The sequence below is a fragment of the Oryza brachyantha genome, chromosome 2 (genome assembly GCF_000231095.2).
Source record: "Oryza brachyantha chromosome 2, ObraRS2, whole genome shotgun sequence".
Classification (NCBI taxonomy): Eukaryota; Viridiplantae; Streptophyta; class Magnoliopsida; order Poales; family Poaceae; genus Oryza; species Oryza brachyantha.
Window position 1 is genome coordinate 8,441,657 of NC_023164.2, and position 71,906 is coordinate 8,513,562.

Sequence of the window (71,906 nt, forward strand, 5' to 3'; positions counted from 1 at the left end):
TAATTTAATAAAAAGCATTACAGTCGTTTTATTTAATGCACTATCACTAGTATTTTGGGACGAAGATAATATTTTTTTCTATTGGTGAAGCAAATAATGTTCTAACCTAGAAGTTAAAAAGTATGCTTTTGTATAAATTTTAACTAGTATGAAACTACATATTATGGTTTTCATATTCATTTAAATTAATTACAAGATTAAAAAACAAAGCAAACTAAAATTTGAACCACATTTGTACCAAACTTGCAGGTTTTTTGTATCTTGTAAGTTCAGTAAATGTTTAAGTTTAGGTGGCTAATAAACATGAAAAAAAAATCAGGTGACTGATACTTTAGGAGACCTAGAGGTTGTAGTTGTACACCACCCCTGAAAGGGTAGGTTCCATAAGGGAATGAGATATGATGTGTTTGATATAACAAATTACAATATATATAAACATTGCATTTTCCATCATCTCATGTAAGTTTTTCTATACTTATCAAAAGGAAAAACATGAAAACAGTATATGAAACTCTTGTTTTACGACAACTTGTCATTTCTTTGGGACAAATCGTGTCGAATAGAGGAACCACAGAATCCACATTGGAGAGATAATAACAAAATACGCCTGCAGTTTGGTAACGACAAAATTATAGGTACTTCAACAGGAGTAACACCAACAAGACAAAGGGAGTTGTAGAATAAACTCACCAAGCAGAATGTAATTAGCTCAGTTGCAAAACCTCTACTGTAACTATTGGATCTCATTGCATCCTGGAGAAAAATCTGGACCTACAAAATGTAATTCATGAATTAGTTACAGGTTCATATGTTGGAGTCACTGGCTACCAGATATCCACTTCTCATGTGCAGCCCTTCTGGGCCTATTAGGGATTTAGGGAATTACTCACGAGGTTACTTTAGCAAAAGTAATCGCAGTGCTGTAGCATGCAAGTGCAGTTCACATGTGCTTAATTTCCACTGCCAAGAGGTTATATCGCTTGTTTAAGCTAGAAATTATTTGTAGGGATCAAACTAAATTATCCCTATACATTAATAGGGATAAAAATGTATATCCTTCGATGAAACAAGAAATGAACAACGGCCCTTAATATATCTTCCACTTGCCCTTGTGGTGTGCCCACCTGCCATCACCCTTATTGGGTCAAGGATTATTGCTGTCTAGTTTGTAGCAAGAAATTCTAAGGTTGAATGATCCAACCTATTAAAAATTTAGGCTTTCTACGTTGGCAAAGTTTTCAAAGTTCACATTTGGCATACAATTTCTACACAATCTCACTGTCTCCAAAACACTACTTCAATTCCAGATTTGCACCATCATATATCTGGTAAATGCGAAAACAACGGAATATATTTCACAGAATTTAGCAAGATATCAATATCATGTATTCAATCAATAACTGCTTTTTTGTTCTAAAATATGATTTTGACACAATGTTGTATGTTGTATGTTGATACTAAAATCAAAAAATGTTCAGCCACATGAACTAGATAACTTATATTTAACAGCGGAGCATAAAGATTGTGAAAGATTATTTATTCCATGTTTGAGAAATCAAAATTAGAATAACTGCATCACTAACTATAGGCATTGGCAACTAATATAGTTAACACACTAAATGTGATGAACTAACAATGTCATTATTCAGTTGTATCAAAAGAAAGTTAGCTATCAAAAGGAAATGGCTGGTTCTTTCTGAAATTGTCTTTGCATTACCAAACTATCCTACTGTCAAAGGGAAAAAGAAAATCTTTTAATGAAATAACATAATTCAACTAACCAATTTTATTGATATCTGAGACATGCTACTACAATTTATTAAGTAAACATGACTGACAATTAAAAACAAGTCAACCAAACATATAAATATATCAATGGGAAAGGATTAAGAGATTATAATGGAAGATAATTACCTTATGATGGAATTTTTGCGCTGATATCATGGACATCTTGAAATGGTTATAAGGTAGAGAAATACATGACGGAGAGATGGATCCACCCAAGAAGAAGACATTAGGATTATCAGCATCACGAATATACTGGCTACATATTGCCTTGTAGAACCGTGATACCTGTAAGAAAATGAAACATATGTTAGGATCAATGACAAAGCCATTGTCCATCAAGAACATTATGTGCTGCCAGCCAACCAATGCTTCTACATCAGTAATACAAACAATTTTTATGACAGCATGAAAGCATCAATTAAGAAAATTTCAAGAACTTCAAGGAGTGCTTACTACAATATTTTCATAGATGCCGTTCAACCATTTCAATATGTTTTATATTATCACTTCAGTATATTTCTCATATTTAATGCAACTAGGTAAACATATGGTTGGACTGCATACTTACAAATATTAATAATGCATATTGCCTAAGAAATAAGAGGTGAACACATATATGGTTGCACCGAGATGGAAAGATAATCATGTTGGCACCTCATTGTAGGGTCTGTTCATTGCTTGTACAAAACTCCTGCAATGTTTATATGTATGAGAAATGCAGGACCTTGTGTATGACACCCCCATAAGTAAAGTACCATGAAGATTCCTGACATACTGCAGATAAAATCATCAACAATAAACACTTGGAAATCAGAAAGGGATAAAAATTCCAGCTGCACATCATTTACACAACACTACAACAGGTGATTAATGATGTGAAAATTAACTGTGGTACTGAATGATTGTAGCTTGATTTGCATACTGATTCTAAGTGCATCCTTCTTTATTTTAGTATTGCAGTATATCAAATTTTAACATAAATAAGTGAATGCAGTCATATCTTGAAATGTGAATGATCTGAGTTTCAGAAAAATGTGTTTAATTGAGCCATGAAGAACAATATTTCTGGTAGGTCTCATCGATACAAGACCATATAGCAAAAGAAATAAAAATACCATGCAATGTCATAGACTGTATTTAGACTGCAAGATGCAGAAATTATATAATGCACGAGTATATAGAAGAGTACATGAACATATTAACATACACGAACTGTCAGTGTACCTCAAGGACTAAGTCTTTTCCTGGCCATTTATAAGCACTGTCAGATAACCTACTCCTTTGATGAACTTTTGATGCCATCATCTGCATTCATTGCACCAGATGAATGAATTCATGAACTACCTCTGCTTAATTTATATAGAAGCATAAATATATGGTAAATTACCTTTGTCAGCACAAATGCCTGTTCAAGTTGCCGAATTTGGATCCATTGCTCTGCAATTATACCCTCCATCTGATACAAAAATTGTGAAACTAACGGTTGTTAAGCTTTTGTGAGATAAATATTAAAAACACAGCTAGTAACACAAATGAACAATGAGGTCAATTACTAGGATGATGGCTGTTTTATCAGAATGCCCAGCACTTGTTATGTGTAAGGTAGCTCTTTGAAAACTTAACTAGCTAACTAAACCAAGCCACATAGGTTTTGCTCTTTGTTGTTAGTAAAACTAAAAATCAGCATACTCTAACTACAGAAGATATTTATATTTTTTTACAAATATCTTTATTACACCATAACCTCTTCATACGCCACAAATGAACACTTTGGACTTTACATGAATAAGCATTACACAGGTTATGATCCTCTATTGAATGAGTCAACAAAATATTTTATACAATAGCATTCAAATCCTAGAGAGCATGATTCCGTCTATCTGATGGTGAAGCAGTATAACTAACTTAACAAATATCCTCCCTGGTCTGAAGGAACAATCAAAAGGTAGATTTTGCTCACTTAAAGATTCAACTGATCAGTCACGTTATACCTTTTTGACTTCCAAAGTCAGAGATTCAACCCTTTTCTCTGCACCATTTGCTAGGGACTCTATTGAGTCGGCGTTTTCATTCACCTTTCTGACCACTTTCTGGAGGAGTTGCACCTGCATAGGAACACTGTCAGGAGTCACATGATGAACTTTCCAGTCTTAGTAGAGATTTGTTTGCAAACCTACTAATTTGCGTTTTTGGAATTTAAAAAATTCTAAAATATATATTTGTAGATGTAAATCATGTTAAAGGGAACGTACCCTATGCACAGTGCACAATCCGTGCACACCAACTAAAAGATGTCATTGGAAATTCTAGAAAAAAATGTACATATACTTCTAAAAGATTACACCTATCTATATCTTCTTCAAATTCATTATACATAGGGATAACAAAAAAGACAAAATGCTGACATATTTATACTCCTAAAACTCTCATGTTTTTTATTACAGCTAAAATATAATGAATTTGATGATGAGACTTTATACATGGGTGTAATACTATTGGTAGTACATATCATGGTTGTTAAGGCGTCACCATGGCGTCGTTATAGAGGTAAGGCACTCGCAGGAGTCAGGGCATCTATCCTGCCTTATAGGATTGAGTATGGTGTCCGCCTTTTGCCCTAGGCATCGCTATGGCATCGATATTGCGTCCTGAGATGTTACAACGGCTGAAGGTGACGCCATAGGGAGGTGAGACCATGATTTTTGCCCGATCTGGCCAAAAGGGCGCAAAAAAATTGGGGCGATGGGCCCTTGAGCGTGAAATAGGACAACAGAAGCGCCAATTTGTGAAAAGGGGCCCTACATGCTACACCCCACCAGATTAGGGAGAAAGTAACAGAAGAGAGAATCGCTGGAGTCAGGCTGTAGGATCCATCCCTGGCGATGTCTCCATCCCTAGCAGCGATCCCATCTGCTGCCTGCGACGATCCTGTTATGCTCCTTCCTCTCTGCAACTGCGCCATCATCCTAGCCCTCCATGGACACAAAATTAGATGGGTACGCTATAATTTCTTCTCACCCCTTCAACCTCTGGTTCTGTTCTGCTCCTTCCTTCGCTCAACATTGATTTTGTTCTGCTCCTTCCTCTACTCTGCTCTGATCCTTTGCTCAACATTGATTTTGTTCTGCTCCTTCCTCTGCTCTGTTCTGTTTTGGTCTTTGTTTCCCCTCTTCTACATCCCATCTGCTATGCTCCTTCACTGTGGGTTCAAGAGTGGTCAAGAACCAACATTATCTGATCGTCCGGTTAATCGCGATTAATCGGGCTGATCGGTCCCCTGACCTCGATCAGGGCATTCTAAACGATCAGGCGGATCAGGTTTCTGATCGTCCAATTAATCGGCAATCGCCCCAATTGGCCGATCAGATGCTCCAAACGATCAGGCCGACCAGGATGTTTTGGGCCAGCCTGGACAATCTTTTGTCACTTAGAATTTTAGTTGGGCCGGCCCATTATTTGTAGGGTTTCTTTCCCTCAAAGGTAAGTACTATCTAACCCTCAAATAATAGCTCTATTGTTGCATATTATGCTGCACACTAAATAGTATATAGAATTATTATGTTCCGGTAAATATACCGCACTACTGTACCGATCAGCCTCGATTAATTGGGCTGATCGACGATTAATCGTCCTGATCGACCTGATCGGTGCGATGGCGATCACAGGTCCGATCGGCCGATCAGACAACATTGTCAAGAACAAGGCATATATATAGGTATTGTACTCTGTACTGTACTGTTGTTAAAATACATGTTTGATTTGCTATCATATTAGATTATTTTGGTTGCTACCTTATTAGTTTGGGACTGTCTAAGGCATCGTGTCACCTCGCCCTACGCCTTACCGCTATGGCAGTAAGGCAGTGTGGGGTCGCCTTACCACCTTAACAACCATGGTACATATACATTTTTTTCAGAATTTTCAGTGATATTTTTGAGTTGGGGCGCATAGGAAGTTTGTGTGCACAAGATATATTCCCCATGTTAAAATATGTTGACACCTAATTTATATGAAATGTGATATATGTTTGCAATACAACAAATACACAATTTTCCAGTCTTCTACAAGTTTTGCACATGATCGTAGTTTTGCTCAAATAGATTAGTGTAACATGGTCTGCCTTTACATATTTCTTCAGAAGTTTCTAAATACACAATTAAGATGCAAATGGGCGTGATACACCCCTAGGACGAGCTGCAATTTCCTTTTAATATTTTGCTAATACTAAGACATTATACTGAAAATTATATGTAGTTTAGTCACTTGATACCCAGGATGGCCACAAGACTATAGATTCAAATATTTATATTATATATGTAATATCACTCCAAAGATGATACAACAAAAAAACTAGTTATGGCATGGAATATCATGGATTACAATTATTAAATTCTTCAAAAAAGAAAACGAGAGGTACCTCGTCTTGCAAAGCTTTCACATTGCTTTCTGGGAATGATTTGCTTTGAGATTTCTGCATCCAGAGAGTGCAAATATTAGCATATGTGAAAAAAGCAATTATGCGTACATCAACAGTTGCACAAAATTTCTTGAAAGATGACAGTAGGTGAACTTTTCACCATAGAGAACATAAAGTCATCAGATTAAATTCTGAATAAGGTCAGTTGGATGGATTGTGCAATGGTGGTTAAGAAGGTCAAACATAGGGTACACAAAGTAAATGCATTAACACAATAAGCTGAATTTTCAAGTATCAATAGAGAAAGTAGATACTGTGATCTTTTATTTGTAAAAATATTTTGCAAAATAGTATACAGAAAACTCTTTACTATTGTGTGCTTATCTTATCTGCTCCCCAAGTCCCCACAATTGTAGCCCATAGATATTTGTTTCCACAAGAATAATATAACCAACTAATAAAAGAAGCCATACAATAAGTGATGCTATATGCTCCTTTTCAAAATATAAGGGCTATAGTTTTCTAAATTTTCATAAAAATGTAAGGTGTCCATGTGGATTAATTGATGTTTTACTTCCTTTGCCCTATTTATCACATATTTTTTGCCTTCATTTATAATTTAATACTCACATCAAGTATTTTCTCTCATATTTCCAGGTATGCAAGGAAGACATTATTATTTCCTCTTCACTTTTTAGTGGTTTCATACCCTTCTTAATGTTTGGTCCCATCCAAATTAAGTCTTATTTTGAAGAGGAGGTGCATAGTTAGCAATGATACATCCACAACATTATTCACTTTATAAGTCCTGTAATGTTTTTCAACAAAAATGAAGTCCATGTTTTTTAGAAAAAGAAATTACACACAGTTTAAGTGATGTTTATTCCATCTACAGCGAGATAGCTTACTTGCTACAGAGCAACTTAACACATAAGCATTCACTGATGTAACCACATACCTTGGTGCTCTCATATCTATTCATTAAAATCTCAATATCATGTTCCATATCTCCTATAAGATTGTTGTTCTTTTCCAAATTGCTAGCTTTACTCTTCAAAGTTTGTGTGTTTTCCTCCAACAAAGATTCTGGGGAAAAAATATAAATCTGGTAAAGATTGGAGGATAATATATTTAGCAAAATGAATGCCATTGTCTCAATCAGCAGTAAAGAATTCCAGATGCAATTAAATTTTATTATTGATGGTGTTAAAGAAGCTTGGCAAGTTATATTTTGCAAATGAAGGTAGAAAGGATCAAAAAGTGCATATGGAAAATCATTCTATGCATAGTGTTGATATGATATGTTACCAGATAAGCTATTCTCACATCTCTAGTTACCTTTGTTTTTAGCACTAGTTAACTATCGGTAGGACTAGAATCTTATCCGTATTTACAATTATATTATATTTACTATTTTGTTACTAATGGTTGTCAGGACACTTGCTATATAAGGTGGTCAGATATATCGTATAATAGAAGAAGACCCTTATAGGGAATCCCAGCGTCTGGCCTATTCTCTCCCCTAGCTAGCCAATAACAACTGGCTGTGACATCCATCCTCCCGGTACTAGTGTTTATCCCCTGACAATAGAAAACATCACAGACAGGTAACAGTCTACAGTTACGTTGAATTCAACTATGCCTAGAAAATCTTAACAAGTCTCATTGAGATTAACTGAATTCAAACACAGAATGAACTGCCAAAGAATAACTAGAAACTTGTCTCCCACTAGCAAAGACTAACCCAATGAATTTGGGAAGCAGTTTTGGAATCAGGACACTAATCCTGCAGGTACAAACAAACAAAACTGAAACGGGTAGAGCATAAATAACTCTACGAGTACACAAAATAACCAGAAACAGCAGTTCTTGTACCGATGTTAATGCACATACTGTACTGGTTTTCAAGCATCCATATCCCATACTGTATGCATCAACGATGAGCCGATGGGCACAAGACATTTTGAATCTGATCTAAGGCGAGAATACCAAACAGCCAAGTAAACAGCATTCGATCGAGGTGGAGAAGCGGCGAGATCAAAAGAAGATTGCCTCACCCAAATGCAGGACCCTGAGCCTGAGCTCTTCGACCTCCGACCGCAAGGCGTCGGCGGGGCGCGAGTCGGCGGCGGATGCGGCATGGGTGGCGGCGGTGAGGAGCGCGGCGACGGCGAGCAGCGCCACCACCGCGGCGGGAGCGGAGGGGGAGAGGCGGAGCCGGCGAGGGAGGGGGAGGGGGAGGGGGAGGAGGAAGAGGAGGGCCTCCGCGGCGGAGGCCATGGTATCTAGGGTTTTACGGCGGCGAGGAGGGCTGGGGGTTTGTGCTGCGGTGTCCAAATATGAGCGGGAGTCGAAAGGAAGGTAGCGAGACCGCCACAACGTTGACTCCACGAGAAGAGGCCCATGTCCAACAGTACACGGATACGGATTCAGTGACGTTGCACAGGATATTCTCGCTGATATTCTGTCATTGACATGTGAACCCTGTGTGGGTCAAGGCACGTGTAGGGCTTATATGTCAGGGACAAAATATCAAGGCACGTGTAGGGCTTATATGTCAGGGACAAAATGTTACGGGACAATGTCACTGTATTTGGATCATATCCAATGTTGACTCGTATAACCTCCGTGTGGACCATACATACATCCTCTATTATCGTTAGCCGTATCTGAAGCTTAAGTGGTAGGAATATTTTCCTTAGGCCCTGTTTAGTTCGCAAAAACTTTTGGGAGATGGGACCCATCGATATTTGACCGAATGTCGGAAGAAGTTTTCGGACACGAATGAAAAAACAAATTTCACAGTTCGGCTGGAAACCACGAGACGAATCTTTTGAGCCTAATTAAACCGTCATTAACACATATTGGTTACTGTATCACTTATGGCTAATCATGAACTAATTAGGCTCAAAAGATTCGTCTCAATATTTCTCCCATAACTATGCAATTAGTTTTTTGTTTCATCTATGTTTAATGCTCCATTTAAATGTCCAAAAATTCGATGTGATGTTTTTGAAAAAAAATTTAGAAACTAAACAAGGCCTAAATGGTGCTGGTGTATTGTTCAGATTTTCCGTATAGGTAGTACAGATTTCTACCGAAAGTTCAACTGTGCTAAAATCTGGTAAATTTCCTCACACCATTATATGAAAAATAGCTCTATGGTATAATACCAACGCTTATCTCTAAATAATACTATAAAAGCCTTATGACTGAGCCTCATATACAAAATGTCATTTTATGGTGTGTCTTTATATCCAACTGCTCGTTATACAGAGCCTGAGGGTCTAACCGGGATGGGCACTTCTCAACATCAAGGCACCTAAGGTGCCACCCAGGTCCATGACATCGAGATTGACAATAAGCTTGACATGGGCTGCAGTGGTATTCCTACTCTACTAATTTATCCCACACGACTCTCATTGGATCACATGTTGCACAAGGTTGTGAGTTCTATGGTGCTCATACTAGATTCAGGTGTTGCTAGGGGCAGCGATATGACATTGGAATATGTGCAAGTGCATGGGGATTAGCTCGCTTGCAGGGCTACTTCCAACCTTTGCGAAGGCAGCGGTCATGTTTGTCTTGGTAACATCATGGATCATATTTCATGATGTGAATGTTGGCGCGCGTTGTCCTTTGGTCTTTGAGTATCTGTCACGCCCAGAAATTTACATCAAATTTTCGAACAATAGCATGCATTAATCTCGGTCCAGGAATCAGCCCGAGTACACACTATGACAAATCAATACACAGTTCCACGACTTAAAAACAAATAAAAATAATTATCTATCGAAATGCAGTGGAAAAGAAAAACAAGACTAGAACCATCTAATCTTCAGCTTCAGCTGGCGATGATGGCCCCACACCACAGGCATTCTCGACGGCGGACTGAACCTTACTTCAACCTTGGAAACAACCTTCTGACTGAAACTCTGGCTCTGGCACTTGCTCTGGTGGGGGAAAAATTAAGCAAGGCTGAGTACAAACCACCGTACTCAACAAGTAACACCCAAGAGAGAGGAAATAATGAATGAAATTGGATACAAGGATATGCTAAGGTTAACTTGCATAAAGCAGCAGATTTAGCACAACAGTAGATAAAATAGACCGAATAAAAAGTAAAGCAAATATTTAAAATAATCATCCACTGTCCAACGTTACACCACGTTGCAACAGGCCTAAACAACTGTCCAGCGTTACACCACACTGCAACAGGGTCAACCCTCTGTCCAACGTTAAACCACGTTGCGACAGACCCAAACCACTACCAACGTTACACCACGTTGCGCAGAGTCAAACCAGTTCCAAATTAATTAGGTTATTAAAGGTTCAACTAATCCCAGTGAATCTGTCAGTTCGCCCAATAACCGCGGGCACGGCTATTCGAATAGTTTTACTCTGCAGAGGTGTACAACTTTACCCACAAAACATAGCTCCAAAGCATGTTACCATGCCCCAACGTATCACCATGATACCTCAGTACGGAAACCACGATAAGACCTTCCACCTAACCCTCCCTAGACAAGCGCACCACACTTCAGGTTTCGCCCCCTCCTTTACACTAAGTCGGGCAACCCCCTCTTGTGCCTAGGTGAATCCGGAAGCAGCATAGGACCATCATTACACCACGATTCCCATCCATACTCCATCACGCCCACCTTGCCTGGGTACGTCGAATAGGGACAAGCTAGACTACAAGTCTCACCGTTGCCCACTCTGGCTTGTGGTTAGTACGTGTAAGACTTCTAGGGTTTCCCGAAAACCGGTCCTTAATTGCCATGGGCACGACTCTCAAAACCATGCACCCACAACCCACCATAAGCAATATTTTAGTTGTATTTAATCCATATCGGGAAATTAACCATGATCACAACCATTAAGGTTTATCAAAGTCTAATCAATTAATTAAATGATAACAGGTGAGCTAGTTGAACTAAGCATGGCTAAGCATTGACTAACCCTAATTCTACTCAAATTTACCCTGGGATGACAATAACAATAAGTGGGAATCAACGGCTATAAAGGTAAATGCCCAATAGATAAATAAAATAAATAGATTAAAACAATGCATGTTTGAATGTAAAGCGGGGGTATTTTATAAACATGGGTTCAATATGTTCAAAGGAGGGTGCCACTTGCCTTGCTTAGACCCACGAGAAACTTCGGTGACGACTTCGGGAACGAACGGTGCTGCAACGGGGTCAAAACCTACGACAAACAAGGCAAAACAAGCAAAAACAGACTATAAAACTACTGAAACAGAGAAAGAAACTATTTTTAATAGATTCTTGGCATTTTTTTGGATTTAATGAAACTTGAATGGACCTAAACGAAGACTAGATGAATTACCTATGAATTTTAGAAGATTAACTGTGTTTTTAAACTAAACAGAAAAACTTAATGAATTATTGCGCAATTATTGGAGAAGCTGACGTCAGCATGAGAGGAGAGAGGAAATGCTGACGGACGGGACCCACTGGTCAGTGAGGCCCAGGGGCTAACAAAGGGGCCCTAAGGGAGAGAGAGAGGGGAGCTGACAGAGCGGGCCCACAACACAGTGAGAGAGAGGGAAGAGAGGTCGCTGACGTGTGGGCCCAGGGTGGCAGATGGAGAGAGCAGAGGAGGGGGGATGGGGCGGCCGAACAGAGGAGGGGAGCGGACGGCTTGGCTCAGGCAGAGGGAAGAGGCGACCGGGCGGCGGTGGTCGGCGACCAGCGACGACGGCGGGGTTCGGCGACCAGCGGCGGCGGACGCCCGGTGACCGGCGGTGGCAGAGGCAAGCGGAGCGGCTAAGTGGCGGCGGAGGAGAGGAGAGGCCACGACCGTGACGACGGCGCGCGGGCAGAGGGGGAAGAGCAGCGGCGAGTTGACCGGCGGCGGCAAAGGGGAGCGGCGCACAACGAAGGCCGGCGGAGACCGAATTCAGTGCATGGCGGCGACGGCCGGGCGGCGCGCGCACGGAGGAAGAGGAGGGGGATGCAGTGGGGCGGCGGCGCGGGAAGGCGAGGGTGGCAAAACGATGGCGTGACGACGACGACGTCGGGTGGCAACCCGGCGGTGGCAACGCACGGCCCCTAGCACCTGCCGATGGCACGGAGAGCCCGACGGCGGCGGCGAAGAGGAAAGAGAGGGGGAGATGGGAGGGGAGTTGCTCACCGGCGGCGGCGAAGACGGGGGCGCATCGGCGAGGCGGTGGCACATGCGATGACGGTCGGGGGGCGAGAGCGGCGGCGTCACGCGAGATCGATCGGCGGCGTCGGAACTTGGGCGCTGCGCCGGCGGCACGACGGAGTCGGACTCGGCCGGCGTGGGGAGGTGGCGATGCTATCCGACGGCGGAGGCATCCGGCGAAGGGTGGCGAACGACGGCCGACGACGATGACCGGCGGTGAGGAGGTGGACTGACGAGGGCGGTGCTCGGCGGAGGAGATCGGCGTCCGGCTGGAGGGACAGACGCACCGCGGAGGTGAAGACATGGCGGCGGTAGCGCGAGGCGGGCGACGACCGGAAGAAGGAAGGCGGCGGCGCGGCCGGGGAGGGGGAGTTTATAGGTGGCGGCCGTCGCATAGGGCGGGAAGGTTGTTGGCGGCGGACCCGTGGATCGCGGCCGACGGTTGTGGGGTTGTTGGCGGCGGAATGCGTACGCGGGAGTGACGGGATCGGCGGCGACCATTGCAGGGCGTGGTTAGCGGCGGCGCAACGAGATGACAAGGTGGTCGGGACGCGGCAGCGGCGTGGTGACAGCGGCGCGGCAGGCAGGCAGCGCAGCGACGGAGGGCTACGACGGGCGGTGGTGCGAGTCGGCGGCGGACGGCCGGCGACGGGCACGTGAGGGGGCGGCTCTCGACGGCGAGTGCGGTGACGCGGGCGCTGGCGCGGAGCAGGTGACGCGGCACAGCGGTAGCGGTGGAGGATGGCAGCGGCGAGGCGGCACGCGGGAGGCGAGGTAGACGTGGCGTCGTGGCATGAGGCTGTGATGCAACTCGACATCGGGGCGCAGCGAACAGTGAGGCGGAGTACGGCCGGAGCGGAGACGGCCGCGACCGAAGCGGGCGACACAACGACGGCTGATCAAGGCAGCGGGGCAGACGCGGCATCACAGCGAGGCGACGTCCCGGCGCGATGGGCGGCGCGACGACGAAGCACCGGGAGGACGGGGAGGCGTCGGCCAGCAACATCGCGGTGTGGGCGTGCTGGCGCAGGCGCAGCAAAGCGGGGCGAGCGGAGGACGGGACGACCCCGACAGGTGGGGCCACCTGTCGGTGTCCTGATGAGGAGGGAGGTGGCCTAGACTTGGCGCACGTGGGGAATTGGGCCGGCTTGGCTCAGCCTGGTGTGGTGCGGGAGGGAGAAAGAAGGGGAGGCGGCAGCGAGCTGGGCCGGGAGAAGAGTTGGGCCGGCCCAGAGAAAAGAGAGGGAGGAAAGGTGGGAGCAGGGGAGACAGGCTGAACGGAGGGAGTGGGCCGGCTCGGGATCGACGAGCGGGATGGCAGCGCGGTTTGCATAAGGAGACGACGTCTCGGGAAAATTGCGAACAGCACATGTACTTGCGAAACAGAACTAAAACATGGACAAATCAGAGATTCGCACGATGGACCAGATCCGAAACGCGAAACTGTGAACAGCTAGCGGAACAACAACGGGATTGAATGACCCGTTAAATTGAGATATAACGACTCGCTAAACAGAGATCTTATGACTTTAACGTAAAACCAATCTACATGTACGAAATTGAAGTGTGCACTGTAGATCAATCTTATGCTAGCTAATTAGATTAGAAAGTCTAAGAAATTACATGGTATTTCAAAAATAGATTGATTCGCAAAAATAAAACATATGCGAACCTGAAATTCGAGGGAAGGAAACCGGCGGACGGCTGCACTGCTGCTCGCTGCTGGACAGGAGGCGGCGGTAGGCGGCTCGAGGAGCACGGGAGAGGGAGACGGGGAAAAGAGGTGAGGCTCTAGGGGGTATTTATAGGGGAGAGCTAGAGATAAATCAGTTATCCATCCCCTATTAAGAAGGAATAGATAAGGTTTCAAAGGGATAAAAATTGGAGTCCTAATAGATGAGAATTTGTTCACCGCGAGAGAGGGAGTTGGGGCTCATGGCTGGAGGGGGGAGGTGGCGCACAAGGGGGGAGTTGGGAGAGATGTGCGATCCAGGGGCAAAGGGGGTGATCGCACAGGGGGATGGCAGGGAGGAGGGGAGTTCGGCTCGGAGGGGGAAAAAGGAAAAGAGAAAAAGAAAATGGGAAAAGGAAAAAGAAATAGGGGGAAAAGGAAAAAGGAAGGAGGAAAAAAAGAAACTGCCTCCAATTTTGCTAATTTTTATTAAGTTTATTTGAGAAAATTTTATTGACTGCAATTCAAATTTAAATCATGTTAATCATTTAAAATGCTTTCGGGACATTTTAGAATATCCCAAAAAGCTTCCAATTAAACTAAATTAATTTAACGCTGGGTTTTCTCTTGAACTTTAATTAACAAATTATTTTTAATATATTATTTAATTAATTCTTGGCTTAGGTAAAACTCAGGGTATCCCAACACGACAATGGTGGTGTTTTGTCCTGTCCGGCACTCTTCTTCCAGTGATGAGCAACAATGCTCATCGGGTAAACGTGTCCATCCATCAAGTGGCTTCTCTACATGGTCGTGGCCGTGGCAAGATGTAGACGAATGACGTCTATAGTTTACTTACTCTCTAGTAGTAGGGATGAAAGTGATTCGGATAATTTTCGACTGTCCGAATCATTCTTCGGATTCGAATAGTTCTGGAAATTTTTGAATTCAGAATCGAATTTAGATTTTTTTCCTACAGATACGAAAACCGAATACGGTAAGGGCGATATCCATCGAAATCAGAATTCGGTCGGATAATATCCGGATTGTTTTCGATATTTAGATTAATACATCAACCAGTCAAACCAATTATCCCAATCCAAGGAAGCTCATTCCGACGGCCCAACTAGTTCTAACCAGTGCAAACCATGAGTATTTCTTATTATGGTATCATTAATCACTTATATTTGAAATTATTGGTGAGTTATATACTTATATTAGAAAAAGACCAAGTTATATTTTTTTCTTTCGGTGATTTGTGAAGCTTAGTTTAAGATGTTTTTATGTTCCAATTAATATTCGTCATCGTATTTGTTTTGATTTGTATTCACTATGTATTTATATTCGATAATATTCGATTCCATTTTCGTATCCAAGTTTCTGATTTTGATTTGGAAAAAAAATATGAAAATAGATATGATAGAGCTAGTTTTCGACCGTATTCGATCTGTTTTTTCCCTACTCTCCGCTAATATCTTTTCTTTCGGTTCAGTACCAGTCTTGGCGTGATGGCCATAACGATTAGGCATTGATTTTGTAGATTATGTTATTATGTTTGGGCAATTTTTGCTATAGAACACCATGACTTCGTAGGTTTAGCTCCTAGACATGGCATAACTTGATCTTCAGGGAAGACATACTCAAAATGTGTCTATTTGCTGCTAGACACCAACTCATTAAAATATTCATTTCTTGTTGAATAGGAGAGAACAGTTTGAAAACACAAAAATACCACTAGTCCCCCCACTATGTTATATTAGCGTTCTTTCATGTTTTCCCTTCTCCAACTAGTATTTGACATCGATGAGCATTTTTCTTGTATGTATCCTAGGATGAGCAGGAATAGGATTCCGGTGATCGAGCGGAGGTGATATCAGCGTAGCGATGTGTCAGTCCATGCAAAAACTACATGATGGAAGTAACGGGAACATGATTGTTGGTATTTCACATGTTCATAGATAAATCCATAAGCACATAGATACCGTTGTACCATTTCACCCATGAGTATTCAAGATATCATTATTTATTTCTTTAAGTAGAACATGCGGCGATTAAAGATGAGCCAATATGCCTATGATTAGTAAAGCAAAGTCCAAACAGGAGTGAGTGATATTACGAAGATAGTGTGACACATATATAGATAAATCAACTTTACAAGGAATAAACTAAACTGTGAAAAAAAAACAAAAGAGAGCTAAGATTCTTAGGTTGCGTTTGGTAAGAGAGGGGAGGGAGATTAGTTATCCGGCGCAAAAAACGTAGTAATAAATTAGTACATGATTAATTAATTATTAATTATTAAAAAATATGAAATATACTAATATGTTTTTTAAAACAACTTTCCTATAGAAAATTTTCGTAAAAAATACACCGTTTAGTAGTTCGAGAAGCATGCGCGCGGAAAACGAGAGGGATAAGATAACTTATGCCCCTTGCCGAACACGACCTTAATATATTTCTATACTTGAGATGCAAATCTTACACACATACATACTCATATACATATACAAGATTAGGACATAGATCTATTCATCTAGGCACTACCGAGAGATCGTCCATGCTGGTCTGCTAGTGTGGTTAGATCAATTTACAAACTCTTACATCATACCTGAATATGGAGGATTACAAAGCATTGACAAAGTTATCATCACCTACTGCCTACCTCTACAACCTATGAGGAGCACCTGTTTCCAATGATGTTTAACTTGCCCCAAGCACCATGCTTGTATTGCCATGCAATACTCTAATTCACATATGACTCCAACCCTCTGGAATGACAAGCATAGAAGTAGAGGAATAGGTAAAGATTATTGAACCAATGTTGTGGCATAGATCGACTATAGCCTACCTAAACATGCATAGTATAAGACATAGGTGTAAACTATACGAGGGATATATGATTGACAAAGAAGCATATGAGCCAAAACTTCAATAAATAAAGAAAAGAGTCTTCAAATACAAGAGTCATACCCAAATCCCTAAGAAGACTTGGAAACCGAAGAGTAGAGCACCCTTAGCCTAAACTCCATTGGTCTAGAGACTATTACAAATAAGGAAGTGAGTGATTTCCTTTTTTTTATATTTTGAAGTGACAGTTTACCATCCTTTTTAGAGCAGGTACAATAGAAAGCTATAAGCCAGATATAAGCATATTTTAAAGAGATAAGAGAGGAAAGAGAAGAGAGGTGTGCTACTAATTTTTAGCCAACTACACACGGGCTCCAAGACAAAATGTGCGTATGACATGTGAGACCATATATTAATGTTTTATAGGTAACTACTGTATGAATTAGCTATTAGATTGAATATAGATGAATTGAAGCTAGTAGTTGGCTATACTATTAAACTTGCTCTTATAATAGCCTAATGACAGTTGTTAAGGCGTTTATCACCCATAACCATCATAGGGTGGCTAGGCTTTTAAGTACAGCTCGGTTCATTCCTAGGCACCTAGGCTATGGCGGGAGTGACGAAGCTGGGTCAACTCGGTACGAGTTGATTAGCTTCTAGATCCACCATGATGCAAGGCGGTAGCTTGCTTATCTAGTGTATAACTATGTAGGAGGTGTAACTTCAGTGAGGTGTGGATGGTTAAGGGGGTCCTATCATAGTTTTTTTTTTCTAGGACGTCATGATGGCATACCGGCACATGGAAATATGTTATGAGGCTATCTTGCGGGTAAAGTTTACATCTTTAGCTAGAGTATACCAATTCAAATAGCAATACTTGTGATTAAGGGTGATCGATTGAGATTAAGGACTATCTTCTTAGTAAAGTTTAAATGTAGGGTAAAGACATTTTAACATGGTTTAGTGTTGCTCAAGTGGATGGTTGGGCCTGGTCTAATGTTGTGTAGTGTTGGTCAGTACTATTTGGTATTGCTTAATCTAACCAACTATTGTACCTCTTTAGAGCAATTCCAACAATTAGGCAAAAATAGTTTTCAAAATCTGATATTTTAGCAAGTTTGTAACCAATATGATAAAGGAAAAATTGTTTTATCTCCAACATTTAGGGATATTCTACTTGCTAAAAACAAATTAAGTTATCAAAACAGTTGAAAGTTAAGGGAGATCGTAGATTGCCGTCTCTATTGTCGCTCCCGTAGCCCCAACCTTTTGCTGCCGCGACGGCCCTCGCGCCCCCGGTCGAGGGCGCCCGGCCGTTGCTGCCGATAAGAATAATGAACCTGAAGAACACACAAGATAAGACCAAATTAATTCATATTAGCAAAGTTGAACAAGCATACACGCATAATTAATCCACAGCTATACATATTCAAAATCATAATGAACATGATCTTCAAGCAGGCATCTCATAAGATCATTTTGTGTCAAGGATATCTAGGGAACAATTTGTGCAGACTCATGCATGCGTCGCATACCAGCCAGTGACCCAGGAAGCCAGAGAAGCTCATTCCTTGCCGGCGAGCTTCGCGCTCCAGTAGTAGAGGCCACCGGAGGTCGGGTAGGCGGAGCAGATCGCGGCCATGGAGAGGGCGACACAGCCGTTGAACAGCGCCACCAGCAGCCACCCTAGCGACATGGACACCGGCCCGCCGTAGCGCAGCCCCGTGTTGTAGGTCACCGTGACGCCCGTCAGCATGAGGATGTTGGCGAACGAGAAGGCAAAATTCGACAGCGTCCTAGACACATGCAGTTTATCAATCGGGAGAGCAGTCGAGCGAGGCGCCGGGGCGCCGGGCGACCGGCTGCTAGGATGCCGGCCGAGCGGGCGACTAGGGCGCAGGGGCGCCGGGCGTGCGGGTGAGCGGCCGACGGCAGCCGAGAACGGGCATGGCCGGCGGCGGGTCGGCACTGCACCGCCAGTAGCTCACGCCGAGGTGCGAGAGAAACCGAGTGTCGTACTTCCTAGATGCCAAGTGAAATCCGTACTCCCATATATACGCAAACAAGAGGATACAGTAAATTGCCAAAATTTGAAAACTCGGATGATAAACTGTTAGAAATAGTTTTTTTACACTTTGCCAAAAAAACAGAGATAGCAAGTTAGGATGGAGAACTGTTGAAGTTGCTCTTAGAAATGGGATTATTTACTACCGCTATAACTCGATGCCACCCTTGTTTACCCCTTACATCATTATGATATTTTGTATGACTTGCTGAGTACGGTGATTGGTACTCAATCTTGCTCCTAATTTTCCCCTCACCAAAGTTGGAGTACTTGTCTGTAGAGGCAACCCAGAGAAGTAGGCATGTTATTGCCATTGAGAGATGTATGTGGATGGTCGCCCATTGTTGCTTATCATTATCTAAAAGTTTCTGCTACTACTTTGCAAGACTTTTATAATGTTTATGTATGTGGTTTTGTTTTCTCGTGTTAGTCTTACTCCATGCTTCAAATTGATGAAACACCTGCAACATGCTCATGGATTTATTTTCTCAAGACAGCCATGTTCTTTTCAGATGTTCACTGTATTATTCATATTTGTTCCATGCTTCAAAAAATATATTTTTCAAAATACTTTCTTCTACAGTATTACTTAGAAAACTTGTTTTAAATTACTACATCCATCCCAAAAGACTTCATTTTTAGCAATCCTACACACATCAATATGAAACCAAAAGAAAAATACGTCATTTACTTTCTCAAACTTCAATAAAATATCTATCACTTTGTCAAATTCCAATGCAAATGTTCTGTACTTTCTTAAACTCCAATGAAAATGTCCCTCATTTTTCTAACTGCAATGCACTGGTTGCTCCAAAAATAATGTGGATGTTTGTTTGGCCTTTTCATGAAAAAAAGTCAGATGACATATTTATAAGTAAAAAATTTATGAATAAAAATTTTATATATGTGTTCTTAGTGATTTATAAGCCAAGACTAAAAATAAACTATAATAAAAAAACTTAAAATCAACTCTAAATTTAAGGTTAAAAATTTAAATTTTGGTCTATAAGCATAAGCAAAAGTGAAAATATGAGGGTAAGATAGAGAGTTTCTAGGACGGAGGTAGGTCATGTTCTTTTGCTGGTTTAGTAACCGGCGTGTAAAATGTAGTAGCAGATTAGCATGTGATTAATTAATTATTATCTATAAAAAACTTGAAAATGGATTTATATAATTTTTTAAACAACTTTCCTATAGAACTTTTTTGGCAAAAAAAATACACATTTTAACGATGCAGAAAGCGTGCTTGCGGAAAACAAAAAAATATGGTTGAGAAACTGAGGTAAAGAACACGGCCCTAGTATGTCTTAAGTTTATTTCTTAAGATATTTAATCGATCCATATAATCAAATCAATAATCCACAGCAATAATTTGCTCAGTAATCTAATTCAAACGGGCCCAAGTATGCATTTTTATAGATGATGAGTTCATTGACATGTATATGAATAGAAAGCTTTATTCATAGCAGATTAATAGTTCCACATTGGAGAAAGGTACAAACCACAACCAACAGAATTATTATTAACCAATCCTAGTACAATCTAGATGACATTTAAAGGGATTTTCTTCTTGTGCATTAGGCAGAACGATTTGATCCTATCAAGACCGTCCAGGAGAGAACATGTACCGATAGCAAAAGTAATCCGGACCCAATTTTCCATTCCCAGTACACTCCCTGCATTTAAGCAATATATTGAAATAAGGATAAGTAAAGTAGATGATGTAGATACATAAATCGTAAAATAAAAACGTTAACAACACTAAATGATTTACGTCATATGAGAAAGTATTATAATTCTAGCTTAATTTACTAGAGAGTTAACTGTTAAGTCAAATATATCTAAAAGGAAAATTTGCTATTATTGAGCCTTTAATTTCGTAGAAAGTTTACATACAACCAATAAACAATCATAAACATGTCTATATATTGGAATATTCTAACTAAATTATTATTTAGTATAATGATTTGACATCAAAACTATAGTATCACAAGATTTGTACAAAATCATAGGATAATGTACAAGTTTCCTTAGCAAAATTTTAGCCACTAAGAATAAATGTATAGCCAAAAAACAATCACAAGATTTGTGAGAAACAGTAAACAACATCACGTACATGTTAAGTAAAGCATTAGAGAATAACAAGAATAACATAAAGCAGGTTAAATAATATAATATTTCTAGCTTTCTTAAAACAAATAGTATCCTGCATTCGTATGTTTTTTTTTTCTTAACAGGAATGCATACATAGTTAACATAGTGCATATACTCCTACCTGGGCAAAGAATCACTGACTCTTCTTTTGCAAGTTGACAACAAAAATCAACATCATCATGGATACCCTCCAAAAGATGTAAGTTCAATTTCACCTGTTTATAGGATTTCAGTGTAAGATTACTAGAAACCAAGCTTTAAGTGACAAATAGGTTGTAGCAACAAAAGAAAAATGATGTTAACATGATATTTGCATGACTATATGATACACTATAAACTTCTCATAACTCCAAAGCAGGTGTTTTTAGGTGCCAATTAAATTTAAAAGGTCATAATTTGTTAAATATGATAAATTGATGATATTTCTAATTAATTCTAATGATAAACTGCTTTAAGAAGAAATCTTACCATCACAAACATGGAGCCTTCGGGCTTGTGAGGACAGGTGATGCATTTGATATCCTTTAATTCTCTATAGCAAATCTCTGATGTTTCCGTAAGCAAATTAATTATCCTCTTAAAGAATTCTTCCTTGGTATTCTTGAGAATACGAGGAAGAGCTCCCTAATCAAATTCAACAGTAAAACAAGAATAGTTCAGTTCCTTGAGATAAAAAAAACATACCCCATAAACTTTGGAACATCATTCGTCTTATTCAAATAATTTACATAATTATTAATTAATTTGTTATTGTTTATTTTTATTAAAACTTTAAACATGGCTTTTAATTTTAGGTTAATTAGATCCATGTCATTATAAATTTGTATGTTTTAAAAAATATCACTAATATTTGACTAATTATAAGAATATCATTACAATTTCAGGACTATTTGAAATATGTCACTGAGTACCTCAGTGCACTTTTTAAAATTTTTGGACCATATCACCCTCCATATTGTAAGTGCAAAGGGTAATTTGGTCTAAAATTTTTTTCAAATGCACTGAAGGAGTACGCAGTGGCATATTTCAAATAGTTCTGAAATTGTAATGGCATTATTCCAATTAGTTGAATATTAGTGACATATTTCAAAAAAGGAAAAAAAATATAATGATATGGATCTAATTAACCCTTTAATACTATATATGCAAAAAAATTAAAAAAATTGAATGATTAAAATATAGATTTACTATGTCAAATAAAAACCGGAGGAACTATACTCGTAAAGGAAGATACAGACAAATGATCCTAGTACAAATGTGATAATGCTTGGTCGAAGAGAATATTAAACTTAACATATATATTACTTAAAAAAAACCACGTGAACTCGTAGTGAACACAAAGTACAAAATGTGTCTTCTCATGTATTAGTATATTTAGCATAGTTTTATTAATACATGTTTCACCGAAGTTGAACGAAATGTATAGGAGTAACTAATTAAATTAAACCTTTTTTAGTTGCTTTGACGCACCTATGTTTCGTTTGTAATTCTGATTTTCATCAGTACCATATACTTGGTATTTGTTAAGTACTTGGTAGTTATAGCCATTCAATCTCGAAAGCGCGTAAATAACCAAATTAAAACCCAAAAGGATCGGCTTGTTAAGATAAAAACACAAACCTGAATGAAAGTTGCCGGATCAGTCGAGACATTGAGGAAATTAGTAATTAATGTTGCAATCTGCATAGAGTAATGTACACTTAGAAAAATATCGATTCACATAAGAACGTATCAAAATATATAGTACAGTGAATATATATTTTACCTTGCTTTCTTGCAGAATCATCTTGGGGTCACATATTGCTACCCAACCAAGTCGCCATCCTGGCACTATCCATCTCTTTGATAGCGATCCTATAGTTAATATCGGTGCAATGTGCCCAAAACAACCCATTGGCACAAACGGAGTACTCCCAAAAACCAATTTACCATACACCTCATCTGCAATTACTAATATCCTAAGCTTCCTCGCTAACTCCGCCACCTGAGCAATAACAACGTGCATGCGCATTAGACCAGTCTCAATGCATATTTTAGGGAGGTGTCATGCACATTAAATAGAGTGTCACATCAGCAAAATTGTTGACTTGGCAGGATCATCATATGAGTGAGTTTCATGAGATGAGAGAGGCTCGGTTACCTAGTTTACAGTCCATGAAACTACGCATTGCGACTGGCCTTACAAATAGTTGCTCATAATAAGAATGTATATTTTAAAAACCTTTTATATGAATTTAAACAAACTAGTCAAACCTTGGATAAATGCTCGTAAGTGTAGACGCTCCCACACGGGTTATTGGGGTTTATGATGACCATCGCGGCCGTGTTCTTGTCTGCGATAGCCTCCACGGAGTCGAGGTCGATCTCCCAACCTTTCTCAGGGATGAGATCAAAGTGGCGAACCTCCAGGTTGTTGAATGCTGCACGGGCTTCGTAGTTTGGGTACCCTGGTCTGGGGAGCAGTATGTTGGTGCCCGGTTGGGCCAGGATTGAGATCACGACCTCGATTGCTTGAGTGCCTCCGGCGGTTAGGAAGATGTCATCAGGAGATAGCTTGTATGGAAGGTCATGCGACAAGTGGTCTGCCACGGCTCTATTATCGAAAACCACAAGGTTAATTAATATACCTTGTTGTGTATGTTGTAATATACTTCAATAATATATCAGTCAACACCATGTAAATCCTAAGGAAGAACCGCAATAAAAACCAACAATTAATAATCACACATCTAATTAAACAATTTATGTAAAGTCGTTTATTTTATTTTTTTGGAAGAAATGCATCCTTGAAATCCTGATTAATATTGACAGCATTTACAAGAAACTATACGAAACCCAATGTTCAAGTAAATTGAGCTCCAACATATTTACTTACCATTCTAGGGAGAAAAATATAGACCAACGTATGTAATCGTTCTGTATGCTCCTATTTACTCTTGTTTTTTTATACTTACAAGTCTCAAAATAAAGATAAAAGTGTTTTTTAGCTTATTTTGGTATTTTGGGATATAAAGTAACCAAGAAAAAAAAGGATGCATAGTCAAAAGAGAGCCTCCCACTACTTTTTTCCAATGTGCCAGAAATTAATGTCCCGCTTGAGAGTCCAAGTCGGCACGCCAGCCACGCCGCTCGGCCTTGGTACGGACCGTGCGGCCACGCGGTCGGACGACGCGGGCCGCGTGCCGCCCCGCCGCGGGCGCGTGCGCCGCTCGGGCCGTCGATCGCTGATTCGCGCCGACAGACACAGCATCCTCATGCAGGGGAGACACTCCACCCCCTCCTCGAGATCGGTGAATACTAGTGGACTACTACAATATTACTACTCTCTCCATATTTTTAAGCGGACTACTACAATATTACTACTCTCTTCATATTTTTATGCATGACACCGTTGACTTTTAGGATTACGTTTGACCATTCGTCTTATTCAAAATTTATATCCAAATATGCAAAATTATAATGCATACTTAAAGTTCCTATAATAATAAATCATATTATAACAAAATAATTAATAATTATATATTTTTTTAATAAGACGAATGGTCAAATGTAGATATAAAAGTCAACGGCGTCATATAAAAAAAATATAGAGGGAGTATTACGGTTTGAATTAAGTACGTCTACTTACTCCGTCATAAACGACCAAACTTTTCGGTTTTTTGTCGAGCATTTGATCATCTGTCTTATTAAAAAAACCTAATTTTTTTAAAAAATTAGTCGCGCATAAAGTATTATTTATGTTTTATCATCTAATAAAAATAAAATTATTAATCATAAAAACTTTTTAAATAAGACGAAGAGTTAAATATTGTTTTGTATCTAAATCTGAAAATTTGATTTGTTTGGGACGAGAGAGTACGTCCATATTTCATCTTTGAAACCGAACAATTAAGATAAAATATTCCCGGATTACATACATGAGGATTAAAGATAGGCTGTGGGCGTGAGCACGTGAAGTGTTCTAGTCACCCTCCTTGTGTATATATGGTTGCTGATAACATTGTTTTTTTAGGGGGGATATACTTGTTTTTTTCTCTCTCGACGTGCTTACGGTGAGTCCTTTCAAAATTATAGGATTCAGATCCTTCACAGCATGCACTGCTTTTACTCGTATGAGCTTCACATATTATTAGATATATATGTTAGTGAGTAGTATTATATGGACGTTAATTATTGCAGCGTTCTAGCTTATTTCAACGTTCTATGCTTTGGATCTATGTGACACTCCAAACACTCTAATTAAGAAAACCAGAAACATGTAAGGAATATGATAGGTGAGTATGGGGCCATATGTATGTTATTCATTAATATGATCGAACACTTCAGCGACAAATATTAGTTTAGGGATATTCTCTTACACGTGATCTTGTAGTTATTTTATAGTCTCTTATTGTACTTACTATAAGGGATTAAGACTTGAATTTTATCCATAAATGCAAGGTATTCTAACACTACTACTAGCTATATCCATCTCATCTACTATTTAAATTTCTATCCTGTTAACCATCAACCACCCTCTACACTCTATATTAATAAGGGGCGCTATAGTCCTTTTACTCTATTCTTAATTTCTTCAAAAACAACCTAAAATACCTTATATTTAAGTATTGAGGTACTACCTAGCAAGCGTAAGAGCCATCTATTAATGGCCTCACTTGATGATGTGTGTAAGTGATATCTTTGTAATCGAAAAAAAAGCAAATATATATGGCTAGTTGGCAAATCAGGCTAGCAGACATAGGGTCGGTTTGCTAAACTTATGGGTTTTTCCTATACTCCATCTGTTTTATAACTTAAGATGTTTGATTTTTTCTTATAATGTTTGACCATTTGTTTTATTCAAAAAATTATAAAAATTTCATTTATTTTGCTTGTGACTTATTTTATTATAAAAAAACTTTAAGTACAACTTATCATTCTTTATATTTATACTAAATTTTTAAATAAGAGGAATGGTCAAACGTTGCAACCAAAAAAATCAAACATCTCACATAGAAACAAAGGTAGTACTAAATAAAGTATTTGTTCCATGACCTATATATGATTTAATTTTTCATTTTTGAAAGGTTTTTTTATGTCTGTACAATTTACCGCCACAAAACACACACACACGAGCACAGCATATGTCAAACGCATAATTAAATTGTATGCATGGCACAAAATTAGGAATAAAGTAAAACGTTATGAGAATTATATTAGTCTATATGTAGCACCCATAAAAGGAAAAACATGAATCATGCACGTAGCGAACATATAATTCGGGAAAGAAATAAATTCAGACAGGCAACCGCAAGAAAAAAAAACAAAAAAACAATTAAATGAAAAAATAAAATCAAACGGATCAACACCAAAACTAAAATTCCGCGAGCACGCACGCGTAACGTACCGTCGCGCGGCGGGGAGGCCGACGCCGGCGGGGTAGCAGTTGAAGTCGCCGGAGCGGAGCGCGTCGGCGACGGCGTCCTCGGCGTCGGCGGCGGTGCGGAACTCCGGGAAGACGGAGGGGTCGCCGTGGGCGAGCGGCAGCACGGGGCGGGGGCCGAGGTCGTCCACGCTGGCGCTGATCTTGTACCGCACCGCCCGGATGCTCATCTTGTCCCCCGCCGCCGCCGCCGTCGCGCCGCCGCCCCTCGCCGCGAACCTCCACTCCCTGCCGGCGGCTGCACCGTCCTCGCCCTCGCCGGCGCGGTGGTGGCCGTGGCCGTTGCCGTTGCTCGCCGCCGTCGGCGCCATGCTTGGTCAATTAGGTAGCTAGCTCGCGCTGATCTGTGCGTTAATTAATTAAGTTGGGTGGTTCCGATCGAGAGTGGCATCATCGATCGATCGATCAGTGCTATTTATAGGAGTTAATTAATTAATTACCTGTACGACGGGTTGGACTTGGACTCGATCGATGGGGCGCGCGCGGCGTGCATGGCGTTGGCAGCACGAAGCATGCATGCGCGCCGTGGCCGTTAGGCGTTAAAGGTAAAGGGGCCGGCTTTTGGTTTTGGCGTGGCCCGTGACGTTCATCCGTTAGCTCACGTAATAAACACTTTATTTATATAATATATGCAAAAGTTTGTATGCGTAAACTTTTCTGTATATAGACTATGGCCATCTTCGTTCCCCTCTCTTAACCAGATTCTCATATTTTTCACGTCTGAAATGTTAAACGATGCAATTTAAGAAAATCATATTAATCTATTTTTAAAATTTTTATGATTATAATTAATTAATCATGTACTAATCTACTTTTCCACGCAAGGTAAGCTACCACCGAACGCGGCGTATATATATAATATTTTTTAATGTACAATTTTTAATATATCTTTATAAGACGATATTTTTCATATAGATATTTCTTTACTAAATAATTTATATGTTATAAATTTATTTTTTTTATAAATTTTTATATGTAAATTTCTTTGTACAATGACGAAACACATACACAGAAAATTATATAACATTTTGTACATATAAAATTTTTGGTATATGAATATGTTCTCGTAGGTCAGCGGACGCTCCAACATTTGTATGTTAGATCGACCCATCCAGCCGTTTTAATTAAGCTCGTGTGTGTTGGTGTTGGTCCCAGATCGGCGCTAATTATAGGAATCCGTTTCGGTCGGGCTAGCTCATCCTCCGGCCGTAGCACAAGGCCACCTCTAACTTTGTTAGAGATAACATACTAATAAGTATTCTAAAATATTTCTTGAATGATCTAGCTTTTAACAGATAACTAATAATACAAATGATTTATACTCATTTGATATTAAAATATGTATAATAAACTGTATCTTAATTAAAAAATAGTTATCTCTCTTCTATTAAAAATTTATTAAAAACTTATATATCTTATAAATAGCTTAATAGCTTATAGATACTGGCCTAATCACGGAGGCGTACGCAGCCGGAGAGACGAGACCGATCGATCCGGCCGGCAAGCATGACTCATGCATGCACCAAGGCTGTTTATATGCGCCTATGCTTCCATCGATTTCCTTCAGTTTCTTTGAGCTGATTGATTGCTCATTGAGTGACGAATAATACTGACTGCTATATATATTTTATTGGGAAAAAAATTGTAACGACCGTACAAAATACGGTGGGAACCGTATCCTATGCATACAGGGCTTCATGTACACACTGTGTGCACACCAACTTAAAAGGTATCATAAAAAAATTCTTAAAAGAATTGTATATACACATGTATAAATAGGGAATTGCTATGCGTACGACTCATCCATCCGACTTAGGTATGACCCAATTGATCAACGGCTACAGTATCATTTACTTGACATCTTTTGCCTAATCAATGGTTGCAGTGTTTCAGTCGTACGCAGGTAGTACAATTAGGTCATACGTATAGTGTGACCGGTATAAATATCATCTTGAAATCCATTATACATTGAGAACGACAAAAAGTATGCGATTCTGACAGATTTACGCCGCATTTGCTTGGAGGGGAATAGGTAAAAAGTCTTCTCGTTTTGTGTGAGCGTGTTTTCCGAACGGCTATAAACATTTTCTTTTTAAAAATATATATGTAAATTGCTTTTAAAAACATATATTAATGTAACTTTTCATATTGCAATAGCTAATACTCAATTAATCATTCTACAACAAGCTGTCTCATTTTGCATTATCATATTTTAAATCTTCCTCGTCTTCAAACACACCCTTGTACTCTCAAAACTATAGTTTTTCTTGTTATAGCTAACGTATAATGAATTTGGAGTCTTATCTTTAAATTCATTATCACCTAGACCTAGACCTGTCATTCTCATATACGAGGGTATTTTACAGTTTACTTGTCTCCGCGACATTACGTTTCAACCTCTCTCTCTTGTTTTTAATACCTCTACAACACGTACGGTCATGCTTAAACATGGAGACACGATGTGCTCATGGTTGCAATTCACAATGCTCATTTGCCACGCCGTACGCAGAAAAGCAACGAAATCATACAGCAAATTTATGGCCGAAAAAGAACCAGGTTTTCACAGCACAACTTGTCACGGACTGACAGAAACTCACACTTGTTTAGGTCATGTTTAGTTTCTAAAAACTTTTCCCAAAAACATCATATCGAATTTTCGTAAATCTAAAGCATTAAATATATATAAACATTAAAACTAATTACACAGTTATACGAATCTTTTAAACCTAATTAAGACATGATTAGCCATAAATGCTACAATAACCAATATGTGCTAATGACGAATTAATTAGACTTAAGATTCGTCTTACGGTTTTCAGGCGGAATCTAAAATTTGTCTTCCAAGCGAAATCTGAAATTTGTTTTGTAATTAGACTACGTTTAATACTTTAAATGTATGTTTAAAGTTTTGATGTGGTGTTTTTGCAAATTTTTTTGCAGTTGTTTTTGCTCCACAGAAGCCTCATGAGTGAGGCAAATCAAGACCCAGAAAATTCCACACTTCAGCTATCATTATCCTTGAACTCTTCAAAACATTGGATGAACACAAAACTTATGTACAGCCACTGAAGTCTTTGTGGTCACGCGTTACCAAACGGCGACGTTATGTACAGTAACATGGCAGTGTAAAATCGTCAAACAATTTGTACGCAAATCAGGCCACGCAACTACATAATAAGCTGGCGTCAAGAAGCTACTGTGGGCATATTTATATACACACAGACATACACAAGGCACAATTAGTGTTGCAATAGCAGGGGATGCAATATATACATGGGGCTGAAACAACACCGTGCGAGCTTTTATATTTACTCCATCAAGATCACCAATCCATCCAGGATGGAACTTTTATTCCCTTCTGCTTGAAACCCTGTATAGATATTATTAGTGCAATGGTACTAAAGCAGGGTAAATTCCACAACAAAACAAATCTAATATTTAGAATTTTTAATATCTGTAGGAGTGTTTAAGGTGGGGATAACCTTAAACACTGCACTACTCAAATCCACAGACATTGTTAAGTTCTTCCATAGTTTGATGACTGCAGCATTTTATTTACTTGCAATGTTTTTGTTTTGCAGTATTATTGAAGTCAAATGGAATTTATTTTACTGTGGTTGCATCAAAAAATTATCTCATCTAGAACATTGTAGGAAAAGTGATACCCCCCTAGAAAAAATTCACATGACAACACATTTATTAAGCAGCAAACTCAAATTATTTAAAACTCTCATACCCAAGCAACAGTACGCTATTATCTGAAGTACTGAAAGTAATGGTCCCAGCCACATAATTGTATTTAGCTTCCATAACATGAATATGCTGAACCATATACTGAAAAGTACAGATGGGTCATAATGCTAATATAGAAGTATGTAGAATTTTGAACCTTAACTACTTCAGAACACTTCATAGAACACAGAACAATAGGGCTTGGCAATTGCACATCTCTGAACCTCTTAAGTAGTCAAGATAGCAAGTTGAGATCATGGCATGCCTTAATCACATTTCATGTTTTCAGAGGAATAATAGCAGAGGGACAAGCATCAGCTAATTGTGTGCCAAAAGCTACAGTAAGACAGGATTAAATAGTTAACTGGAATAATTGGGTGTTTAAGTGTCTACCGGTGGCATTTCAAGTCAGCCAAATCCCAAGCTTAACCTAGAAAGGGAAGGGACCGTTGAAACTACCAACCACCAAGCTGGAGTGGACACCAGAATTTCTGGTGGAATGGTGAACTGGAAATAGGAAAGAACAACGGTGAAAGCATGCTACAGGGTGGACACAATTTCTCTGTCATGGTTTCACTTTTATCCTTCTCATAAGGGATTTTCTTAAGTAGTATAGATTGTTGTAGAATTTTCTGCACAGTTCTCTCTATCATGGTTTCTACAGCAATTATAGATTTATATCTCATCTGGAACATTGTAGTACGGGCAATGCCTACCAGCAGCAACCTCCTGTCAGGCACATGTACTTCTACCACCTATGAACCTAAGTATTTTGGACAATCCAGCGGTAGTATCCACAAGAAATACAGAGTTTCAACATTAGATCTATATTCAAACGAATGTTAGAACAAATGATAATATACATTTCCTCAGGTTCCAAATACAATTTGCTTTATATTTGTGCACAAGAATTAAGAAAGTGATCAAATGAGTTTGTTTCGCTTCATTTAAATGCACTGGGAGAAGTGTGTTACTTATTCATTGGTGATAGGTTGATAGCATTTATTCATCAAAGACAGAAGGAAAAACGAGTAAAAAGTGATCCAAAGTTCTAGGATGACTTATCTTTCCGAAAGAGTTGAGAAGAAAAGGATAACTTAAACATGGAATCAGACACAGTGTAATTTACCTTTTTCACATCTGAATATAGATCTTCAACCCTTTTTTCAGTCTGTTTTGCAAATGACCACATTTTGTACATACTAGACTCCATCTTTCTTGATTCATCGATTAGAATTTGAACCTGCAATCATAATATCAATGACATAACCAACTGAAAACAACATTCAGAAGAGCCCTTAACACACAAGTATAAAAGATGGAAGAGCACAATAATAGGAACAGTACTGTCAACTTGTCAAAGTCAAAAACACCTAAGGCATGACGTTATGACCAGGTAAATGCCAAGAACGGTATGTGATAACTGTACACAGGTAGACATAAATGCCAAGAACTCTATGTGATAACTGTACACAGGTACACCTAGGCAGTATTACCTTTTTCATATCTGAATGTAGAGCCTCTACCCTTCTCTCTGTATCCTTTGCCAATAACCATAGTTCACGAACATCGGAGTTCATCTGCCTTGGTTCATCCAAGAGAACCTGAACCTGTTACCATAATGTCCATGAGACGGGTATTTAAAAATACACACACAAACAAACAATAGCTCAAAAACGTAGGCACGAAAAGATAACCACATTTACTTTGTTACACAGCATGGGGTAACAAAAACAGGCCAAGACTAGTGCCATACAAAACTAAGCAATTTATGAGAGATGCCTACTAACAAATGAAAACTACAAATATTGGTACCACAACAATCTTTGTGGAGATATATGCAGAAGAAACCTAAAATCAGACAAAACTTTCAACATATCAACTACAGTTGTTAAAATTGACTAATGCTTCCATTACTCTGAACACTACTATCTCCAGTTACTTGCCGTTTTGGACAAGGACACAGTCTCCAAAAAATAACTTTAGCCACTATTTTCTATTGCCATATGTATAAAAATATCAACAACTACTTTCTATTTTATTGAAGTACATTTCAATATTAAATCTATACATATGGTCTTTATGTTTATAAAGCAAATATTTTAGAAGTTATTTATAGTCAAAGTTCTAAATGTTTGAGATAAGTCTTGTCCAAAACGACATATATTATGGAGCTGGAAGGAGTATTTTTTAAGGCCAGTGTTGTGAAGATAATTCCAAGGCTTGTAACTTTCTCTTATTGATTTCTTTTACCTCTTTATTTTGTCAACAGTTGTTTCTCCCAAGGATGTTGCTTTTCAGGAAGATCAGACGCATTCTATTGTATTGGGATACTACGAAAATGATTATAACTTATCCAAAGACGATCATGGGGGCAGGGATCAGAACATTGAAGATGACAATATTCTAGAACATCAAAATTTAATGACCAAATAAGATAGCACCATATTTCAAGTCTTTGTATTAAGACTTGTACGATAATTTTTTAAATGTATTCAAATGTGAAGTTCTACTGCCAGAGAAAAAAAAAATCAAATCCACAATCAGAAAGGATGCAAATAGTAAGTAACTCTATGATAAATCATAACCTATGGTAACATAGACAAACTTACCATTTTAACATCTGAATGTAGAGCTTCGACTCTTTTATCTGTATCCTTTACCATTGACCATATATTGTGAATATTGGAGTTCATCTTTCTTGATTCATCTGATAAATTTTGAACCTATATAAAAATATCCAAGAGATGGTCACAAGAACTTCAGAGTCTAATATAATGAAGGATTCTCAAAGCAATTCATTATGGCTCTTCCAAAATCTTGTGAAATTTCTAATCCAAATGGACTCTTACCTTCTAACACATGACTGGGAAATATAAATAACGTAAGACCAGTACAAACAACAGTAAGTGTGCAACGGAACAAATGCTTGTTAATACAAGGGAAGGCATTGAAATTACACATCTGTACTTTTCTGATTGGTTTGCAGTGTGTAGTGATTGAAAATACTGAGTTATTAAAACCATTACAAAGACCTACTGTAGGCAAGGGCAATATTTAAAAAATCTACCATCTTGCATTACTGGTAGTACATTTTATGATATTATGCGAATGTTTCTTAACTTCTCATGAGTTAAAATGAATGCAACTATTTGACATTTTTCTGTGTTTGTTCTTACAAAATGTGTAGTTTACTTTTCAATGAATGATTTCCATACTCATATGAAACACACATGTAGCACAAACTTAGTGATTAATTATCAGAAAAGGTGTAATCATCGTAATGTGAAACATATATTTGTGTGATGAGAACATTTGAAAGCTCAAGAATTGAGAAATTTTATATTTCTGTTAATATAACTATTTACATTGGTGACTAGTGACAGACAAGACAAATGTGCACAATTTCATGTTGGCATGTTGCCACACATGAGAAAGAGAGAGAGAGAGAGAGAGAACCTCTTCTTCCATTGCTTTGATATTTTTGTCAGAATGTGAGCCACAAAATGATTCCTGTAAGATTGGAAGGGACAAAATGTCAATGAATTTTCGTGAGTGCGCTGTTTATTCTAACCAAAATTCATATACATGCACTAAAATACATATGCAACTTTGTGTATGCATGTGTAAATTCTGTTTTGTTGCTGAGTGAAGTGCATGGTATTAGTACTAGTCTTCCTTCCTAGGCAAACATACAAAGAAATCCAGCATTTCCCTGTTCCTTGTCACTGAATGGCCCCTACTAAAAAAATCACTGGTCCTAACGGAAGAATCAAGAACCTTCATGCATATGTGGACTGTAATTTTTGACACTGTAACTCTCTAAGTAACAAATCACAGAATTATGGAAATTGATATGACTAAAAATATTAAAAAGAGAAACGTACTTTGATATTTTCTTGCTCATCGATCAGGGACTGAATATCCAGTCCCATCGCTCTCACAATCTCTACATCCTCCTCCAAAGCATCACTTTTCCTATCCAATGGCTTTGAATTGTTGTCCCAGAGAGACTCTGCGCGCATAATACAAGAATGACCACATAGAAACACGATTAATTTCTTAGGACACACATGGAGAGCAGTAATCTAACACATTAAAAAAAGATTAATTTCTCGGGCCACAAATAGGTGAAAAAAAAGATGGAATCAACGGAGGTTGTGTGGGTATCAAGCCGTTAATCCCCCCACGTACCCAGCCTGGCGAGCTGGAGCTTCAGCTGCTCGATATCCGACCACACCTCTCCACGGAGACCACCCCCAGCGTCGCCGTCATCGTGGACAGCTGCGGCGCACTCCCTGGCTTGGCCGCTGTTGAGGTCGCGGGGGAGGGCGAAGATGGCGGCGAGGAGAGCGGCGGCGATGGCGAGGGACGTGCAGGAGCGGCGGAGGTCGCCGGCGGTGCCGGTGGATTTGAGGCGGACGAGTAGGGAGAGGAGGCGGAGGGGGAGGAGGAACGCGACGACGACGGCGAGGATCGCCGCGTCGACTCTCATGGTGGCGGTGGTGGTGGACGGGGGAGAGGTGCTCTTCCTCGCAGGCTGCAGCAAATGGGTTGTCTCTTGTGGGCCGTGGGCCGTTGGCTTCAATCTGGTCATGAGACTGGCTCTCTTTCGTTTTTACACCGATCCATGCCCATTACACCTAATTGGAAAAAAAAAGTCCACTTTACGTTCCTCTATAAGTCTAGTTCCGTTCAGCTACAAAACCAGGAAAAAGAACGTTCTCCAACAATCAAAACCAGTATAAATCATGTCCCTCGGTGGTTTGCATAGAGGTTTTGTCCTAAGTGGTGTATTCACAAGCCAATTAGTGCTCAAATTGCATCTATATGGCAATGTGCACAAAAATAAAATAAAATAAAAATCTATTGGGATCCATGTTTAAGTGTTGTACGACTTCTTCCTCTTCTCACCTACTATCTCTCTCGCTCAGACACGCCAATGTAGCATGTGTTGGGTTATTTGATCCTACGTTAATTTCTAACCTTAGCCTAATATTGATAATGCGAAAATAAATTGATTTACTGACCTGATTGAGAAGCCATTGAATTCGAATTTTCTCCTTGCTCTGTTCTTTCCTCTTCCGGCGACGTGCAGCTAGAACGGCGCGATAGTAGGCCTTCTTTTCTTGATCTAGATGTTGACGACCTTGGGGTCTCTTCTTCATGCAAGTCTTGAGATTACCTCACGATTCTCTTCCAGCGCCAAATCGATCGGGCAATTAGGGTCACAAATTTTTGCACGTTGGATTTGGGCGTCCCCTCCTCTGTATTTATATCGCTGGTGGGAGTCGGTGGTTTATCTCGTATTTGATACGGAGTCTGATTCTAACGATCACCGAAATAGACTCCTATTCTATCTCGAATTTCTTGTTTGAGTAGGAGTAGGACACGGTAGAAAGTCAGTTATGGTGAATTCCAAATTTCTTAAACCGGTCTCTATCTCTAATTTCTTTTATCCGGTGTCTAATCGAATAAATCAACCAACATTCTCCCCTTAATTTAGAGGTTTAGCTAATGAGTTAATTTAAACAAAATAGCTCCCCAAGACAATTTGTCACAACATTTTGCGTCATTGAGACTATAAGACCTATAGTTTACTATAACGCTCAAATAAACTCAATCTTATCTTAGTGGGATGTTGATTGGCAAACTTATACCCCTCATCCAGGATCTTCTCAGAGTATGGATCCATAATAAGCACTTAGTATTAATTATTAGTAATCCGATCCTGGGACCTGTCTTTCACAACATAGTGCATACGTTGTTACTCGATCATAAATCATATATTATTGCGCAATTTATAGTATAAATTGTGGGATACCTATATCGGGGGTATCCTGAGACTACACGAATACGTACGGTCAATGGGGTACCGAATAGGAAGGAGAATATACCTGTATGGTATCGGCTAGGAGTCTGGTACGTACCGGATTGCATGCCGTGTACTTCGGACCCGAGCCGTAACCGAATAGGGATAGATCTTAGTCTTGTTAGATTAGGACTCTATCATATCCGTAGCCTCTCCCCCACTATATAAGGGGGACAGGGCGTCCCCTTGAGGGCAAGAGAGATTCATCTGCGCAATACAATCGTCAAGCAAGAGTAAGGTATTATCTCGCCACGCCGAGAGCCTGAACCTGTGTTAGTCGTCTCCCTCTTCATCTTAACCATCAAATTCCGAGCCCGATAGCCACCCTATAAGTTTATGGCCGACACCAATCGTCGATAGTTGGCGCGCCAGGTAGGGGAGCGCTATCTTTTCTTTTTCGATCTAAAGCTCTTTTCAGCGAAGTTCGATGGACTTCCACTCGGACATCATGAAGAGGAAGTTCCCGCCGAGCTCGACCTTCAAATTCGGCGGCATCAGGCTTCAGACCAATCAGTTCGGTGCGCTGTCATACACCGACTCGAGCTCCTCTGACTCCGACGAAGAGGTCTACCGTTTTGAGCCCGACAAGAAGGCATCAGGTCAGACCTAGATCCAATCTGGGTCACACGACACTAAGATGCTCTTCCCCGGGTCGGACTAGCAGGCAAGCCAAGGCGCGACTCCGATGGAGGTTGAAACCAATCTCGAGGCGGCGTCGACTCCTTTGGCCGACGCTTCTGAGACTCGTAGCAGCACCGGAAGCTTCATGCCGCCCCGAGAGGTCTTTGCCATCGACAAGCCGATGTCACCTTCTTCTGCAGCCAATCGACAAGAGGAGGAGGCGGCCTGACTAGTAGAAGAGCACCAACTCGAGGAGGAAAGGGAACGCTAGGAGCGGGAGGAAAAGGAACGACATGCGACGCAATCTCACGCCGTGCTGCAACTCCAATATCAGAAGATGCAACACGATCTGCTCCAAACCCAAGTCAACGGGCATGACGTCTTCAACACGCCCCAGCAGAACGTCCGTGCGGCCACCGATCTACTCGACAACATCATCCAGCAGCTCCCACAGCCAGATCTACCTGTGGTAGAAACCATAAACAAGGTCAAGGCCATGGTGACTACTGCTACAATCCAACACTCCCTCCAACGCACGACAGGTACCCCAGTCACTTGTTCGGAGGCTTAGTCGTCTAGATCTCCTAGGTCTCGGGCGAACGTCTCTCGGCAACCGACTGGGTCCCGACCTCATAGCGAAAACAGATCGCGTCGGCACTCACCTGACTCGGCGCGGAAGAGAGACTCCATCGAAAGGCAACGCCGCATTGACGGCGAGATTCACCGACTGGATTGGCAACGACAAGTGCTCAGGGCCGAGAAGCGGCGCCTCAATCAAGGGGACTCCGCTGACCTCTGTCGCAAGCTCGAACACTAACGCCACACCCGTCGGGAGGACCGTCGCCGCGATCGGGACCACCAAAGCCATAGCCAGGCGTCTAGGCATCGGTCACCCAAGAGCTCTGACACTGACATGACAGACGGCGTCCCAACCTTCACCAAGAACTTAAGTCAGTTGACTTGGCCGACTGGTTTCAAGTCCACTGGCATTAAGAAGTACGACGGCTCCACCGACCCAAAAGCATGGCTCACGGTATACTCCATGGCCATCGGGGCCACAGGAGGCGACACCAAAGCCATGGCCAACTATCTGTCGGTTGCCTTGGACGATTCGGCTGGACATTGGTTGTCGGGGCTCCCCAAACGGTCTATTGACTTATGAGCAGAGCTTCATGACTAGTTCATCGCCAATTTCTAGGGCACATATGAAAGGCCAAGGACGAAGTACAATCTATACCAAGTCCAACGAAGGAAAAGCGATGCCTTGTGGGCCTACATCAAACGGTTCTCAAAGGTCCGCAATTCCATCCCGGACATAAAAGATGACATGGTCATCGCCGCATTCCGGAAAGGAGTACGCGATGAGCCATTCATCGCCAAATTTACTAGGAAAGAGCCGACTACTGTCAAAGATCTTGACATAGCTAACTCTTACGCAGTGGCCGCCGATGCGGTGTCTGCCTCACGGGGAGATAAGAACAACGAGAAAGGACAGCCATCTGACAAAGGGAAGGAAAAGGAGCACAAGAAGGACTCAGACTCACGGAAACGCAAGCTCGAGGAGCTGGTCGCCGTCACAGATCGATAGCCGATCCAACGCCCCAAGATGTCTGATTATGACAAAGTCGTGAACAACAAGTGCCCCTACCACCTGAAGTCCTCCCACTTGGCCAAAGATTGCTTTGTCATGCGTCACTATGCAGAGCAATTAGCCAAAGGCCAGTCGGGGGCTGCCGGGCCAAGCAAGACGAAGCCCGCTGACAAGAAAGACGACGACTTCCATGACCCGCAAGCTGAGCTAAACCACATCTTCGGTGGTCCACTCGCATACGTGTCCAAGCGAAAGCAAAAGCTCGCATCAAGAGAGATAAACGCCACAATGGTGGATGTCCCCCAGTACCTACGATGGTCGAAAGTTCCGATCACATTCGACCGCTCGGATCACCCTGACCGAGTGGCTCACTCGAGGCGGTACCCACTGGTGCTAGCCCCAGTCATCAAGAGCGTCAAGTTGAAGCGCGTGCTCATCGATGGAGGAAGCGCCCTCAACATCCTCTTCGCCAAGACACTTGATGACATGAAGACCTCGAGGTCAGAGCTACGCCCGAGCAACACGCCCTTCCACAGGGTCATTCCCGGGCTGTCGGCAACACCACTCGGGCAAATCACTCTTCTGGTAACCGTTGGAACAAAGGATAACTACCGGACGGAGAATATCTGCTTTGAAGTCATAGACTTCGAGACGACGTACCATGCCATTATCGGCAGGCCCATGCTGGCGAAGTTCATGGCGGTCCCGCACTACACCTACCTCATGGTCAAGATGCCTGGACCACATGGCATCATCACCCTACGCAGCGACATCAAGCAAGCCTTAAGCTACGAAATCGCACAACAGGCTAAAGAGCTGGCCGGCCGGGAGCAGATACGCGAAGCCTCAACTCACAAGACGGGGACGACGACCTACCGTCCAAAAAGACGGCAAAGATCATCTCTAACGAGAAGAAGCAGATCGCCCTCGACCCCGCCGACTTGTCTAAATTTACATTCATAGGAACTCAGTTAGATTCTAAATATGAACTCACGCTCAAAGTCCCCCTTTTCCTTATACGGTCTCTTCCAACTCCCCCTGTCGTACTCCACCCCTTCTTCCCCACGGCCAAACAAGCAACCTCATCTCTACCGCTTCTTTGATAAATTGGTCCTTTTGAAAAACTTATTTCAAAACTAGTCCCTATCAAAAACTTTAATTACAAATAGGCCATATGCTCAGCGCCATAGTCTTTGGCGCTGAGGTCCTGTACGGAAACGCCATCCATATTAGCGCGGGACCCTTGACAGTGTGGAGACCGAGCCAATCCGGCTGTCAACGTGGCCCCGATCTCAGCGCCAAATATATTGGCGCTGACATGTTGCACCTCCACTTCAAGTGTATTGGTGCCGAGATCCGTGCACCTCGTATCCAAGGATTAGCTGCTAATGGTGCTCCCTGACCATGCACTAATCACTCTATGTGCGTCGTGCGCGTAAGTAGTAGGACGTCCTTCGGCCGCCTCTCTGGCCGGTGCTCTGCACCAGCAGCAGCATTGGCGACGGCGTGCGCACGGCCCGGGCGGAGAAGCTGCCGCCGCTGCTCCAGCTGATGGGGTCACCTCGGTGGAGGCCACTGCTCCAGGAAAGAGGCGAGAAAAGGGTATAAGCAAGAATTTGTGAGGGCTAGCAGGTATCCAAAATCTCTGAAGCTGTTCTTCTCTTCTGTGTGCTCCTCGAGTGAGTTTGTTGAGATGTTTTCCTGCTCCTGAGCTTCTTTTATGGGGCAGAGGAGTGTGAAAGTGTGCTTCTTGTTTTCCATTCTGAAGAAATAAATTCTCTTCCAGATATTTTTTCCTCTCTTCCTTCCACTACCTTGGCTGCAGCTGTTAGGTCTGAAACTGTGGCAATTTATTGCGTTTTGCTGCCTGCAAAATCCGGCGAAAAGAATGAGATCTGCGATTTCGGTGCACCGTTTTGCTAAATCTTGACCCAAACCTTGGTTTTTTTTTAAACTCCCCTTCCTTCCTTGAGCTTTTTGCCATTTCCCTTCTCGATTTCTTCTTCTCCTTCAGATAATGTTTCTTGTGTTTCAATTTCATTTCCTTCCGCTTCGCGCTTGTGAAAAAAATCTCTCTTTCAGCTTTGAGTAGCTAGGGTTTTATGGGATTTTGCAGGTTCCAAATCCCTAATCATCACCTCACGTGCTCGTGAGCTCTCGTCAGTGGATAAAAATCGCAACTTTTTTAGAGTTTGGTCCAAGAACGGTTATTGGCCATGGAGGTGAGATGAGGTCAGAGCAAAGGCTAATGGTGGGGAGGGATCTGTTAGAAAACAACACTAATCCTTGGACGGGGCGGTACGAGGCGCACAGGTGAGCAGGGGAGGACAGATACTCTCAGCGCCAATACTCTTGACGTGGAGCTGCAACAGGTGAGCGCCAGGCAATTTGGCGCTGAGACCCCGGCCATGTCGATGGCGGGCTTAGCTTGGCCTCCACGCTGACAAGGGTCCAATCTAACACGGGTGCACGGGTGGCGTTTTCACGTAAGAGCTCGGCGTCAAAGACTATAGCATGAGCATATGGTCTATTTTTGGTTAAAGTTTTTGATAGGGACTAGTTTTGAAATAGGTTTTTCAAAAGAATTAATTTATAAAAAAACGGTCATCTCTATATCTACCTAAAAAACTAATTTTCCATCTATTAGGTTCTAGGAATAATTGCATAACTAGCCCTACTTTAGAGGCTAATTGCGGATTTAGTTCTGCTTTTTTCACTTTACAGATTTAGTCCCACTTTTTAAAATCGAAGCTTTCGTTTAGCCTACGGTAAGTGCTGTATGTAGAAAAAATAGAAGAAAAAAAAACACGCGAAATAACAACAATACCCTCTCTACTTTCTAACCCTCTCTGCCCCCTCCCCCAGTTAGAACGCACGCACTAGGGTTGAACGGCGGCGGTGCTCCGGCGGCAAGGGCGCGCAGCGAGCGAGCAGGCGCGCGGGGGGCGGGCCGGCGCGCGGCGGCAAGGGCGCGAGGCCGCTCGGCGGCCAGCGCGAGGGAACGGGGCGGCGGCGCTCCGGCGGCAAGGGTGCGCGGCGAGCGAGCAGGCACGCGGGGGCGGGCCGGCGCGAGGCGGCTCGGCGGCCAGGGCGCGCGCGCGGCGCAGCAGGCAACCAGCGCGGGGGAAAAGAGGCGGCGGCGAGCAAGCTATGGCGCGCGGCAGCCCGCGCACGGAGTGCCGGTGAGCATCTTCCCTTCTTTTGATCCACCTGTGTCTGCAGAGAAAACTAAACTGGCTTATGCTTGCTTATTTGTATGCATGTTGTGATTCTGAAAGACAGCCAAGCGTATGTTGTTTACTTTAACCATTATTTGTTAGCACTGAATGTATATGATTCGTTACCTGCAAACATCTCAAACTGCATGCTATTTTGATATCCAATTTGTTGCTAAGCTAGTCCTCAATTTTGTCATTTGGTCGGTATATTTCTTGTTATTTACCTGTCATATATGTTGGACAATTTTCATAGTTCAGGCACTGTCATTTGTCAAACTGCCTAATTTGCCGATGAAATGCAGTATATATGAAACCGGCATAATACATGCTGCTGTGTTCTGACGATAGCTAGCTAATTAACCTCAAAACTGAATTTTGTTCAGATCATAAGTAAGTTTTCATCGGCTCGAGCAAGAATTGCAGGGGAATTTAAGGCTCTTGCTCGCGGGGTAAGTGACAATGCAAATCCAACTGATTGGCACTACTGCCTGATGTAGGAGCTTCATGTGCTGCATGAGAAGAAAAAGAAGAAGAGAAGAATTCAGGGACAGGACAGAAGAAAATTTTCCATCTGCTGTCCATTGGTGATTACTGATCAGTGATCAGAAATCTCAAGGATCACTGCTGGGTGGACCCGATGGATGGAGACCATCAAGCAGCCAGCCAGCCAGCCAACCAATCATCAAAGCACCACAGCGAAATGTCTCTGCCTCCTGCATTACTGCTGCCTGTACAAGAATTTCCTCTTCTTTCTCCTCAAGTTGTCATATTTTTGGGAATACAATAATGCTTTATTTTTTATAATAACTTAATTTATAAGCAGACCGATGTAATGGATATGTTATGTCATGCAAATGCAATGCATTTTTTATATGGTTTAACCTTGTCTGAATACAATTTTTCCCCACTTGTTAAGTGTACAAAAATTTAGCGCGTATATATGTCAGTTTGCAGTAATTATTTTGTAAAAAAAACAGACTAAATTATGTCAATTTTGTTTACCACAAATTTTAATCGAATGTATAATAAATTTTAGTCAAATTTATTAAACTTCACTCAAATATCAATCAAAAACGACTCAAATATGTTAAATATAAGTTAAATATTATAAATATTTATTAAAGTAGACACATGTGTAAAAACAAGACCAAATATGCCAATAATACAAACAAAACAGGGTCAAATGTGTAAGGGTAAAGACGTTCACGTTTTCCTCACTTAACACCGTTAATCTAACTTAACGGAGTAGGGCTAAACGTGAGCTTTATTTTTGAAAAGCGGGGCTAAATCTGTAAAGTGAAAAAAATAGAACTAAATCTACGATTGGACTCTAAAGCAGGGCCAGATATACAATTACCCCTAGGTTCTATTTATTATCTCAATGAAACTTTATCTATTCCCTTTTTATAGAAGATAGAATCTTAGATTGATCTCTAGCTCTCCCCTATAAATAGAGCCTCAAGCCTCCACTTTCCCCATCTTATTTTCAGTCGCGTTGCGCCCACGCTGTCGCTCTGCTTCGCCGGCGCCGCCTCCTGTCCAGCAGCCGCACAGTGCTGCTCCCTGTTCGCAGCACCCAAAGCCGATCTAATCCGTCGCTGATCTTTAGGTTCGCATGTTGTTTTCCTTGCGAATCAATCTAAATTTATAGATCGTTTAATTGTTTAGGTTTTCTAGCCGAACAGCAAGGAACAACAGCAATCCGTTGCTGATCTCTCCACCAAATCTCAGGTTCGCATACATTTTATTCTTGCGAATCAATATAAATTCATCTACTATTTAATTGTTCAGGCTTTTCTAATCTAATTAGCTAACGTGAGATTGATCTACAGTGCAGAGTTTAATTTCGTATATGTAGATTGGTTTAACGTTAAAGTCGCTTAGTTTCCAATTTAGCGAGTCAGTAAATCTTGATTTAACGGGTCGTTCAATTCTGTCGTTGTTCCGCTAACAGTTCATGGCCTCGCGTTTCGGATCTGATTCATCGTGCGAATCTCTGATTCGTGCACGTCTTAGTTCCGTTATGCGAATACGTTATCTGTTCATGATTTCCCGAGCTGCGGCCGAACTTGGGCTCGAAGACCCCATCGCCTCCCCAGCCCACTCTTTCCTCCCTCCTCTCTCCCTTCGGTCTCCTCCCACGTGGGCCGGCACATCCTCGTAGGCGCCCTAGGAGTCCAGGCCGTCTCCCCTAACCTCCCGGGACACTGACGGGTGGTCCCCACCATCAGCGTCGTCTTCCTCCTCTAGCCGCCACCCGCGCCTTGCTACCAGCCCACGCCACCATGCCGGCCGTGCCACACTACCGTCGCCATTCGCGCCGTGCCACCGCGCCGTCTCGCCTGTAGTGCGCCGTGATCCTTGCGCTGCCGCGTCCATGCCCGCTTCCCGCGCTGCGTCGCCGCCGTTTCCCGACCGTGCAGTGCGCTTCCCGCTCACGCTGACGCAACCATCCTTCCGCTTTCCCTGGGCGCCGCCAACCGTCGCCAGCACATCCCGGCGCCAAGTCCCGGCCGCGCCACTAACCACCTCCCCACCCTACGCGCCGGCCGCCACCGATAAATCCCCTCCACCCGGCGCTGTCGCTCCCCTTCGCTCCTCTCTCGCGATCGCCTTGCGCCGCTGCCGGGCTCCTCCACCGCTCGTCGTGGTCAAGCGCCGCCCTCGTCACTCCAGCTCCTTGCCATCGGTCGTCGTCGCCGGCCGTCGTTCGCCACCCTCCGCTGGATGTCACCGCCATCGGCCAGCATCCCCACCTCCCGGCGCCGGTCGAGTCCGACTCCACCATGCCGCTGCCGCTCTCGCTCACCGCCGGCCGCCTCGTCGACGCGCCCTCGCCTTTGCCGCCTCACCGACGCGCCCTCGCCTTTACCGCCGTCGGTGAGCAACACCTCTCCCCTCACCCTCTCTCTTTCCTCTTCGCCGCAACCGCCGGGCTCCCCGTGCCGTTGGCAGGCGCCAAGGGCCACGCGCCACCGGGTCACCCCCCGACGTTGTCGCTGTCATGCCGTCGTTTTGCCGCCCTCGCCTTCCCGTGCCACCGCCCCGCTGCATCCCCCTCCTTTTCCTCCGTGCGCGCGCTGCCCGGCCGTCGGCGCCGTGCGCCGCGTTTGGTCTTCGCCGCCTCGGTCGTCGTCATTCCCATCATCGGCCTTCACCGTGTGCCGCTCCCCTTCGCCACCGCTGCTCGCCGGAGCTCGTCGCCACCAACGCCCGGCCGCCATCCACCGTCGCTCGGCTGCCCCCTTCCTCTGCCTGGGCCAAGCCGAGCTGTCACGCCCAGAAATTCCTCACACGAATTTTTGAACTTAATTGTGTATTAAATCCCTGTCCAGGACCAGCCAGAGTAAAAAAAGACAATGTTGATTACATAACCATCATTCTTACAAACAACTGAAAATAACACTTATTCTAGCGGACATGCAACGGAAAGAAAAGGTAGACTAGCTCCAGCGGGTACGGCTCCAGTTCACAGGCAAAGCTTCGACGGTAGATCAGCTCACTCCTGAGAGACACCTTCATCGGACAAACCACCGTACTCAACAAGTAACATGGAAAAGAGGGTAATAAATGATGCAAAGGGATTATCAAGGGCATGCTAGGGTCAGGTGCAATAAAGTAGCAGTTAAACAAATAACAGAGATTAAAATGAATAAAGGTAATGGAATACAGTAAAGGATAAGTAAATAACAGTTGTAAAATACCACAACACTGTCCAACATTACACCACGTTGCAACAGGCCCAACCACTACTCAATGTTACACCACGTTGCAGTAGTCCCGAGTGAAAACCAGTTTACTCAAGTTATTAAAGGTTCACTAATCACAGTGAAGCTGGGAGTTCGCCAGTAACCGTGGGCACGGCTATTCGAATAGATTATACTCTGATCAGAGGTGTACTACTGTACCCACAAGACACGACTCCACTACACTTGAACGTGCGCTGACATACCACCATGGTATACCGGAAAGGAGACCGTGATAGGACCCATCACATAACCCTCCCTATTTAATCGTACCGCACTTCCGGTTTCACCTCTCCTTTACACCAAGTCGTGCAGTCCCCTCTTGTGCCTTGGTACATCCGGAAGCAGCAGAGGCTTTCGTTACACCACGATTGCCTGTCCATACTCCATCACTGTCACACCCGGAGTTTCGTCCTAAGCCTAAATCGTAAAAGAAATCCGTAAATAACAATTGGCTTAATTAACTCTGGAAAAAATCCCTCTAAAAGGAATTAATTCAATTAAATCGAGGCTCGCAAATCGACTAACAGGATTTAAATTTAAATTGCAGAAGTATAAAATTTGGCCAAACAAATTAATTTAAAACTCGGCAAAAGTGGGGTTTTTCTTTTTCCCTCCTTTTTCCTTTCTTTTTCCCTTCCTTCTCAAATTGGGCCGAAGTCCAATTTTCCTCCCTCTCTCTTTTTCCTTTTCTTTTTCTCTTTCTTTTTCTTCCCGGGCCGGCCCAGCCGAGCCGGCCCACTCCTCCTCGGCCGGCCCAGCCGAGCCGGCCTCCCTCCGCCCGCCAGCGCGCGCCCCCGCCTGGGCCGCGGCTTCGGCCCAGCTCGCCGCGATGCCCGCGCCGCGAGTCCGCGCCGCCTCCCTCCTCTCTCTCGCGCCACTGACAGGTGGGGCCCACCTGTCAGTGACTGCTTCGCCCGCCGCGCCCGCGCCGCGCCGCGTCGGAGCCGGACTCCGCGCCGTCGCCGCAACCACCGCCGCCGCATCCGCCGCCGCCGAGACCGCGCCGTCGCCGACTCGGTCTCCAACCTCCGCCCGCCCTAGCCGGTGCAGCCACCCTATAAATCCCGAGCCGCCGCGCGCCGTCGCTCACTTTCCGCCGTCGCTCGTGTCGCCGCCGCGCTGCTGCCTCTCGCCGCCGCCGCGTCACTTCGCCGTCGGACGCCTTCGCCGCTGTCCAGCCGCGTCATCACCTCCGCGCCGCTGTCGCCGACCGGTCGCCATCCTCGTCGTCGCCGGTGAGCGTCCCCGCGCCGCGCATTCCTCTGTCGCGCCGTCGCCGTCGCGCCCGGTCGCCTCGCCGCCGCCAATCGATCTCCGCCGCCACCGCCGATCTCCCGCACCCGCCCGCGTCGCCACCTCCGCCTCGGTCTCGCCGACCCGCCCGCGCCCTCGCCGCCGCCGGTGAGCACCCGCACCCTCCTCCCCTCTTTCTCCCCCTTTCCGGCCGACCGCCGCCGAGTCGCGCGCCATCGCCGGACGAGACCGAAGCTCACCCCTCCCGCCGGCCGCCGTGGTCGTCGTCGCCTCCGCGTCGCTGACGTCTGGCCGCCGTCGCTTGCACCCGCGCGTGCCGCGCCGTCGCTGCTCGCCAGCCGCCGTTGCCGCTGGTCTGCCGGGTTGCGCCCATGCGTCGCCGCCCCGGCCGTCGTCGCCGTCGCGCCGTCGCCGCTCGCCGGTCGTCGCCGTCGCGCCGTCGCCGCTCGCCGGTCGTCGCCGTCGCCGTCGCGCCGCCGTCGCCATGAGCCGCCGCCGCGTCGCCCGCCGCTCCCGCCGGTCGCCGCCGTCCGCCCGAGCCGCGCTCTGCTCTGTTCCTCTCTCGCTGACGAGTGGACCCCACCCGTCAGTCTCCCCCCCGCGCCCCTCCTTCCTCTCTCCTCCCGTGGGTCCCGCGTGTCAGTCTCTCCCTCTCCCTCTCTCTCACCGACAGGTGGTCCCCACCTGTCAGCCGTCGGCTTCCTCTCTCCTCGCTGACGTCAGCAGCCCCATTAATTGCGCAATAATTGATTTAGGACTTTTCTGTTTAGTTAAAAACCCAAAAAACTTCTAAAATTCATAAGTAATTCATCTAGTCTCCGTTTAGGTCCATTCAAATTTCATTAAATTCATAAAATTATCAAGAATCCATTAAAAATAGTTTCTTTTGCTGTTTCAGTAGAGTTTGTACCTGTTTTATTTATTTTTGTGCTCTGTCGCCTAGATTCGGACCCCGCCGAAGAGCCGGTTTACTTCGAGATCGTCGCCGAAGTTCCCCAAGGGCCAGAGCAAGGCAAGTGACACTCATCCTTGAACATATTGAACCCATTATTGCAAATTCCCCGCTTATTTATTTCAAATATGCATTGTTTTAATTAAAGTACTTACTTTATGCTATTTTCGGGTAAACCTTATTGTTATGCCGTTGTTTATCCAACTTTATTCATTGCTGGACCAGGGGTAAATTGACTAGAGTTAGGCCTAGGTTAATGCTTAGCCTTGCTTAGAACAAATAGCTCATGGGATCACATTTAATCATGCTTAGTTCTGTTTAGCTGAGATATTGATTCACTACCCGGTTCGGGTTAATGTCAACTAAAATATTGATAATGGTGGGCTGTGGGTGCATGGTTTTGAGAGTCGCACCCATGGTAATTAAGGACCGGTTCACGGGAAACCCTGGAAGTAATTAAGTGCTAACCACATGCCGAAATGGGTAAGGTGGGATTTGGAGCATGACTTCGAACTATTTGACGTACCCAGGCAAGGGTAGGCGTGATGGAGTATGGACGGGCAATCGTGGTGTAACGAAAGCTTCTCCTGCTTCCGGATCTACCAAGGAACAAGAGGGGATTGCCCGACTTGGTGTAAAGGAGGGGGTGAAACCTGAAGTGTGGTGCGATTAAATAGGGAGGGTTGTGTAACGGGTCCTATCACGGTCTCCTTTCCGGTATGCCGTGGTGGTATGTCGGCGCACGTTCAAGTATAGTGGAGTCGTGTCTTGTGGGTACAGTAGTACACCTCTGATCAGAGTATAAACTATTCGAATAGCCGTGCCCACGGTTACGGGCGAACTCCCAGCTTCACTGTGATTAGTGAACCCCTAATAACTTGAGTAAATTGGTTATCACTTGGGACTACTGCAACGTGGTGTAACGTTGAGTAGTGGTTGGGCCTGTTGCAACGTGGTGTAACGTTGAACAGCGTTGTGGTACTTTACAACTTCTTATTTTATTTATGCTTTATTGTACTTAATTACCTTTTTTCTTTTAAGCTCTGTTATTTATTTAAACTGCCGCTTTGTCGCAACTACCCCTAGCCTGTCCTTGTAAATTCCGTTGCATCATTTATTTTCTCCCCTTGTCCGTGTTGCTTGTTGAGTACGGTGGTTTGTACTCAGCCTTGCTTAACTTTCCCAACCCAGAGCTAGAAGCAGAGTCCGATGGAGGTGCCTCTCAGGAGTGAGCTGTTCCGCCGTCGAAGTGTTGCCTGTGGACTGGAGCCGTACCCGCTGGAGCTAGTCTACCCCTTTGTTTTTCTTTCCGCTGCATTTACGCTAGAATAAGTGTAATTTTCAGTTGTTTCTAAGAACGATGGTTATGTAATCAACATTGTCTTTTTGTGTACCCTGGCTGGTCCTGGACAGGGATTTAATACACAATTAAGTTCAGAAATTCGTGTGAGGAATTTCTGGGCGTGACAAGTTGGTATCAGAGCCTCCTTTGACCGTAGGATCAGCCCAATGGAAACCCTAAGAGCCCTCTGCTTTTCATGTTTGTGCATAGTTTGCGAAAGTTAGAGTGTTTTGAAAATGGGTTGGTGTTTTTCAAAAGCGTGAGTGTTTTAAAAAGATAAAACCCCTTTGATTGAAAAGTGTGAGTAAATCGATTTACGGGTAAAACTTTATTTACTTTCTTTCTTTTATGGTTTATTTATCTTGAAATAAAATTTTGCATCTATTGATTCCAAATCCTTGTGCTCTTTAGATGGTCGACCACCCCTTGTACCATCGTGGAAACGGGATGGCTGGATTCGTGGCAGAGTTGGCAAGAGTCTCGTTCACCGCAGGATACCCCTATGAGCCGGAGTACACCACGATCCATCCTCTGGAAGGCGAGTTTCCCCACCGAGTAAGATTGGAGCTGCATGGAATCCCCGGTTTCCTCCCTAACTTGGAAGCAGAAGGAGCTTGAGGATCACATGAGCATGCCTGCCAGGAAGCTGCCTACAGTCTGATGACAACGCTCAGGGCCAGGCATGACCTGACGTTTCGACATTCGGCTTACCGGTATCACCCTGGTCGTGGACCCAATTCCATGGTCAGTAGGTTTCGGTCTGCCCGAAGTGAGCAAGACCCTACCTTTGGTAGGATGTGCACGGTGCTGCAGGGCCTCGACCAGATGCATCACGACCTCCACGAAGCGTCCAAGGCTCTGAACGACGCCAAGCTCACTCAGATCGTTCGTCTACAAGATGAGGTCGACCGCTTGAAGAAGGAGAACGCCAGGCTTAAAGGACTCCCAGAGCCCGGAGGTGCAAGGTGTCGCACTACGGCAAGGAAGCGAACCCGTGGGCCGCCAAGAGTTCAGTCTTGCCCTGGTGCCCCGGATGAACCAAGACCCTTGATGCAGATGGTGCCAACCTCTCCGACCCCAGTGCCCGCGAAAGGTGTCTCCCCGTTCAACGCAGCAAGGAACCGCAACAGGGTCGTCACGGTCTCTAGCAGCAGCGAGTCCGCTTCTGGTGAAGATGAAGATGGTCTCCCTAGCAACTCAAGAAGCCGCTCTGAAGACGAGGAAGAAGATACGTCTCCGGTCGTCGATCGTCGCTCTCCTTCCGTGCCCTAGACGTCGCCTTAGCTTCGTTTTAGTCGTTGTGTGCTAGTTTTGGTGTGTTAGGTTTGCTTCGCTTGGGGCTAGTGGTGAACCATAGCAGTAGTGGGGTTATGGTTGTGCCGCCAGGAGTTGTGTGGTTTTTAAGTGTGTTTCTTAAGCAAGACAATTACAGTTCACTAATCAAATAAAGCCCCTGTTTGCTTAGCCGTTTCTTTTTCTTCTTTCTCTTTCTGTCCTCCCGCCCCTGCAGATGGTGAACACCCGCCACGGCAACCGCGACACCGACCAGTCCAGCACCGGAGGACCGCCCCCGCCGCCTCCACCAGAGAACCCGTCGCTCGCCCAGATTCTTGCTAACCAGACGCAGATGCTCTCTTGGATGATGCAGCAGATGCAACAGCAACAGCAGCAGCACCAACAAATGCTACAGCAGCTTCTAAATCAAAGTCAGAATAACCAGCAACAGCATGGACCATCCCCAGTGCAGTCCAAGTTGCCGGAGTTTCTCCGTGTTCGTCCCCCAACTTTCTCAAGCACCACCAACCCCATGGAGGCAAGTGATTGGCTCCATGCCATTGAGAAGAAGCTCAACCTACTGCAGTGCACTGACCAAGAAAAGGTTTCCTTCGCCGCACATCAACTGATGGGTCCCGCCTCTGCTTGGTGGGATAATTTCCTGGCTACCCGCACCGCTACCACGGAAGTGACTTGGGCGGAATTCTGTCTTAATTTCCGCAAAGCCCATATCCCCGACGGGATAGTCACACAGAAGAAGCGTGAGTTCCGCGCTTTGCAGCAAGGTACCAAGACGGTGACTGAGTACCTTCATGAGTTCAATCGCCTAGCGCGATACGCTCCCGAGGACGTTCGCACCGACGCCGAAAGACAAGAAAAGTTCCTCGGAGGTTTGGATGATGAACTGAAGAAGCAGTTGCTCTCGGGCGACTATGCTGATTTTGAGAGACTAGTAGACAAGGCCATCCGCCAAGAGGACCAGCACCTCCAGATGGACAAGAAGAGGAAGGCTTCGCAGTTCAGGTCTAACCAGCCGCCTCCTCAGAAGCCCCGATTCCACACCGGCCCCTATCCTTCGAATCAGCAGCACGGGCAATCAACCTTCATTGTCCGCCAACATTGTCCTTACAATCCCAGCAACTTCTCTAGTGGTTCATCCCAGCGCGCTCCTACTCAGCGTGCTCTTCCTGCACCAGCTCCCCGGCAACAGAATGCTCCTCCACCGACAGCTCAACCTCCTCCAGCCAGGAGGGATGCAGGTGCAAAGCCTGGGGTGTGCTACAACTGTGGCGACCCAGGTCACTTTGCTGACAAGTGCCCGAAGCCGAAGCGCAGTGGGCAAAGGTTCGTGCAAGCTCGCGTGAATCACGTCACCGCCGAAGAAGCACAGGCTGCGCCAGAAGTAATACTGGGTACGTTTCCTGTCAACTCCGTACCTGCTACAGTACTTTTTGATTCTGGTGCTACACACTCGTTTATTTCAAGGAAGTTTGTGGGAATGCTTGGGTTAAAAAGGGAAAAGTTAAGAGACCCGATGCGGGTTAATACTCCAGGGCATAGTATGTTTTCGGACCTTTATAGCCCTGATGTGCCCATAGAAATCCAAGGGATACCCTTTCTAGCCAAGCTCATCCTTCTCGAATCTAAAGACCTAGATGTCATTTTGGGAATGGACTGGCTTACCAAGCATCAAGGAGTGATTGATTGTGCCAAGCGTACAATCACCTTGACCAGTGAAGAAGGTAAAGTGGTGACTTATCAGTCGCCGGAGTCAGTGGCGACCAGGACTTGTTTGAATCAGATGGAAGCCGAAGAACAGCCCTCGGAAAAAGTCAAAGACCCAAAGAAGTTGGAAGACATACCAGTGGTTTGTGAGTATCCGGAGGTGTTTCCAGATGATCTCACAACGATGCCGCCAGAAAGAGAGATCGAGTTCCGTATCGACTTGGTACCCGGAACCGCACCGATCTATAAGAGACCCTACAGGATGGCCGCCAATGAGATGGCAGAAGTGAAGAAGCAAGTGGATGAACAGCTCCAGAAAGGCTATATCCGACCGAGTACCTCGCCTTGGGGTGCCCCAATTGTATGCCAAGTTCAGCAAGTGTGATTTTTGGCTGCATGAAGTGAAGTTCCTTGGCCATGTGATCAATTCCCAAGGTGTAGCAGTAGACCCCAGTAATGTGGAGTCAGTGATCAAGTGGACCCCGCCTAAGACGGTTTCCCAAATCAGGAGTTTCTTAGGACTTGCGGGCTATTACCGCCGGTTCATTGAGAATTTCTCAAAGATAGCCAAGCCAATGACACAGTTGTTGAAAAAGGAAGAGAAGTTCAAGTGGTCAAGTGAGTGCGATAGGAGTTTTGAAGAGCTCAAGCAAAGGTTGGTTTCGGCACCCGTGTTGGTTTTGCCAGATCAGATGAAAGACTTCCAGGTTTACTGTGACGCATCCAGATCAGGACTGGGATGTGTGCTAATGCAAGAAGGAAAGGTGGTTGCTTACGCCTCTCGCCAGCTAAGACCACATGAGGGTAACTATCCGACTCATGATTTGGAATTAGCAGCTGTCGTGCATGCCCTAAAGATTTGGCGACACTACTTGATCGGTAACAAGTGTGAAGTATATACGGATCATAAGAGTTTAAAGTATATCTTTACACAACCGGATCTGAATCTCCGCCAGCGAAGATGGTTGGAATTGATCAAGGATTATGATTTAAGTATCCATTACCATCCAGGCAAAGCAAATGTAGTTGCAGATGCTTTGAGCCGAAAGAATTACTGCAACGCTGCGATGTCAACAGAAGTTTGTGAGCAGTTGCAACAGGAGTTTGAACGACTAAATTTGGGTTTAGTCGAAGAAGGCTTTGTGGCAGCTCTAGAAGCGCAGCCTACTTTGGTGGATCAAGTTCGCCAATCCCAAGCAAATGATCCGGAGATAGCCGAGCTAAAGAAAAACATGCGAGTTGGTAAAGCTCGAGATTTTTCAGAAGATGAACATGGAACAATCTGGATGGGAAACAGGTTGTGCGTACCAGATAACAAGGAGTTGAAGGAGTTGATACTCCAAGAAGCTCATCAAACCCAGTACTCTATTCACCCCGGGAGTACCAAGATGTATCAGGATCTCAAGGAAAAGTTTTGGTGGGTCAGTATGAAGAGAGAAATTGCAGAATACGTCGCTTTGTGCGATGTTTGTCAACGAGTCAAAGCAGAACACCAAAGGCCAGCAGGACTATTGCAACCTCTCCAGATTCCAGAATGGAAGTGGGAAGAAATCGGGATGGATTTCATCACTGGTTTACCGAGGACCGCTGCCGGTCATGACTCGATTTGGGTAATTGTTGATCGATTGACAAAGGTCGCTCATTTCATACCAGTTCACACTACCTACTCGGGGAAAAGATTAGCCGAAATTTACTTGGCTAGGATCATGTGTTTACATGGAGTACCGAAGAAGATCGTTTCTGACCGTGGAAGCCAGTTTACTTCAAAGTTTTGGCAGAAGCTACAGGAAGAATTGGGAACCCGACTGAACTTCAGTACAGCCTATCATCCCCAGACAGATGGTCAGACAGAAAGGGTAAATCAGATTCTTGAAGATATGCTCAGAGCTTGCGCTCTCGACTTTGGTGGAACGTGGGATAAGAACCTACCGTATGCAGAGTTCTCATACAACAACAGTTATCAAGCCAGTCTGCAGATGGCACCTTTTGAAGCATTGTATGGGCGAAAGTGTCGTACTCCCCTCTTCTGGGATCAAACAGGAGAACGTCAAGTTTTTGGGACTGAAGTTCTAAGCCAGGCCGAAGAGAAGGTCAGAATAATCAGCGAAAGGTTGAAAGCAGCTCAAACCAGACAGAAGAGTTATGCAGATAATCGTCGAAGGGACTTAGCCTTCGAAGCAGGAGACTATGTGTACCTTCGTGTCACACCTTTGCGAGGAGTGCACCGGTTTCAGACCAAAGGAAAATTGGCACCACGTTTCGTGGGACCATACCGGATAGTGGAACGCAGGGGAGAAGTTGCGTATCAGTTGGAACTCCCCGCTAACATGGCCGGAATCCATGACGTGTTCCATGTGTCGTAGCTCAAGAAGTGTCTCCGTGTGCCTGAGGAACAGACCAACTCCGAGCACATCGACCTGCAGGAAGATCTAACTTATGTGGAGAAGCCAGCACGGATTCTAGAAACCAGTGAAAGGAAGACTCGGAACCGTGTGATCAGATTCTGCAGAGTTCAGTGGAGTCACCACTCAGAAGAAGAAGCGACATGGTAAAGAGAAGATGAACTCAAGGCCGCCCATCCGCACCTCTTCGCCAGTGCCTCCGAATCTCGGGGTCGAGATTCCGTTTAAGGGGGTAGGTTTGTCACACCCGGAGTTTCGTCCTAAGCCTAAATCGTAAAAGAAATCCGTAAATAACAATTGGCTTAATTAACTCTGGAAAAATCCATCTAAAAGGAATTAATTCAATTAAATCGAGGCTCGCAAATAGACTAACAGGATTTAAATTTAAATTGCAGAAGTATAAAATTTGGCCAAACAAATTAATTTAAAACTCGGCAAAAGTGGGGTTTTCCTTTTTCCCTCCTTTTTCCTTTCTTTTTCCCTTCCTTCTCAAATTGGGCCGAAGTCCAATTTTCCTCCCTCTCTCTTTTTCCTTTTCTTTTTCTTTTTCTTTTTCTTCCCGGGCCGGCCCAGCCGAGCCGGCCCACTCCTTCTCGGCCGGCCCAGCCGAGCCGGCCTCCCTCCGCCCGCCAGCGCGCGCCCCCGCCTGGGCCGCGGCTTCGGCCCAGCTCGCCGCGACGCCCGCGCCGCGAGTCCGCGCCGCCTCCCTCCTCTCTCTCGCGCCACTGACAGGTGGGGCCCACCTGTCAGTGACTGCTTCGCCTGCCGCGCCCGCGCCGCGCCGCGTCCGAGCCGGACTCCGCGCCGTCGCCGCAACCACCGCCGCCGCAACCACCGCCGCCGCATCCGCCGCCGCCGAGACCGCGCCGTCGCCGACTCGGTCTCCAACCTCCGCCCGCCCTAGCCGGTGCCGCCACCCTATAAATCCCGAGCCGCCGCGCGCCGTCGCTCACTTTCCACCGTCGCTCGTGTCGCTGCCGCGCTGCTGCCTCTCGCCGCCGCCGCGCCACTTCGCCGTCGGACGCCTTTGCCGCTGTCCAGCCGCGTCATCACCTCCGCGCCGCTGTCGCCGACCGGTCGCCATCCTCGTCGTCGCCGGTGAGCGTCCCCGCGCCGCGCATTCCTCCGTCGCGCCGTCGCCGTCGCGCCCGGTCGCCTCGCCGCCGCCAATCGATCTCCACCGCCACCACCGATCTCCCGCACCCGCCCGCGTCGCCACCTCCGCCTCGGTCTCGCCGACCCGCCCGCGCCCTCGCCGCCGCCGGTGAGCACCTGCACCCTCCTCCCCTCTTTCTCCCCCTTTCCGGCCGACCGCCGCCGAGTCGCGCGCCGTCGCCGGACGAGACCGAAGCTCGCCCCTCCCGCCGGCCGCCGTGGTCGTCGTCGCCTCCGCGTCGCCGACGTCTGGCCGCCGTCGCTTGCACCCGCGCGTGCCGCGCCGTCGCTGCTCGCCAGTCGCCGTCGCCGCTGGTCTGCCGGGTTGCGCCCGTGCGTCGCCGCCCCGGCCGTCGTCGCCGTCGCGCCGTCGCCGCTCGCCGGTCGTCGCCGTCGCGCCGTCGCCGTCGCGCCGCCGTCGCTGTGCACCGCCGCCGCGTCGCCCGCCGCTCCCGTCGGTCGCCGCCGTCCGCCCGAGCCGCGCTCTGCTCTGTTCCTCTCTCGCTGACGAGTGGGCCCTACCCGTCAGTCTCCCCCCGCGCCCCTCCTTCCTCTCTCCTCCCGTGGGTCCCGTGTGTCAGTCTCTCCCTCTCCCTCTCTCTCATCGACAGGTGGTCCCCACCTGTCAGCCGTCAGCTTCCTCTCTCCTCGCTGACGTCAGCAGCCCCATTAATTGCGCAATAATTGATTTAGGACTTTTCTGTTTAGTTAAAAACCCAGAAAACTTCTAAAATTCATAAGTAATTCATCTAGTCTCCGTTTAGGTCCATTCAAATTTCATTAAATTCATAAAATTATCAAGAATCCATTAAAAATAGTTTCTTTTGCTGTTTCAGTAGAGTTTGTGCCTGTTTTATTTATTTTTGTGCTCTGTCGCCTAGATTCGGACCCCGCCGAAGAGCCGGTTTACTTCGAGATCGTCGCCGAAGTTTCCCAAGGGCCAGAGCAAGGCAAGTGACACTCATCCTTGAACATATTGAACCCATTATTGCAAATTCCCCGCTTATTTATTTCAAATATGCATTGTTTTAATTAAAGTACTTACTTTATGCTATTTTCGGGTAAACCTTATTGTTATGCCGTTGTTTATCCAACTTTATTCATTGCTGGACCAGGGGTAAATTGACTAGAGTTAGGCCTAGGTTAATGCTTAGCCTTGCTTAGAACAAATAGCTCATGGGATCACATTTAATCATGCTTAGTTCTGTTTAGCTGAGATATTGATTCACTACCCGGTTCGGGTTAATGTCAACTAAAATATTGATAATGGTGGGCTGTGGGTGCATGGTTTTGAGAGTCGCACCCATGGTAATTAAGGACCGGTTCACGGGAAACCCTGGAAGTAATTAAGTGCTAACCACATGCCGAAATGGGTAAGGTGGGATTTGGAGCATGACTTCGAACTATTTGACGTACCCAGGCAAGGGTAGGCGTGATGGAGTATGGACGGGCAATCGTGGTGTAACGAAAGCTTCTCCTGCTTCCGGATCTACCAAGGCACAAGAGGGGACTGCCTGACTTGGTGTAAAGGAGGGGGTGAAACCTGAAGTGTGGTGCGATTAAATAGGGAGGGTTGTGTAACGGGTCCTATCACGGTCTCCTTTCCGGTATGCCGTGGTGGTATGTCGGCGCACGTTCAAGTGTAGTGGAGTCGTGTCTTGTGGGTACAGTGGTACACCTCTGATCAGAGTATAAACTATTCGAATAGCCGTGCCCACGGTTACGGGCGAACTCCCAGCTTCACTGTGATTTGTGAACCCCTAATAACTTGAGTAAATTGGTTATCACTTGGGACTACTGCAACGTGGTGTAACGTTGAGTAGTGGTTGGGCCTGTTGCAACGTGGTGTAACGTTGAACAGCGTTGTGGTACTTTACAACTGCTTATTTTATTTATGCTTTACTGTACTTAATTACCTTTATTCTTTAAGCTCTGTTATTTATTTAAACTGCCGCTTTGTCGCAACTACCCCTGGCCTGTCCTTGTAAATTCCGTTGCATCATTTATTTTCTCCCCTTGTCCGTGTTGCTTGTTGAGTACGGTGGTTTGTACTCAGCCTTGCTTAACTTTCCCAACCCAGAGCTAGAAGCAGAGTCCGATGGAGGTGCCTCTCAGGAGTGAGCTGTTCCGCCGTCGAAGTGTTGCCTGTGGACTGGAGCCGTACCCGCTGGAGCTAGTCTACCCCTTTGTTTTTCTTTCCGCTGCATTTACGCTAGAATAAGTGTAATTTTCAGTTGTTTCTAAGAACGATGGTTATGTAATCAACATTGTCTTTTTGTGTACCCTGGCTGGTTCTGGACAGGGATTTAATACACAATTATTTCAAAAATTCGTGTGAGGAATTTCTGGGCGTGACAATCACGCCTACCCTTGCCTCGGTACGTCAAATAGTTCGAAGCCATACTTCAAATCCCACCTTACCCATTTCGGCATGTGGTTAGCACTTAATTACTTCTAGGGTTTCCCGTGAACCGGTCCTTAATTGCCATGGGTGTGACTCTCAAAACCATGCACCCACAGCCCACGATTATCAATGTTTTAGTTGACATTAACCCGAACCGGGTAATGAATCATTGTTACCGTTATTCAGAACTAAGCATAATTAAATGTGATCCCATGAGCTACTTGTTCTAAGCACGGCTAAGCATTAATCTAGGCCTAACTCCAATCAAGTTACCCCTGGTCTAGCAATGAATAAAGTTGGATAATCAACGGCATAATATAAGGTTTACCCGAAAAATAAATATAGTAAATACTTTAACTAAAACAATGCATGTTTGAATAAATAAAGCGGGGAATTTGCAATAATGGGTTCAATATGATCAAAGATGAGTGCCACTTGCCTTGCTCTGGCCCCTGGGGAACTTCGGCGACGATCTCGAAGTAAACCGGCTCTTCGGCGGGGTCCGAATCTAAGTGACAAAGCACAAAAATAAATAAAACAGGCACAAACTCTACTGAAACAGCAAAAGAAAGTATTTTTAATGGATTCTTGGCAATTTTATGAATTTAATGAAATTTGAATGGACCTAAACGGAGACTAGATGAATTACTTATGAATTTTAGAAGTTTTCTAGGTTTTTTAACTAAACAGAAAAGTTCTAAATCAATTATTGCGCAATTAATGGGGCTGCTAACGTCAGCGAGGAGAGAGGAGGCGCTGACGGGTGGGGTCCAGCTGTCGGTGGGAGAGAGTTGAGGATGAGGGCTGACAGGTGGGTCCCGGGGAGGAGAGAGGGAGGAGAAGGTGTGGCCGGCGGCTGACGGGTGGGACCTGTCGGTCAGAGAAAGAGAGAGCAGGGGAGCGGGGAGAGCAGCTCGGCCGACGGCGGCAGCCGGCGGCGGCGACAGCGGCGGTGCACGGGTATGGCGCGCGGCACGGTGGCGACGGCGCGCGGCGCACGACCGAGGCGGCGGCGCACGCGGCGCAGCCGGGTAATGCGGCGACGACGGACTGGCGTGGCGATGACGACCGGGCGACGAGCGCGGGCGCGGTGGCGGCGGCTTGATGACGGCGTCGCGAAGGCGACGACGACAGCGGCGGGCGGCGGCAAAGACGTGCACCGCACACATCCGGCGACGGCGTGCGGCTCGGTGGCGGTCGGCCGGGAAGGAAAAGCGAGAGGGGAGGAGGAAGGAGACGCTCACCGGTGGTGGCAACCGTGCGGGTGAGTCGGCGAGGTCGAGGCGGAGGTGGTGACGCGGGTAGGCGCGGTCGATCGGCGATGGCGGTGGAGATCGATCGGCGGCGGTGAGGTGGTCGGGCGCGGCGGCGACCGGGTGGCGAGAGGATGCGTGGCGCTAGGGATGCTCACCGGCGACGACAAGGGTGGCAACCAGTCGGCGACGGCGGGGCGTAGACGGGGACAGTGCTCCGCGGTGGCGACTGGCAGCGAGACACGAGATCGATCGGCGGCGGCGGAGGACAGCGCGGCGGCGGCGAGAGCTTCGGGCGGAGAGGGAAAAGGTGAGCGGCGGCGGTGAGGATTTATAGCGCGGGGAGGCCGGCTAGGGCGGGGCGGTGGTTGGAGACCGAGTCGGGCGCAGCGAGGACTCGGCGGTGGCGGTTGCGACACGGCGGCGGCGCGGCGCAGGCTCGGACTCGCCCGGCGCAGGCGCGCGAGCTGGCGCGGGCGCGGTCGCTGACAGGCGGGCCCGCCTGTCAGTGGCGCGAGGGAGGAGGGAGGCGGCGGCGTACTTCGCGGGCGAGCACGGGCGCGCGAGCTGGGCCGGCGGCGGCGGCCTAGGGGGAGGGAAGGGCGCGCGCAGGAGGGGAAAAGGCCGGCTCGGCTGGGCCGGCCTGGAGGGAGAGGTGGGCCGGCTCGGCTGGGCCGGCCCGGGAAGGAGGAGAGGAAAAAGAAAACGGAAAAGAAAAGGAAGGGGAGGAAAGTTGGACTTCGGCCCAATTTGAGAAGGAAGGGAAAAAGAAAGGAAAAAGGAGGGAGAAAGAAAAACCCCACTTTTGCCGAGTTTTAAATTAATTTGTTTGGCCAAATTTTATACTTCTGCAGTTTGAGTTTAAATCCAGTTAATTGATTTGCGAACCTCGATTTAATTATATTAAGTTCTTTTAGAGGGATTTTTCCTAAGTTAATTAAGCCAATTGTTATTTACGGATTTCTTTTTTTACGATTTTAGGCTTAGGACAAAACTCCGGGTGTGACAGAGCTCACCCCGTCCCCTCCCCTGTTTCCTCTCCCTGACCGGTGGGGCCCACCCGCCGGCCACCACCTCTCTATGGGGCGTGGGTCCCACCTGTCTGTCCCTTGCTTCACCGACATGGGGACCTGCCCAACATTCATCTTTCTCCCTTTCTCTCTTTGACCCGTGGGGCTAGGCTGTCAGCCTCCCTTCCTCTCTCTCGCCCGAGAAGTGGACCCCACATGTCATCCCCTCCACTTCTCTCTCGGTCTCTGCCAGTGGGTCCCATCCGTCAGCCTCCTCTCTTTCCTCGCTGACGTCATCGTCTCCAATTAATGGCACAATAATTCATTAAGGTTTTCTGTCTAGTTTTAAAACACAGTTAATCTTTTAAAATCCATAACTAATTCATCTAGTCTCTATTTAGGCCTATTCAAGTTTTATTAAATCAAAAAAATACCTAGAATCTATTAAAATTAGTTTCTTTCTCTGTTTCAGTAGTTTTATAGCCTGTTTTGCTTTGTTTGTCGTAGGTTTTGACCCCGTCGCAGCGCCGTTCGTTCTCGAAGTCGTTGCTGAAGTTTCTCGTGGGTCTGAGCAAGGCAAGTGGCACCCTTCTTTGATCATATTGACCCCATGATTATAAAATTCCCCGCTTTACATTCAAACATGTATGCAAATCTACTTATTGTATTTATTTATTGGGCATTTACCTTTATATATCCGTTGATTCCCAGTCATTATTATTGTCAACCTAGGGTTAATTTGACTAGAAATAGGCTTAGTCAATGCTTAGCCATGCTTAGTTTAAACTAGCTCACCAATTATAAATTAATTATTGATTAGAATTTGATGGACCTTTAATGGTTATGATCATGATGAATTTCCTGATGTGGATTAATATAACTAAAATATTGCTTATGGTGGGTTGTGGGTGCATGGTTTTGAGAGTTGTGCCCATGGCAATTATGGACCGGTTCTCAGGAAACTCTGAAAGTCTTACACGTACTGACCACAGGCCAGAGTGGGCAACGGTGAGACTCGTAGTCTAGCTTGTCCCTATTCGACGTACCGAGGCAAGGGTGGGTGTAATGGAGTATGGACAGGACATCGTAGTGTAACTATGGCCTCTGCTGCTTCCAGATTCACCAAGGCACAAGAGGGGGCTGCCCGACTTGGTATAAAGGAGGGGGCGAAACCTGAAGTGTGATGCGATTGTCTAGGGAGGGTTAGGTGAAATGTCTTATCATGGTTTCCGTACTGAGGTATCGTGGTGATACGTTGGGGGCATGGTAACATGCTTGGGAGCCATGTCTTGTGGGTAAAGTTGTACACCTCTGCAGAGTAAAACTATTCAAATAGCCGTGCCCGCGGTTATGGGGTGAACTGACAGATTCACTAGGATTAGTCGAACCATTAATAACTTGATTAATGTTGGAATTGGTTGGACCTTGCGCAATGTGGTGTAACGTTGGCAGTGGTTTGGGTTTGTCGTAACGTGGTTTAACGTTGGGCAGTGGGTTAACCCTGTTGCAGTGTGGTGTAACGCTGGACAGTGGTTTTGGCCTGTTGCAACGTGGTGTAACGTTGGACAGCGGATGATTATTTTAAATGTTATTTTACTGTTTTATTCAGTTTATTTTATTTACTACTTTACTAAATTATTGCCGTTTTTATGCAAGTTAACATTAGCCTATCCTTGTACCCAATTGCATTCATTATTGTTCCTCTCTTGGGTGTTACTTGTTGAGTACGGTGGTTCCTTGTTTAATTTTTTTTCCCCACCAGAGCAAGTGCCAGAGTTTCAGTCAGAAGGTTGTTACCAAGGTTGAAGTGAGGTTCAGTCCGCCGTTGAGAATGCCTGTGGTGTGTAGGTGTCATCGCCAGTTGAAGTTGAAGCTGCATTTCGATAGATAATTATTTTTATTTGTTTTTAAGTTGTGTAACTGTGTATTAATTTGTCATAGTGTGTACTCGGGCTGATTCCTGGACCAAGATTTAATACATGCTATTGTTCGGAAATTTGGTTCAAATTTCTAGGCATGACAAGTGCTGGAGTGTAGCAAAGGAGACCTTCTCCTAGTCGGTGCACTGCAGTAAATTGAGCTTGTTCTTGATAGCGTGGAGTCAATCATTTGCCTCCATGGGGTTGGTGGTGACGCGGGTAGGCAGCAACGGCCGGTGTCCGACGACGAGATCGGATGCGGCGGCGAAGGGGTCGGCGCGGCGGCGGTTCGAGCGGATGGAGAAAAAGAAGCGTTGGCGCGTGGAAGAGGGGGATTTATAGGAGTGGTGGCGCCGGCTAGGCCGGGAATGACCGTTGGAGTCCGAGTTGGCCACGATATGGACTCGGCGGCGCGGAATCCGGTTCGGCGGAGAGGCGGACTCGGGCGGAGGAGGGGAAGCAGACTTGGCACGGCCGGGAGGAGGGAGCTGGGCCGACGGCCCGGCCAGGAGGAGAGGGGGCGTGTGGGAGAGGGGAGGAAGGGATGGCCCGCGTGGCTGGGCCGGCCCGAGAGAGAGAGGGAGAAAGGAGAGAGAGGGAAAGGAGAAAGAAAAAGAAAGAAAAGGGGAGGAAAATTGGACTTCAGCCCAATTTAAGAAGGAAGGGAAAAAGAAAGAAAAAGGAGGGAGAAAAGAGAGAAAAGAAAAGCCCTACTTTTGTCGAATTTTAAATTAAATTTTTGGGCAACACTTTATACTTTTCAATTTGAGTTTAAATCCAGTTAATGGTTTGCGAGCTTTGATTTTAATTTTAATTAATTCCTTTAAAGAGGTTTTCATGAGTTAATTAAGCCAATTATTATTTACGAATTTCTTTTACGGATTTAGGCTTAGGATTAAACTCCGGGTGTGACAAACCTACCCCCTTAAACGGAATCTCGACCCCAAGATTCGGAGGTGCTGGCGAAGAGGTGTAGATGGGTGGCCTTGAGTTCATCTTCTCTTTCCCAAGTTGCTTCTTCTTCTGAGTGATTACTCCACTGAACCCTACAGAATGTGATTACACGGTTCCGAGTCTTCCTTTCACTAGTTTCTAGAATCCGGGTTGGCTTGTCCACATAGGTCAGATCTTTCTGTAAGTCAATGTGCTCGGAGTTGGTCTGTTCATCAGGCATGCGTAGACACTTCTTGAGCTGTGACATATGGAACACGTCATGGATTCCGGCCATGTTAGCAGGGAGTTCTAACTGATAAGCGACTTTTCCCCTGCGTTCCATTATTCGGTATGGTCCCACGAACCGTGGTGCCAACTTTCCTTTGGTCTGAAACCGATGCACTCCTCGTAGAGGCGTGACACGAAGGTACACATAGTCTCCTGCTTCGAAGGCTAGATCCCTTCGGCAGTTGTCTGCATAACTCTTCTGCCTAGTTTGAGCCGTTTTCAACCTTTCGCAAATAATCTTGACTTTTTCTTCCGTCTGACTTAAGACTTCAGTCCCAAAAACTTGCGTTCTCCCGTTTAATCCCAAAAAAGGGGTATACGACACTTCCGACCATACAAAGCTTCAAACGGTGCTATCTGCAAACTGGGTTGATAACTATTGTTGTATAAGAACTCCGCATACGGTAAATTCTTATCCCATGCTCCACCAAAGTCGAGAGCGCATGCTCTGAGCATGTCTTCTAGAATTTGATTTACCCTTTCCGTCTGACCATCTGTTTGGGGATGATAGGTTGTACTAAAATTCAAACGGGTTCCCAATTCTTCCTGCAACTTCTACCAAAACTTTGAGGTAAACTGACTCCCCCGATCAAAAACAATCTTTTTAGTCACTCCATGTAAACACATGATCCTGGCTAAGTAAATCTCAGCTAGTCTCTTCCCTGAATAGGTGGTGTGAACTGGTATGAAATGGGCGACCTTCGTCAATCGATCCATGATTACCCAAATCGAGTCGTGACCGATAGAGGTCCTTGGTAAACCGGTGATGAAGTCCATCCCGATTTCTTCCCATTTCCATTCTGGAATATGGAGAGGCTGCAACAATCCTGCTGGCCTTTGGTGTTCTGCTTTTACTCGTTGACAGACATCGCATGAGGCGACGTATTTTGCAATTTCTCTCTTTATACTGACCCACCAAAACTTTTTTTTTCAGATCTTGATACATTTTTGTACTCCCGGGATGAATAGAATAATGTGTTTGATGAGCTTCTTGAAGTATCAACTCCTTTAGCTCCTTGTTATCAGGTACACACAATGGGTTTCCCATCCAGATTGTTCCATGTTCATCTTCTGAAAAATCTCGAGCTTTACCTACTCGCATATTCTTCTTTAGTTCTGCTATTTTTGGATCATTTGCTTGGGCCTGACGAACTTGATCCATCAATGTTGGCTGCGCCTCTAGGGCTGCCACAAAACCTTCTTCGACTAACCCCAAATTTAATCGTTCGAACTCCTATTGCAACTGTTCACAAACTTCAGTTGACACAGAGGCACTGTAGTAGTTCTTCTGGCTTAAAGCATCTGCCACTACATTCGCTTTGCCAGGATGATAGTGAATACTTAAATCATAATCCTTGATCAATTCCAACCATCTTCGCTGGCGGAGGTTCAAATCCAACTGTGTAAAGATATACTTCAAACTTATACGTATACACTTCACGCTTGTTACCAATTAGATAGTGTCGCCAGATTTTTAAAGCATGCACTACAGCTGCTAGTTCCAAATCATGAGTTGGATAGTGGCCCTCATGCGGTCTCAACTGACGAGAGGCATAAGCAACCACTCTTTTCTTCTTGCATTAGCACACATGCAAGCCTAAATCGGGATGCATCACAATAAACTTGGAAGTCTTTCGCTGATCTGGTAAAATCAACACGGGTGCTGACACCAATCTTTGGTTAAGCTCTTCAAAACTCTTATCACACTCGGTAGACCATCTGAACTTCTCTTCTTTTTTCAACAACTGTGTCATTGGCTTAGCAATCTTCGAGAAACTCTCAATGAACCGGCGGTAATAACCCGCAAGTCCTAAGAAACTTCTAATTTGAGAGACTGTTTTCGACGGTGTCCACTTTGTCACTGACTCCACATTACTGGGGTCGACTACTACTCCTTGAGCATTGATTACATGCTCTAAGAACTTCACTTCACGAAGCTAGAAATCGCACTTACTGAACTTGGCATACAATTGATGATCTCTTAGCTTCTCTAGCACTGTCCACAGATGTTGCTCGTGCTCTTCTTCTGACATGGAGTAGATAAGAATGTCATCAATGAAGACAACCACAAACTTATCTAGGTACTCCATGAGCACCTTATTCATGAGATTCATGAAGAATGCTAGGGCATTAGTAAGTCCAAACGACATTGCAGTACATTCATACAAGCCATAGCGAGTAGTGAATACTGCCTTGGGGATATGTTCTTCCCGAATTCTCAACTGGTGATACCCTGATCTTAGATCAATCTTGGAGAAAACCTTAGCTCCCTTCAACTGATCAAACAAATCAATAATCTTGGGTAGAGGGTACTTGTTTTTTATGGTGACATCGTTCAAGGCACGATAGTGCACACACATCCTCTTGGTTTTATCCTTCTTCTGAACAAAGATAACAGGGGCACCCCAAGGCGAGATACTCGGTCGAATGTAACCTTTCTCAAGTTGTTCATCCACTTGCTTCTTCACTTCTTCCATTTTGTTGGCTACCATTCTGTAGGTCTTTTATAGATCGGTGCAGTTTTAGGTACCAAGCCGATACGAAACTCGATCTCTCTTTCTGGCGGCATCGTCGTGCGATCATCTGGAAAAACCTCTGGATACTCATAGACCACTGGTATGTCTTCCAACTTCTTCGGATCTTTGGCGACCTTTGAGGGTTGCTCTGCTACTTCCATCTGATTCAGACTTGTTCTGATTTTTACAGACTCTGGTAACTGATAAGTCACAACTCCACCAATTTCACTTGTCAAAGTAATGGTTCGCTTGGCACAATCACAATCAATCACTCCTTGGTGTTTGGCAAGCCAGTCCATTCCTAAAATGACATCTAGATCTTTGGATTCGAAAAGGATGCGATTGACTAGAAATTGTGTCCCTTAAATTTGTATGGGTCCGTTAGGGCTATAACGGTTCGTAATCATATTATGCCCTGGAGTACTAACCCGCATCGGGTTCCTTAACTCTTCCCTTCTTAACCCAAGCATTCCCACAAACTTGCTTGAAATAAAAGAATGTGTAGCACTAGAATCAAAAAGTATTGTAGCATGTACGGAGTTGACAGGAAACGTACCCAATATCACTTCTGGCGTGGCCTGTGCTTCTTCTGCAGTGGCACGGTTCACACGAGCCTACACAAACCTCTGCCCGCTGTGCTTCGGCTTCGGGCACTTGTCGGCAAAGTGGCCTGGGTAGCCACAGGCTTGGCACCTGTATCTTTTCGGGCTAGAGGAGGTTGAGTTGTCGGTGGGGCAGCATTCTGCTGATGTTGGGCTTCTGCTGGGAGGGCACGTTGAGCTGGGACACGCTGAGACGGGCCACTGTTGTTGTTGAAGTTGTTGGGGTTGTAGGAACGGTGCTGACGGACAATAAAGGTAGACTGTCCGTGCTGCTGACTTGTAGGGTGAGGGCCAGGGTGGAACCGAGGCTTCTGTGCGTGCAGCTGATTAGAGCGGAACTGGGACACCTTCCTTTTCTTATCCATCTAGAGATGCTGGTCCTCCTGACGGATGACCTTGTCGACCAGCCTCTCAAAGTCTGCATAGTTGCCTGAAAACAACTGCTTCTTCAATTCATCATCCAATCCTTCGAGGAATTTCTATTACCTTTCGGCGACAGTGCAGACATCCTCGGGGGCATATCGCGCTAGGCGATTGAACTCGTGCAGGTATTCAGTCACCGTCTTCGTACCCTGCTGCAAAGCACGAATTCACGCTTCTTTTGCATGACTATTCCATCGGGGATGTGAGCTTTGCGGAAGTTGAGACAGAACTCCGCCCAAGTGACTTCTATGGTAGCAGTGCAGGTAACCAAGAAATTATACCACCAAGCAGAGGCGGGACCCATCAGCTGGTGTGTACCAAATGAGACCTTCTTCTGGTTGGTGCACTGCAGTAAATTGAGCTTCTTCTCAATAGCGTGGAGCCAATCATTTGCCTCCATGGGGTTGGTGGTGCTTGAGAACGGGTGCGGCCTGACACGGAGGAACTTAGGCAACTTGGATTGCATCGAGGGTGGCCCATGCTGCTGGTTATTGTAGTTCTGATTCAGAAGCTGTTGTATCACCTGTTGGTGTTGTTGTTGCTGCTGCAGCATCATGAGCGTTAGCATCTGAGTCTGACTGGCGATCTCTGGTGGAGGAGGTGGGGGAGGTCGTTGGTGCCGATGTTGTCGTTGTCACGGATGCTGTTGCGAGTGTTCACCATCTATAGGAGCAGGAGGGTACAAAAAGAGAAAGGAGAAAAAGAAACAACTAAGCGAAAATGGGCTTTATTTAATTAATGAACTGTAATTGTCTAACTTACGAAACACACCTAAAAAAATCACTCAACTCCTGGCGGTACAACCATAACCCCACTTCTACTATGGCTCACCACTAGCCCCAAGCGAAGCAACCCTAACACACCAAAGCTAACACACAATGACTAAAGCAACACAAACTAAGGGTAGCGCCTAGTGCTCGGAAGGAGTGCGGCGGCCGGTGGCAGGAGACGGTTCTTCCTCATCTTCAGAGTGGCTCCTGGAGTTGTTGGGGAGACCGGCCTCGTCTTCTGTCACGCCTAAAAATTTACACCAAATTTCTGAACAATAGCATGTATTAAATCTCGGTCCAGGCATCAGCCCGAGTACACACTATGACAAATTAATACACAGTTCCACAACTTAAAAACAAATAAAAACAATTATCTATCAAAATGCAGCGGAAAAAGAAAACAAACTAAACCATATAATCTTCAGCTTCAGCTGGCGAAGACGGCTCCACACCACAGGCATTCTTGACGGCGGACTGAACCTCACTTCAACCTTCGGAACAACCTTCTGACTCAGGCTCTGGCACTTGCTCTGGTGGGGGAAAAATTAAGCAAGGCTGAGTACAAACCACCGTACTCAACAAGTAACACCCAAGAGGGGGAGAATAATGAATGCAACAGGGTATCAAGGATAGGCTAAGGTTAACTTGCACAAAAGCTGCAGTAATTTAGCAAAACAGTAAATAAAGATAGGCTGAAATAAAAGTAAGGTAAAGTAACAATTAAAATAATCATCCACTGTCCAACGTTACACCACGTTGCAACAGGCCCAAACCACTGCCAACGTTACACCACGTTGCGCAGGGTCAAACCAGTTCCAAGATTTGTAAAATTATTAAAGGGGTTCAACTAATCCCAGTGAGTCTGTCAGTTCGCCCAATAACCGCGGGCACGGCTATTCGAATAGTTTTACTCTGCAGAGGTGTACAACTTTACCCACAAGACATGGCTGCCAAGCATGTTACCATGCCCCAACGTATCACCACGATACCTCGGTACGGAAACCATAATAAGACCTTTCACCTAACCCTCCCTAGACAATCGTACCACACTTCAGGTTTCACCCCCTCCTTTACACCAAGTCGGGCAGTCCCCTCTTGTGCCTTGGTAGATCCGGAAGCAGGAGAAGCTTTCGTTACACCACGATTGCCCGTCCATACTCCATCACGCCTACCCTTGCCTGGGTACGTCGAATAGGGACAAGCTAGATTACGAGTCTCACCGTTGCCCATTATGGTTTGTGGTTAGTACGTGTAAGACCTTCAGGGTTTCCTGAGAACCGGTCCTTAATTGCCATGGGCACGACTCTCAAAACCATGCACCCACAGCCCACCATAAGCAGTATTTTAGTTGTTTTAATCCACATCGGGAAAGGAATAATGGTAGCAAACATTAAAGGTCTATTAAAGTGTAACAGTAATTAAATAATGATTGGTGAGCTAGTTGAACTAAGCATGGCTAAGCATTGACTAACCCTAATTCTAGTCAAATTAACCCTGGGATGACAATAATAAATGGGAATCAACGGATATATTGGTAAATTCCCAATAGATAAATACAATAAATAGATTTGCATAAAACAATGCATGTTTGAATGTAAAAGCGGGGGATTTTATAAACATAGGTTCAATATGATCAAAGAAGGGTGCCACTTTCCTTGCTTAGACCCACGAGGAACTTCGGTGACGACTTCGAGAACGAACGGCGCTGCGACGGGGTCAAAACCACGACAAACAAGGCAAAACAAACAAAACAGGCTAAAAAACTACTGAAACAGGGAAAGAAACTATTTTTAATAGATTCTTGACAATTTTCTGGATTTAATGAAACTTGAATGGACCTAAACGGAGACTAGATGAATTACTTATGAATTTTAGAAGTTTTCTGGGTTTTTTAACTAAACAGAAAAGCCCTAAATCAATTATTGCGCAATTAATGGGGCTGCTGACGTCAGCGAGGAGAGAGGAAACTGACGGCTGACAGGTGGGGACCACCTGTCGGTGAGAGAAGGGGAGAGGGAGGGACTGACACGCGGGCCCGGGGAGGAGAGAGAGGAGGCGGGCGCGGGGAACGACTGACGAGTGGGGCCCACTCGTCAGCGGGAGGGGAACAGAGAGGAGCAGAGCGCGCGGGCTCGGGCGGACGGCGGCGACCGGCGGGAGCGGCGGGCGACGCGGCGGCGGCGGCACACGGCGATGGCGGCGCGACGGCGACGACCGGCGAGCGGCGACGGCGCGACGGCGACGACGGCCGGGGCGGCGACGCACGGGCGCAACCCGGCAGAACAGCGGCGACGGCGACTGGCGAGCAGCGACGGCGCGGCACGCGCGGGCGCAAGCAACGGCGGCCAGACGTCGGCGACGCGAAGGCGACGACGACCGTGGCGGCCGGCGGGAGGGGCGAGCTTCGCACTCGTCCGGCGACGGCGCGCGACTCGGCGGCGGTCGGCCGGAAAGGGGGAGAGAGAGGGGAGGGGGGTGCGGGTGCTCACCGGCGGTGGCGAGAGCGCGGGCGGGTCGGCGAGGTCGAGGCGGAGATGGCGACGCGGGTGGGAGCGGGAGATCGGCAACGGCGGCGGAGATCGACGGGTGACGGCGACGGGCGAGACGCGGCGGCGGAGAGGTTGGAGGAGCCGCGACGGGCGCGAGACGTCCACCGGCGACGACGAGAGCCCGGGAAAGGTCGGCGACACCGAGGCGGAGACGATGACGCGGCTAGGCGGCGACGACCGGCGACTGGTGGCAAGATTGCGCGGCGGCGACGAGAGGCGGCAGCGGCGGCGACGAGAGGCGGCAGCGCGGCGGCGACACGAGCGACGGCGGAAAGTGGGCGACGGCGCGCGGCGGCTCGGGATTTAAAGGGTGGCGGCACCGGCTAGGGCGGGCGGAGGTTGGAGACCGAGTCGGCGACGACACGGTCTCGGCGGCGGCCGTTGCGGCGGCGGCGGTTGCGGCGCGGCGGCGGACTCGGACTCGGCCGGCGCGGCGCGGCACGGGCTGGCGGAGCTCGGTCGCTTACAGGTGGGCCCCACCTGTCAGTGGCGCGAGAGAGAGGAGGGAGGCGGCGTGGACTCGCGGGCGCGGGCGACGCGGCGAGCTGGGCCGAGCGGCGGCCCAGGCGGGGTCGCGCGGGCGGAGGGGAGCGGCCGGCGCGGCTGGGCTGGCCGAGGAGGAGTGGGCCGGCTCGGCTGGGCCGGCCCGGGAAGAAAAAGAAAAAGAAAAAGAAAAAGAAAAGGGAAAAGAAAGAGGGAGGAAAATTGGACTTCGGCCCAATTTGAGAAGGAAGGGAAAAAGAAAAGAAAAAGGAGGGAAAAAGGAAAACCCCACTTTTGCCGAGTTTTAAATTAATTTGTTTGGCCAAATTTTATACTTCTGCAATTTGAATTTAAATCCAGTTAGTCGATTTGCGAGCCTCGATTTAGTTGAATTAATTCCTTTTAGAGGGATTTTTCCTGAGTTAATTAAGCCAATTGTTACTTACGACTTTTTACAATTTAGGCTTAGGACGAAACTCCGGGTGTGACATCTTCGCCAGAGACGGACCCGGTTCTGCTAGTGACTGGCTTGGTTTCACTGGGGTCTCCAACAGCGCCGCTAGGAGAGGCGCTATTCTCTGGAACTGGGGTTGACGATGTTGACACCATCTGCATTAAGGGTCGCGGTTTAGATGGGGCACCGGGGTAGGATTGAACTCTGGGAGGCGCGCGGGTCCGCCTCCTAGCTATGAGGCAAAGCCTGGCGCCTCCTAGTTCTAGGAGTCCTTTAAGCCTGGCGTTCTCCTTCTTCAAGCGATCTACCTCATCCTGTAGATGGATGATCTTCATGAGTTTGTCATCGTTCAGAGAGTTGGCTGCTTCATGGAGATCGTGATGCATCCTGTCAAGGCCTTGCAGCACTGTGCACATCCTACCAAAGGTAGGGTCTTGCTCGCTCCGGGCAGACCGAAATTTGCTGACCATGGAGTTAGGTCCACGGCCAGGGTGATATCGGTAGGCCGAGTGACAGAACATCAGGTCATGCCTGGCCTTGAGTGTTGTCATCATGCTGTAGGCGGCCTCCTAACAAGCATGATCATTTGAGCCTCCAGCTCCTTCCCCTTCCATGTTAGGAAGGTAGCCAGGAATTCCATGCAGTTCTAGCCTGACGCGGTAGGGAAACTCGCCACTGAGAGGGTGGATCGTGGTGTACTCTGGTTCGTAAGGGTAGCCTGCCGTGAAGGACACCCTTGTCAGCTCTGCCACGAATCCGTCCATTCCATGTCCACGGTGGAATGCAGGGTGATCGGCCATCTAAAGAACAACAAGAATTAAGAAACAATGGATACAAAATTTTGTTTCAAGACAAATAAATCATAAAAGAAA

The 71,906-nt window shown here is 45.4% G+C and overlaps 3 protein-coding genes across 3 annotated transcripts; all 3 read right to left on the reverse strand.

Moving 5' to 3' along the window:
- Positions 1-341: 341 nt before the first annotated feature.
- Positions 342-8,541, reverse strand: LOC102711222. Its single transcript, XM_006647134.3, has 10 exons — positions 8,263-8,541; positions 7,164-7,291; positions 6,206-6,259; positions 3,780-3,893; positions 3,176-3,244; positions 3,013-3,093; positions 2,443-2,562; positions 1,915-2,073; positions 691-771; positions 342-607 (listed from the first exon to the last, which is right to left on the reverse strand). Exons 1-10 carry the CDS (start codon positions 8,483-8,485, stop codon positions 533-535), a joined length of 1,104 nt encoding a protein of 367 aa, XP_006647197.2. The 5' UTR covers positions 8,486-8,541; the 3' UTR covers positions 342-532.
- Positions 8,542-20,405: 11,864 nt separating this feature from the next.
- On the reverse strand, positions 20,406-26,928 carry LOC102711499 (nicotianamine aminotransferase 1-like). Its single transcript, XM_006647135.3, has 7 exons — positions 26,507-26,928; positions 23,374-23,713; positions 22,886-23,104; positions 22,741-22,800; positions 21,589-21,744; positions 21,242-21,335; positions 20,406-20,642 (listed from the first exon to the last, which is right to left on the reverse strand). The coding sequence occupies exons 1-7, from the start codon at positions 26,851-26,853 to the stop codon at positions 20,509-20,511; spliced, it is 1,350 nt and encodes a 449-aa protein (XP_006647198.2). The 5' UTR covers positions 26,854-26,928; the 3' UTR covers positions 20,406-20,508.
- Positions 26,929-29,520: 2,592 nt separating this feature from the next.
- On the reverse strand, positions 29,521-34,795 carry LOC102711771. Its single transcript, XM_006647136.3, has 7 exons — positions 34,469-34,795; positions 34,162-34,289; positions 33,734-33,787; positions 32,887-33,000; positions 31,771-31,884; positions 31,404-31,517; positions 29,521-29,912 (listed from the first exon to the last, which is right to left on the reverse strand). The coding sequence occupies exons 1-7, from the start codon at positions 34,767-34,769 to the stop codon at positions 29,865-29,867; spliced, it is 873 nt and encodes a 290-aa protein (XP_006647199.2). The 5' UTR covers positions 34,770-34,795; the 3' UTR covers positions 29,521-29,864.
- Between the last annotated feature and the right edge of the window lie 37,111 nt (positions 34,796-71,906).

Excerpts from the sequence above, each read along its gene's own strand:
- LOC102711771 (XM_006647136.3), bottom strand. The coding sequence starts at position 34,769 with ATGAGAGTCGACGCGGCGATCCTCGCCGTCGTCGTCGCGTTCCTCCTC. Across the intron at positions 34,290-34,468 it reads GCTCCAGCTCGCCAGGCTGG|AGTCTCTCTGGGACAACAAT; the intron begins GTACGTGGGGGG and ends TTATGCGCGCAG. Across the intron at positions 31,518-31,770 it reads TACATTCAGATATGAAAAAG|GTTCAAATTCTAATCGATGA; the intron begins GTAATACTGCCT and ends TTATGATTGCAG.
- LOC102711222 (XM_006647134.3), bottom strand. The coding sequence starts at position 8,485 with ATGGCCTCCGCCGCGGAGGCCCTCCTCTTCCTCCTCCCCCTCCCCCTC. Across the intron at positions 6,260-7,163 it reads ATAGATATGAGAGCACCAAG|AAATCTCAAAGCAAATCATT; the intron begins GTATGTGGTTAC and ends CTCTGGATGCAG. Across the intron at positions 3,094-3,175 it reads AGGCATTTGTGCTGACAAAG|ATGATGGCATCAAAAGTTCA; the intron begins GTAATTTACCAT and ends CAATGAATGCAG.
- LOC102711499 (XM_006647135.3), bottom strand. The coding sequence starts at position 26,853 with ATGGCGCCGACGGCGGCGAGCAACGGCAACGGCCACGGCCACCACCGC. Across the intron at positions 23,105-23,373 it reads CTTACGAGCATTTATCCAAG|GTGGCGGAGTTAGCGAGGAA; the intron begins GTTTGACTAGTT and ends GTTATTGCTCAG. Across the intron at positions 20,643-21,241 it reads GTCAGTGATTCTTTGCCCAG|GGAGTGTACTGGGAATGGAA; the intron begins GTAGGAGTATAT and ends GCTTAAATGCAG.